Raw genomic sequence first — 60,948 nt, 5'->3', positions numbered from 1 at the left:
AGCAGTCCTCCCCAACACAAGTTTTGCTAACTTAAAAGGGAAGATCAGGTTGTGTTTAACTAAAATATTGAAAATAAATAATATTTTGTTTTGTTTTTGTTGTTCAAATGAGCAGGTCGTTTCTCTGTATAGGTTTTACTCTGAAGTCTACGATCGGGATAGCACCGACCGCGTGCGTTTTCTCCCACGGCCGCGTTGCCGACATGAGACGTTTATTAAGCTCTTTCAGTTTTTGTTACCTGCCGAGAGATTTATTACTTTTAATTACAACTCATTGTCTGCTACTGTTTTTACTTCACCGTCACGATTTATATGCTTATAGAGTAGTGATTCATGATCCTAGGACAATGTAATATACTGCGGGGGAAGAAGATAATTTAACTTTCATGTTATCAAGAAATTGTTGTTTAAAAAGTTGTTTGGCTTAGAAAAATAGGCCAAGGATTTGTTTAGAGTAGATATTTTGAAAATTTCCCATGGGTTTGCTCCGATGACTCTTATTACCTGAAGCCAACTTACAAAAGAAGGTATTAATAAACTAGATGTGTTCTATATATCTCAACTTTTATTTTAATATTATCAATTATGTTTACTTTGTTAATTTAAACCAGCAGGCATTTATATTAAATTAACTATATCGTGAATGATGGTGTTACGGGAATCCTAGGACTCTTCTCGAGTACAACCGGTTGGCTCAACTCTAGATTTGATTATGAGAGTTGGGAGACGGAAAGACTTCAGTGTAATCTGGAACTCGACCAAAAATGAATGGCATCATTGATTTTTGACGGATTGATATTAATATTCGACCCCATCGAATTTTAATCAGTTATTAACAATAATTAGGGAAACTCCACCTATTGCCCCACTTCTACAAAACGAACTATTTTATGTTCCCTAAAACTAAACTGGAGTTACTGGACTGTTAAAACTTTGAAATAAATGTTTAAGGCTAGTACAATTGGCCGAAGGTTCAAGCAAGTTTATATTCAAATCTCCACATACTATAATTGACTTGCTGGTTTTGCTAAATTTTGGTAGTACCTCCTCCATTCTATGTTGGAATTGTTCATATGATGCAGTGGGGGGGCGGTATACACTTACAATAATAAATTGCTCTAGTTCTATACAAGCTATCTCAATTAGTTGTTCTATAGAGAGATTAACAATATCTCTTCTATTTTGAGATTTTAATCTATTATTAATAATAATTAGGGAACCTCCACGTATTATCCTACTTCTACAAAACGAACTGACTACTTTATGTTCCCTAAAACTTAACTGGAGCTGATGACATTTACGCCAATGTACTGTAATACATAATATATCTATATTACAGCAGCTCAAAAACAGTTCAATTTCTAATTCCTTACTTGAGATACCTTGTATGTTCTGGTGAACAATATTTATTAACTTAATATTCTGATTATCCCCAGCACTAACAGTTACATTTGCTGAATGTTGCCTGCATTTGGTATTTTGTATGATGTGTGTGAGTTGTCCTTCCTTGTTGAATAATCAATCTAATTTATTATAATATGTTGTAACATAAACATCGTGTTTTATTTCTTACTGTATACATAAACAGTTTGAAGTCCTTACTTTAACAATCTAGGCTATCAATAGACTTATGAAAGAGTTAAGATTGCAATTGTAATTTCCACTATTTAAATAAGTAATCAAAATCCAAGTAGGTTTACCTTAAAATCTAAACGCTTTCATTATAAGCTTGATAATAAACCCACTTTTATACTAATATAATATTTAGGCTATCAATAGACTTATGAAAGAGTTAAGATTGCAATTGCAATTTCCACTATTTAAATAGGTAATCAAAATCCAAGTAGGTTTACCTTAAAATCTTAACGCTTTCATTATAAGCTTGATATAAAAAACCCACTTTTATACTAATATAATATCTAGGCTATCAATAGACTTATGAAAGAGTTAAGATTGCAATTGCAATTTCCACTATTTAAATAGGTATTCAAAATCCAATTAGGTTTACCTTAAAATCTAAACGCTTTCATTATAAGCTTGATATAAAAAACCCACTTTTATACTAATATAATATCTTTATGATTTTTAGGTTATTTTGACATTCACATTCTTGTCGTATTTCTCAGTATTCAGATTATATCGTTGTTACAATACTAAACACCGCATTTCGAGATCGGCCTATTCCTAGATCCAACAAATGTCTCCTTTCTTTTATTTAAATTTTTTACTTTAAATTTGTCCTATCTGAGTATGAAAATGTATGTAGCACTAATGTTTCATACATGTAGAAATACTACAAAGCTTCGACAACTCGACTATAGTTCGTGCATTGCACTAAATATTATTTAAAATTTTACTATGACACGCTGTGTTGTTAAGTTTTGTTATTCAAGAAACAAAGTGAATTAATTATACATCCGTTAATGTGATCATTTATTATGCAATAGACCACAGAGGTGCATTAACTAATTAATGTGCAATTAATTAATTGACATCGTCCAGTCTCATACAATATTACTGATATGTGACCACCTAAAGGTGATATTAATTAGAGGATTTATTTTTATATTCTCTTAATAATATTTTTAATAAAACATAATATTTTAAACATTTAATTTGAGAAAATTGTTTGATACAAAAAAACATTGTACCTAGAGTCAGTAATTATATTTGTGGTAGAATTCATCGGCTTGCCCGAGAATATTATTGAAAGGAGTCTAAATATATATTAAAAAAATGTGGGAAAAACCAGTGGGAGGCTCCTTTGCACAGGATGCCAGCTAGGTTATGGGACCCACAACGGTGCCTATTTCTGTCGTGGAGCAGTAATGTGTAAGCATTATTATGTTTCGGTGTGATGGGCGCCGTAGCTGTGAAATTACGGAGCAAATGAGACTTAACACCTTATGTCTACGGTGACGAGCGTAATTGTAGTGCCGCTCAGAATTTTTGGGTTTTCAAGAATACATAGCGGTACTTCATTATAATGGGCAGGGCGTATCAATTATCATCAGTTAAAGATTCTGCTCGTCTCATTCCTTATTTTCATTAAAAAAAAATTAGAAGGCTTTGGAGTCCAATATACCAAGTCTTGCCATAAATACTGAAACATAGAAAAAAAAATTCTATTGCAAATAATTTTTATCACTTTTACGGTGTGTAAGTTTAATACATAAATATTAAATAATTAAAAATATAAAAAGCTTATTGGAAATGGTCTCCATTAGTTGCAATACAGTCCTTTAATCGAAGAGGCCAGTTATCTATAGAAGCACGCACTCTTTCCAAGGGAAAATTCTTGAGTGCCAATCGTACGGATTGTTTTAGGGACTCCAAATAATAATTTGGATTGCTATAATAATAGCGTTAAGAGCGAGCCGTACTCTCTAAAACTAACCATAAATCATAATCCAGCGGATTAACATCGGGACTAGACGACGGCCAGTCTTCAGCTCTGATGAAGTCCGAAATGTTCGTTTCCAACCAAGACTGCGTAGACCGAGCTTTATGACCCGGCGCTGAGTCTTGCTTGAAGGACCAGTCTTGGTTATTGAACATGGTGTTGTTACGGGGCTCACTTTCTTCTCAATAGTGGTATCTTGATACACTTGTGCTCACGTTTTGATACTTTTTTCACAAATGTATGTCTCAGTCACTCTATACCCCATCAAACCATCACTGAAGTCGGATAGTGCCTACGTTGCTCTGTCGACTAATCTCAGAGCTTTGAGCATAAATACGGTCATTTTGGTTGTTGAAATGGTACTCTATTGGAAAAAAAGTCCTCCGTTAATCAAAATTTTCTGTGAACTCTCTTTGCTTACCGCTTCAGTAGTTGTTACTATTTTACCACCCACTAACTTTTTTAAACTATCAGTTAAGAAATGACCAGTACATCTCTTATAGGCTGCATGTCCTAAGTCATCTTTTAAAATACGTGACATGGTTCTAGGTACTATCTTCATCGCCCGAGATAAAATCTTTTGCTTTCTGACAGGATTTCTTCGAATTCTTTCTCTGACTGCTTTGACCACCTTTTTCGTACGAACACTACGTGGACGGCCAGATTTTTTTCTGTCACAAACAGAGGAGGTCATACTGTACCTATTAGTAGCCCGGTTCACAAACATTTTACTGATATTTTACGTATGGAGAGTTTTCAAAATTGCATTTGGCTCCATACCTACTTTGTGAAATGCAATCACAGCGATTCGGTTCTCTTTATCACCCCACTACATCTTAATATCGCAAAGTATTGGCGCCAAAATGAGAAAACTCAATGAACAATCATATAAAATAACAGATTCCAAATTCAAATATTTCATATTTTGTTTATTTTTAATTGTAACAGTATTTATCACCAGATCAAGTATATTTATCAAATGTATAATATTCGTAATAAATAAGTAATTATTAAAATTAATAATAATTACTAACTACTTACTAATTAGGTACCGGGATATGTAGTAAATTTCCATTGAATGATGTTGCTCCACCGTAACAAAGTAAAAAATCTATTTTAAACTGTTGCTATAACTTCACATTGTCGAAAAAAAAAGGACTTTACTTCAGAATTAAAATATATACGTAAATAGTTGAAAAGTAGCAATTTGATTGGGTAGGGCGATAGACAGATGATTTTATGCTGCCGTCCGTAAAACAGGTGCATGGTTTAGTCTCATCGCTACAATACTATTTTGCAGATATACTATAGGGATAATTATTGTTGAGTCAAAGGACACATCAAATCAAATTATTCAATAATTTATGTCCAAAATTCAACAGTATATGAAAGGTGATACAACATCAACACAAGAATCTCGTATACTACGATTAACTGGTCTTGAGATATTGTCACTTAAGTAAAAGTAAGATAAATTCTTTGATAATAAGTTAAACGAAAAGAATACTTCCTACATTTCTAAAGAATTTAGTGACGACAGATGCAGAGCATTTGGCTAAGATATTCTCCTCGGATTGGAAGGTATATTCAAAGGGTGCTCTAAACGGAAGGATACGAGCCGTAAAATAGGATTTCATGCATGCCTTGACTTGTGTGAACAAATATGTACGGTTGACAACATTCGACCTTTGCTCCTTTTCCGAAGAAAAATCATTTCCTGCACCCCTTTTAACGTGCACCAAAACTTTTATCCTATTACGGCAATCAATTTTTCCATTCTTATATCACTTTGAAAGAATATTAGTTTTATTATATTTTAGGGTATAAGAGTCATGAATTAATTTTTGCTCGACCATAATACTGTTAATTTTTTTCTCATATATCAATGTACTATGTGAATTATTTTAACATAAAGTCGTGCTTAAAAACCTTTAAAATGTTCAATTGAATTATAATAAAATAAAACAATATTATATTCGTAACAAAAGTGCGATCGTGACTCATCCCGCGTAATTTTAGGCGTTTTACAAAAAAGTTTGCTTTGAAGAAATAGCCCCTTAATCTATAATATTTGCTTTATTTGGCACTTAATTAATATAAAGACGACATAAACAATAATTTACGATCCTATCCATTAAAAATGCATGCAAATTAAAATCTACATAAAAACATTTAATATCAATTAAAATCATAAAATGATTATTCACGGCTTGTCATATACTTTCTTTAGTATATTGCTACATAAAAGTATTAAATGGTGGAGGCTCAGTTATGTTTTGGCAGCGATTAATGAACCGTATGGATTTAGTCTTCATAGAAAACGGCACTTTGAATTCACACTGGTACATTCCTAATTTCTTACGTACAACCCGCATTGAAGGTTCTTGAAGAAAATTTGGATATCATTGACGATAACGCTCGCGTTCACAATTCTGGTGATGTGGCAACGTATATTGAAGAGGTAGGGATTCGTCGTTTGGATTGGCTAGCTCGAATCCCTGACCTGAATCCCATAAAGTACATTTGGAATATTCTAAAACGAAGAACAAGATCGGTGCAGCCCACTCCGCAAACCATCAGGGAGCTAAGGAATGTATTTGCTGCGCGGTGGGAACATAATCCACAAGAAACAAAGAATAGCATCGATAGCATGCCCAGACGAATACGAGCTGTCATTTAGCAATAGGGGGCCACACTCTATATTAAAACTTTTCTTTACACTTTTATGTTAAAAAAAAACTTTACTTTTTAGCCTGCTTTTTTATTTAATGAACAGATAAGCAACTAGCTGTTACAGTCTGGGTTCACTTTTCATAATACAAGCTACCTACGTCAGTTGGTGCTGGGGCTGCTGCTTCGACTGCCGAAGACAGCAAGCGTCGCAAATATGTTGGCCTCAGTGAGTCATACATCTTTATGCCGTTTGGTGTCGAGACACTTGACCCGTGGGGCCCAGAGGCGCGGAGAATGTTCTAAATACTATCTTCGCGCCTAAATAAGGCTACTGGAAACCCAAGCGCTGGCAGATATTTCGGTCAACGGATCAGCCTTGCTATCCAACGCGGTAATGCTGCCAGTATTCTTGGTACGCTTCAACGTAATGATAATGTAAATATAGTTATAAGATTTGTTTTGTTTGAATAATTAATATATAGCTACTTATAATTATGAAATAATCTGAAGATGCCAGTGAAACAGGTTATTAAGCTAGGTGCCGTTTTTTTTTGCAAAAGAGTATATTATTACATATATTATTATAATATAATATATTGATGCATTTACTAAAGGTACAAAAACTTTTGTGTGTTTTTTTATTCAATTTTTAAGTCCTACACGTGGAGTTCATTGAGTATTTAATATTTAAGTATTTTTTTGAATCACTTTATATTCATTGTAATTAAAAAAATCTGTGAAACAATAAAGCTATATAAGTTTATTTAAAAGTGTGGCAATAGGCTTTTGCCATTTCTTCTCCATAAAACTCAACCATTGCCGAAGTGGTAGCAAATGGTAAAAAATAAATTTTTGGCATTCATAAGTGTTATTTCTTTGACCAAAATGGATAAAGTGACTTTAATTTGATTAATATAATAATAAATTAACTCTGTCTGATTAAATATCACTTTCAACTGAAAAGAAAAGGAGTAAACCTGCGAATATGGTTTGAAAAAAATAATGAGAAAACCTAATCTAAGTTTCACAAAAGTTTCACTGAGCTCAAAGAAGAATATGTAAAAGCTTTTGTTGTGAACAAAGTATCCAGATTCCTGTAGGAGATGTTGAAGCAATCAGCAGCATATACTATTGTGTTCGTCCCTTGTGACTCATCCCAGGACCGTTCTGAATATTGCATTTAGTGTCGTTGTCTCTCAGTTGTGACATTGCTTGGAGCTCTCACGGCAACAAAAGTGATATTGCCTCCTAAATTATTTTATTAAGCTTATTCGATTTATTTTTCAGAATTTTTACAGTGCATTAAGAGATTCTATATTACATAGAATTAGAATTTAGTGTACGGTAAAAGAGTGATTAAGGGGAAGAGAGAAGAAGCTCAAAACCCCTTGAATTTTTTAAATTTCTCTGTTTAATCAATGTTTAATGCCGTTAATATGTACCTATCTAAGGTAAGATATTACATATTAATTAAAAAATGAAACCCCCATCAGGAACGTAGTCTTCACGCCTATTTGTTTAACTCCTAAATGAGTTGATATGGATATTCTTATTCTAAATAAAATTATAAACGCTTAAGTTTGCTTGGATATTTGTTACTATATTACAAAATCTACTGAATGGAATTAAATGAAACTTTACAATTATATAGCATATAAATCAGAATAACACATAGGCCATAATTTATAAAGATATTGTGCGTTTAGTCCAAAATATACCGATAAGTGACAAGTTCTGCCACATGACACAAATTAAGATATCATCCCCACAACCTGCATTTATGTCTTTCGTATACAGTGCGGTTTTTCTGCAACTTCCTTTCACGTATAACTAAGATAAGGAATGAGCTTCCTTGTGCGTTGTTTCCGGGATGATTTGATTATAAAATGCCGGCAACGCTCCTGTAATTCCTCTGATGAAGCAATAGAACGTGGGCGGTGGTGATTGTTTAACATTTCGTCCTCCTGTTCCATAAAATAAAACCATAATACTTTGATATACCAGAATATCGTACAATTTGCCTCAACTATCAAAACCAAGCAAATTATTTCTTTAATCTGACGTCTGACATTTAATTCCGCAGCTGAGTGTTTGCTATCGGAATTCTAACTGCACTGATCCAAGTTTCAGTTGGGATTGTGGAGTAAGTTAGCACTAGAGGCGTATCCATTTAACTAATGCATTGTCCGACAATTGGTCTTGGTGCAAACGAGGCACTTTGTTCTGCCGACTAACATATTAGCTGCGTTCCTTATTCCTGCTAAAGTAACGTCTTGCAACAGAGCGCTCTAACTTTGTAGAAATGGATAGTCTCTTAATTAAGAATTAATCTAATGAATGTCTTACACAAATTGAACGAACAAACGCCATGTCTGAATAATAAATAACATTAACCCTATTCTAGAACTACAATAGCACAATAAGTTGAACCGTTGATTTTAACCACGGTGCCCCGGTTCGATCCTCACCCGCCACGTACCAATTTCGGTTTGCGAATTTATTTGCACGTTTATTAGACGCTTTCGAGGTTTTGGTCTGACTCCTCCACGGTGACCGGCCGGCTTGGAGAAGGTAGAGAGATTTAAGAGGCACTTTTTAATTTTTTGGAATAGCTTCTACTTGTTCACTTAATGGCGTATGATTGTAAAAATTAATTTGTGACTGGCGAAAAAAACTAGTTATGTCTTGTGGTTTGTTTTTTTAGATATTTGATTCATCCCCCCATAGTTGCCAGTTAGTAATGAACGAAAAGTAACAAAATTGGATGCGGACGGCACGAGAAAGAGATGTTTGGAAGGATTTAGGAGAGGCCTACGCTACAGAAGCGACTACTACTTTTAAATACTAATAACATTATTATTTATTTTTATTTTATAAGACGCTTTAAAAGGACGGTTACATCATGGGACCATAAAAATGGTCTTCCATAAAAAACATTATATTGCTAAAATTGAATACATTTCAGTCACCAGTGGGGGGCTTATTTGCATAAGATGCTGATTAGTTAAAAAAGATTCGGCCGAGTATCGTTAATTTTCTCCTAAGAATTGAAGAGTTCCGTTACTTTGTCATGGATTCCGTAATCAGAACCTAACCAAACTCTCACCAAACTATTTTTGAAGTATAATTTCTGTTTCCTTTCCAATAAAAAAAGAATCATCGATTCGGCGCGATATTGAAATAGTCGTATATTTATCATCCATTTTGCTATACGCATGTTTTGCAAATTTAAGACTTTTATAGTTTTCTCATGGATGCCATTGTTGGACCAAATTACAATGAGACCACACGGGAAGCACCAGCTTTCAAATAAAAAAAGAATTATCAAAATCGGTTCACCCAGTCGAAAGTTTTGAGGTAACAAACATTAAAAAAAATACCGTCGAATTATTGAGAACCTCCTCCTTTTTTGAAGTCGGTTAAAAATAAATAATAAGACTGTTCATTGTCAGTACATATTTTATGAAAATTTTATTCACGTTCACAAAAACCGTCGTCTTTTTGGTCTAAATAATGATTTTAATTTTTATAACAATAGAAATAAGAGATTGTAACTAATACTAGTAGCCCTCATAAGATACATAATAGCTTTATGGGTAAATGTTCAGGCATTACCTATAAATAAATTTAAATGTTTTATTAAAAAATGGCTCTGTCGTAAATCCTACTACCTACTCCAGAGCTGAATATCTATGTGATTGGACAGCCTGGGACTAGATAATATTTATTTTATAGCAATAACAATGACAGTACAATATTGTATATTTTATTAAAAAGAGCGCAAAATAAGAATGCTGGGACAGTTTCTTGCGTCGCATCTTCTCTATCAGAGCGCCATTTGTTTCCGAAGTGGACATCAAAAAGAATTCTAAAGGAATTAATTTTGAGATAATGAATACCTTTTATGACTTTAAGCCTTTTAAGACATTTTTACTAATCTCATACTAAATGTATGAGAGTGTTTAATATCCAAATTTTGGATACTTCTCGTTTGATTTAAAAAAAAAATATTGACGCCATTTTACTGATAAGGTAACGAACTTTCAATATAAGTTTAAAGTGTTTTGATATCTGTAATAGTTACGAAACAATCGCCTGATCACACTTCTCGATTGCATCCTGTATATATGTTCATAAACATGATAGTTTCAATACGACTATGAGATTAGTCAAGACAATCTATATAGTAAGAATAGGTTTGGATGTTCATTAATATTTTAGCATCGTAATAAACTTTTAGCGCTGCAATTTGTGGTTGTGTTCAATAAAGGGGCGCTGCCAACATTATTAGTTCCAATTAACATGGTAACCTCAGCACATATATGGACAATTAAATGGAGTGATAGCTTACTTCCATTAGGAGTTCCTGTTTTGTTTACATCAATTAACAGGCTGGAGTAACTGTCACATAATTGACAATGACTCACTAAATATAGACAGTGTTTTGAATAAACAGTTTAGTGATATCCCTTACTTCTGGGATTAATTAATTTATTTATTTATTGAAGGTCCACCAACACAGGATACACAAGACAATTCATAAGATTGTAACAAAGCAAAATTTCAAAAATCGTGTTCCTGCAATTACAGGTGAACACATCATGCACATTAACATACAAACAATTTAGTTGTTAATTATATAAAAGTATATTGAAGTCCTATAACGCTAACATGTTAAAACAATATAAAAAGATAAATTAATTCCACTTATCATTACAAGCCACAATACAGTCACTTCAATATAATCACTAAAATACAATATAGGTACAATATATTTTGTCAATGCGTTTTTTATTATAAATTAGGTCATTACATTTTATTAATCAGAGTGTCAGGTTTCTCTTAATTTGTGCTACTGTATCTCCAAAAACATCTATAGATCGCTTGTTTGAAATTATAGTGTTGTACTGACGCAACAGCAATTTAGCATAATTAAATTTGTAACGAAATTAAATGGACAAAGCAAGACTCAAACTTTCACTATAAAAATAACAAATTGTTTAGATTTGATAAAATGACATCTCAATTATTGGGGTTGAGCAGGTTACTGTAAAGTAGATCCTGTAGATGGAGCCATAATCTGATAGTTGAACAAAGACATAGCAAGATTTATGTTCGATGTGTCACTCGGACGGTGGGCTCAGTTGGTAAAAGCTCTCGAAATTGTTCAATAAATAGGATTCTTGATTAAATAAAAGAGGATGAAAGGTGTTTAGCTTTATTATTTGTAGATATGTAAATTTAATGTTGAACAGATTGTGTTATAACCAGTTGGTACAGTGGTGTGGGTACCTAATGTCTATTCCGTACATGACATTAAGTAAGTACAACAATTGTATCTAGAAAATCTTATTAATTAATAACAATATAAAACAGTCACTTTAAGTGTGACTATATTGTTTGTATACATTTTTCGCTATTACGTAGTCTGCTCTTGCAATTTTCTAAACTAAAATAAATAAGAGCTTAAATGAAACTTCAACATCGTTGGGAGACTACGGCAGGAGTGCAATGGCGTAGGTCGTCTTTTTATGCGTCACCTTTAATGTTATTTTCCCGTTTATGACACTATAAAGACGATACCGGCCACTACGCGTAATGAAAACCTCTGTTCAATACCTGGTGATAGCATTTCTGCTATTAACAAATATGCATGACCATATCGCGATATTATTTTGCCGTAAAAAGTTATAGAAATTGTTATTGCAAAGTAGATAAAATTTGTATAAAATAGATAGTTATAAAGGAAACAAATTTAATCATATTATGTATTGTGTTTTACTTTATTATAATAAATACAATATAACAATACAAATAAAATACAACAAATGAAAATCGAACAGCTGAGTTAATATTTTATAAAATATATACATTACACACATTAAAAAAAATTAAAGCGAAGTTAAAACAACTTTGAGTACATACTGTGTGGTGCCATCGACAAAATTTATTCATGACCCATTTTGCTGATAACTCTATTAAAATCATAGAAACAGTAAGGTTTGTATTTGCACGAAAAACATTGTATGACAGTTAGTGTACTGTCAGTGTTTAATAAAATGGTTACAGTTACTTAGGAAATGTTCGGTCTAGGAAATTTCGACTTACCGGTCTATTGACTGTAGGAAAATGACATTAAGATGAACTCCCTTTCACCACAACATTTGTAGCCAATGATGTTCTAAGAACGTAATTTTTTGTAGCAAAAGAATCTTTGTCAAGGCATTACTATCTACAATGTCGGTGTAACTGTCAGTGTACTTTGATCTCCAAACGTTCTTATGTTTGAAATGTACCCGCATATTGTGTACTAAATAAATACTGGAAGTCTTAGTCAACCTAAGATGATTTACCTGTATAGATGCATAAATACTAACAAAAAACGGGTTGCACTTCGGGAGTGTCGGCAGAAGTAAGAACTTTAACATAACGTTGTGGATTTTTGAATATTTTGGAATTGTAAGCGAATAATTTCGAACGAATTGCTTTATTTATCAGAATAAAGTATCAGCATTTATGTGGTTCAATACAATATTCATTTATTGTTCTTTCGTATACAAAAGTGACAATCTACATAAAATAATTAACACTTCAGAACTATTACAATAATTTTACATTAAAAAGTTTATCTCTCAGAAATCAACTGAACCCATAATTTCAACGACTGTCTTACGAATTACGTAACAGGACACGTCCTGTCGCGAGTTTAGCATTTCATACCCATCCCAAAAAGGTACACAACGCCACTAATGAAGTTTTCACTTCAAAAACGGCCTCAGTAACCAGCAATGTTTGCGTTACAATGCTGTGCCCATTATCTGTAAACTGTGAGTTTGTGTGTGTAGGGATTATTATAAGCATACTTATAATAATTGGCTTTACTCTTACTCTTACTGACTAGTTTCAGACCGATTTAAATTAATGTTAAGTGTTCCTCATCTCACTACCACCTTTTTTCGAATTCATTTGTGGTTGACTCTATCAAACTGTGGAAGGCTCTACCTATTTCTAAAAGAAAAGCACAGACGCTCAATGTATTTAAAAACTTAATAAAAACTATTTCTTAGAACAATTTATCTCGTGAAAATGTAAAATAATAGTACAACTATAATATATTAGTGAAAATATATTTTTCTTATTATTTTGTAGCTGTTAAATCCTTTTTTTTCCTATTAATGTCAGTTGTATTTACATAAATATTTGTATGGGTGTAATATATCCTATATTATGTTAATTTATAGCCTTATGTCAAGTTATATGTAAATAAAATCTCCCACACCTGTAGTTACCTGGAGCAGATCGCTGAATAGCAATCAGGTCGCCTTATTGTGCTTTCAAAACTGTTATAAACAAATTGTAACTTTATGTATTTTTAGCGCTATAAAGAATTTTTCATAAATTCACGAAACAAAACAATAGATTGAATAATTTAATATTATAAATAACAAGCAGTTACTAATTTATGGGCGGTCTCTGTGCGTTCCATTTGATATCTAGACTTTGGTACTTTAGGCATAATTCAATTAGCGAAAAAATTTGCGGAGTTCTACAAAAAAGGGAAGTAGATATAGTTGGTCAATAACGATCTTATTGACAACTCTATCATACGATATTTTGCATGTCATGCAATTGACGAAACATATTGGATTATTAGTAATATTATATTAACATCTTAATTACAATATTTCTTGCAAATAAAAGAATTTCATTTCAGACAGCTAAATCATCTTAACTATCTATAGTTATTTTTCAAAAACATTCTAGAAATAGTAGCTATAATAAGATCTAGTTTAAAAATGTTTTCGAAGTGAATATATTTTTTATGCCAAACCTGATGATTTTTGAACTGAATGTACATAGCGGTCCGTGGTGGCTTGGACTCATTTAATACCTGAAGACCAGCCAAGTGCGAGTCAGACACGCGCAGGATGGGTTCCGTATTATTATTTCGTATTAACACATCATATATAAGAATCGCGTTTGTTGCATGGGAACCCCCTTAAATATTTACTTTCTTTTGTTTTTTAGTATTTATTATATATAGGTCCCGTTTTACCCTTTGGGCACGGAACCCTAAAAAATAAAGTTCTCAGCGCTACTGAAGAAGCACTTCAGTAAACCACAACACATGGATAAAGTTTTACATAAATATATCAATCTAACTTACGTACCAATAGTAAGCTTTAAGTAATCAAATATATAAAATATATTTTCCAGACACAATAGCGTGGGTCGATGACCTCTTTTTTATGATCTGCGTAGGATCTGTTTTCTTTGTTGTTTAATAGCATGTTATTTTGTAGTGATCGAGAGAGTTTTTATGTTTATCATAAACTCTTAATACAGTCTAAGAGTCTTGATGTTTACTTTTTAGTAAAACAGCTTATTATCTATAACATAAGTACGTGAAGATAAATTATGTTTCCCATTTTTAAATACACTGCAAGATCTGGTATGGTGATAAATATTTATTTTATTTTATTTTCATAGGGTGGCTAACAGCCGTCAATACAAAAACATATATCTACATGTTTATATATAGGCCAATTAAAAGCCTCCACAAATAGGTATTAAATAGTATTTTTTTTTACGTTTTTACAAATGCTTAAACTAATTAAAGGCATTACTATGTACTAGTTAACTACGCTTTTTTGCAATATAAATTGACTTAAAGTATACATATATTATGTTGTCATTGTATTACTTTTCTGTGACTTGCAAATAATCTTGTATAATATGTTTCTTAACACTACCTAAACTGGAACAAAAAAGATCTATTTCGGATGATTTTAGTTTGTTAAAATTATACGAAGTACGTGGTATAAAGGAGTGTGATCTATAGTTTGTGCGCATGAGTGGAATATGGAGGAGATTCTTTTTTCTAGAATGTTGGTACGGTATATTGAGGTTTATTTTAGATAACAAGGTTGGACTGTCAATCTTACCCTGAGCAATTTTCATAATAGTCGTAATATCAGCCATGGATCTACGGAGTGTTAATGGTAGGAGATGAAATCGAGTACACCGAGTCTTGTAATCTGTTTTGGGAATTCTGAACTTATAATTTAAAAATCTCGTAAATTTTTTCTGTATTTGTTCAATTCTTTTACTATGTATCATATATACCGGATTCCAGATTTGACTAGCATACTCTAAATGACTACGAACATAAGCGCAAAAAATAATTTTTAATGTTTTCATTCTCTTGAAGCAGTTCGCTGAACGTATTATAAACCCAAATGCTTGTGATGCCTTATTTGCAATATTGTCGATGTGACATTCGTAAGTTAGCTTGCAGTCAAGAGCTACACCTAGATCTGTGACACAATCGACCCTCAATAGAAATTGATTATTTATAGTATAATTAAATTTGATGATTAGCTTTTTACGGGAAAAACTTATAAAAAGACATTTAGGTATATTAAGCCAAAGCTTATTATTACTACAATATGTTGCTAGTCTATTGAGATCTTCCTGAAGGAGACAACGTCATAGATATCGTTGATAGGCCGAAATATCTTCATGTCGTCAGCGAAAAGTAAATAATTGGAATGATGAAAGCATGTATCGATGTCATTTATGAAACAGATAAATAATAAAGGACCTAGGAGTGAGCCCTGAGGAACTCCAGAAGGTATCGTGATCCATGAGGAGGTGTAGCCATTTAAAACAACTGCCTGAGTTCTGTTTTTTACGTACGAACTTAACCATCTAAATAAGTTACCCCTAATACCAAGACCAGCAAGTTTCTGAAGAAGGATTCTATGATCTATGCGGTCGAAAGCTTTGGTGCAATCTGTATACACAACGTCAATTTGTTGACCACCGTCCATGCAATAAGTTAAGAAGTCAGAGAAAACAAGTAAATTAGTAACCGTTGATCTTCCTTTTATAAAACCATGCTGTTGTTGGTTTAACACATTTTTAAGGCTAGGGTAAAGTTGATTATAGATGATGCGCTCAAACACTTTGGCAAGAAGACATAATTTTGAAATCGGTCGATAGTTTTCCACTTTGTCTTTCTGACCTTTTTTATGTATAGGTGATATGAATGCCGCCTTCCACCTGATCGGCATGATACCTTCATTAATTGATCTCTTAAAAAGCAAGGTGACAGGTAATGTCAATACTTCAGAACATTTGACGAGGAACAGTGCTGGTAAACTATCTGGCCCAGGTGATTTATTTAGATCAAGTGATTTTAAGAGCTTTTCTATTTGTTTATTATCAATTTCGATAGAACTTATATTACTAATAATAGATTCATCTGAACAATTATAGGATTTGGATGTGGTCGTGGATTCTTGGAAAGTCGAATAAAAATATCTTGAGAAAAGCTCACAAATGTCCTGTCCTTTATTGCCTTCAGTGTCTCCATAGATCATATTAGATGGTATATTTGAACAATTACGTTTACTTTTCATAAAGGACCAAAATGCCTTGGGATTATTAGATATATCATTTTCAATTTTACTAATGTAGTAATCAAAACAACTACGCTCAATAACTTTAGCCCTGTCTCTAAGTAGGTGGAAAGTATGTAAGTCATTGAGATTATGATATATTTTATATTTCACAAGATATTTATTTTTCTCTTTGAGGATTTTAATTAAGGCCGCGTTATACCAAATTGGATATTTATTATTTTTAATGATCCGTTTCGGCACGTGACGGTTTCTTATATCATAAACTATTGAATAAAAATGATTAACGGCATCATCCACAGAGTTTTGAGTAAGAATATTAATCCAGTCAATCTGACTTAGTTCCGCACTCATCTCCTCAAAATTACCTTTGTTATAGTTAAAAATTGTCCGCTCAGCTGGTTTCAAGAGTGGTATATATGAAAAGTTAAAGTGCACAATTAATGACTTATGATAGGGATCTTCTGGTACTAACGGATCAGTGCATGCTGACACAGTGAGCTCATTGTTACTTAAAACTAAATCTAATAATTTGCCAAATGCATTATAATTACTATTAAATTGTCTAAGTCCACACAGACTGAGTGCATCTACGAAGTGCAAAATGTGGGACGTGGTTGGTGCAATTGGATTTAAGTAAGTTTCGCATGGAACCCACGATATGGAGCTCATGTTAAAATCTCCCATAATAATAAACTTATCAAGCGGATTGTTATTAATCAAAGATGTTAGTGTACATAGAAAATTGTTAAGCTGAGCAGCAAAATTATTCCCAAGGTTCTGTTCGCAAAGATAGAGAGTACATATGTGTATTTTAAATGTTGTTCTCGGACTAGATGCAGTTATCAACAGTGTAACCCACACATCCTCGGCACACGACTGCCATTCAATTCTGGGTGTAGCCAACAGATCACGTCTAATGGCTACAAGGACACCACCTCCACGTGATTGCCCTTGTGCTAAGTAATCACGGTCACGCCGAAAGACTAAATACCTACTATCAAATAGCTCACTGTCAGAGATTGATTCAGTCAGCCATGTTTCAGTGAGTGTTATCACATCATGATCGCTCAAAGACATATTTCTTGAGAATACCTCTGTTTTAGTTCGTAACCCCCGTACATTTTGGTGATAAATACTAAGATTAAACACTGGTACCGACAAGACAATTTCTAAATAGATCAATGATATACTGGAATAAATCATTTGTATACCGAACCATATACTCCATATACCAGTCAGCGCTACCCGAAATAGATAAATAACAAATACAAATATACTCATGAACAACAATAAACATAATTATCAGCAAATGGAAAAAACACGCAGTAACTTTTTTAGCGTAGTAATGACATATTCTATAAATACTACAAATAATACTAAAAGCAGATACAATAGTAATGCCAATAGCATAAATAATAACATGTTTAAGTGTGGTAGAAGAAATACAAGTAATGTAAAATATTAAAATAAAAAATCTTATAAGTAAAATAAGTAATTCTGGCAGTATTATTATCGTATCTTTTGAATATCCTGTTCTCTTTGTATGGTAAAAGATTTTGAAGTAGAGTCGCGCCGAACAAATATTGTTGAATGTTTGACCCACACGAACTGAAAATTATGTTGCGAGGCGAGTGCTTTAGTTTTCGTAAGCAGCATTTTGTTTCTACTGGTGAGGTGGTCATTTACAAAAATTTTTCCAGATCCAGAAATCTCAATATCCTGAGGTGTGAGACGGTCTTTAACGGAGCGTGCAGCAGCAACAAAATTTTCTTTGCTATACCGGTTTGTGAATGATAGTACTATATTCTTGACGTTGTTGGTGCCTGTGTGAACTCTATGTACAAAGTTTATTTGATCTTTAGATACAGGACATGAGATCTTATTACCAATTTTATTAACTACATCAAAAAGATTTTCTTTGTCTCTGATCGGTACGCCTTTTATCTCCACATTGTTAGAGCGAAGCCATTGATCTTTGTCAGCAAGCTCATCCTCTAGTTTGGTCACCAGAACCTTGAGTGGTTGCAAACATTCTTGATCCTTCTCTACCCTGGCGAGATTTGCTTCAAGTGACGAGATTTTCTTTGAATATTCAGAAGCAGAGGCTTTAAGGTCACTAAGCTCTTTCTTTACGACCTGCATATCCGCTACAAGGCTGGAGAGTGGCGCCAGTTTTAAATTGATGCTTGTTAGTTCCTGCATGATGGTTTCCAAGCTTATCGATGATTGCGATATCGGTGAAGAAACTGGGGTAGGAGTCACAACACTTAAATTGCCTGGGTTTTTACAAGCCGGACACCTCCAAGATGCCTGCCGATCACCGAGTCTGCGATAGCCGCGTTCTGTAATTCCAGAGCATTCAAAGTCATACTGTTTCGTGCATACTGAACATTTTATCGTTTCTGTTGCTTCATCTCCGCAGCGACTACAGGTCATCATTTTTAGAAAATAATAATACTTTGACTATATTTATATATATGTATGCCTGTAATACGCAGAAAATAATAAAGCAACGGTGAGAAAGTGCTTCAATAATTCACGGTCTATGAATGGATGCCGTCAGTACACAATGCATACAAGTTAGCACAAGATATGTTCGCAGTACTTATTTAAGCGATTCTGGCTCAATACAGTGGCAGTTGGTACAAAACAATATTCGGTCACTTATGCTTGTCGAACGCAAAAGGTGAATTGTTATTAGTTGATCACTATTAGTTGAATATCACTTCTGTAATCTGGATCTATGACCGGTTTCCGTAGGCGCACATTACAATTGAACACAAAGAATGAATTAAAGACGCAATTCTGACCTGTCTTCGCTGTACTTAAGCGTGAAAATTCAATGTAGCGGCAGTAGGCAAGATGTCATCCGTGTTGTTGATTGAGTTGAGGTTCAAAACAATATTTACACACTTTATGCTTGTAGAATGCACTAATATGTTATTCTTATTAATTGATCACTACAAGGAGTTTACTAGTAGCCAATTTGTAACTTTATTTAGGTAGTAACAAAACAATCGAGTACGTAATTATTAATTATATTATTTTGCTAAACGTAAACAATACTATAATGTTCACTGCGCGTCGCGCGACTGATTTATAGAGATATTATATATTTATAGAGAAGAAAGGCAGAAAGCAAAAAATGGTGTGAGTCCCGGGACGCCCGACTGAAGTGATAACTTAAACTTATCTAAGTTGAACTATTTATTATTGAAATTGTTTAATATTACGTTTTAATGTATATTAATATTATCATAATGTCAGGAAAGGTTATTTATTATTAAATCTTTTATTTATTTTAATATATAATTTACCTTAATTTCAATCTTGAATATGTGCATTAAAATTTTGTGTATAGACAATATTACTATTATAATTTAATCCTATAAAAGTATCATGGTTAGAGTGAGAGAGGGGGAGTCTGCCTACCGCTGCCGTATGCGTGAGAGGAAGGAAAGGCAGACAGTCTGGCACCGTAACGAGTTACGTTAGGAAGCCGCTTACCCTCAAAATACATTATTACATAGATTCTCTTGCCCCAAACTAGGCATAGGTTGAAGCATGGGTGCAAGACCACGATATATTAATATATACATACTTTAACATACATCCGTTACTTGGAAACAACCTTAGTTATCATATAAATGTGTGTACCTACCGGGATTAGAATCTGGGACCTCAGTAAAGTACTCAGCGCACCTAAGGAAGTACTTAATCTCATGGAAAGTAACCGAGAAATATACTAAGAGAACGAAGACCTGAGAATCACCTTCTTTATTAAGGTTGGTTAATTAAGTTTAAGCCAATTTTCCAAATTTATTATATTTATTTGCTTTAAAAGCAACGCTATTTAGTAATTTAAGGTAAGGGATTTAATAAATGTAGACAATTCAAATACATTCTAGAATCATCTTCATAAGTATTCAAATTGTGCTCGCGAATTCCGACAGCTGTCACTTTAGAATGCCTAAAATGCGAGTAAATATTTGAAGCCCGCTCACTAGAATGCACTTCGCAAGTTGTATCACTTGGTTCCGGGAACTGAAGTGTCGAACATGCTTTCTCGCTCTGTAATCCTTTAGCTTCCAGAAGCATTCAACGCCATGTCGTGTTTCACTACAGCAAAAGAGATCACATATCTATTATCCTGTTTGTATTCTTATTGTTTTTCAATATGTTTTACTTGATATTGAAACAACAACGACTTTTGGATTGGGTTACATTAAAATATTATTTATAATCCTAACATTTATTTTTCCAATAAAGGTTGAATTTATTACTGAATTTAAGAATTAATTACTTAAAAGTAACTTTGTTTTTCCATCCTGGTATGGACTGTAAATATACAGCCTAATAATTGATATTTTTTTTAATTTTATTAGTCAGCAATTCATAAATGATTTTGAATAACTGATGTTATTTTAGAAGTTGGGGTTTTTAAAATAATAATGGGAAATATTGATTTGGTTTTACATATTATTTAAAAAGAGAATACTGGAAGTGATTTGTCATTAAATTTAATTCTAAATTAATATCTGCTCTCATTTGTACACTTAAGAAGTAAAGGCGCAAAAGGTTGAACCGTTGACTCTCACCACGGAGCCCCGGTTCGATCCTCGCCCGCACGTGCCAATGATACATAAGTCTACTTGTTTGCCCTCCATAAAACACGTAATAAATAATAGATATTCTTTTAACTTAACACTCAAAAACTCACATTAAAAAGGGCTTCGTAGTAATAATTATATTCCTTCCAACACATGTTATATGCTACACAAAGTTTTGGGCGGTTAACTTTTCTGGTCTCTTAGCCGTACCGGGAATTAAATTTTTAACTTCCACCGAATATCCTCGTAAAGTTGACGAGTTGAATTTTTGCTTAGAGGACTTACGGGTTAACTTCTTTTATGATTTCAACCAACAGTTTTGTCGTAGTTAATATAAAGGGAAGTATTCTTTGATTTCCCTTACTATTTAATTCTATATAGTTAAGTTGTATTGAAGTAGCAGATATAATAATATATAATTTAGAAACGAGAGACGTCGTATGCGCATAGACAAGACCGAGATAAACTATAACTTGTCCTTCAAGTCACATGTTGAAAAAATTAGCAAAAAAATTAACCAACATAAATTTGTCCTCAGACGCGTATCAAAACAATAGGTGAAAAAACAGCGCTAATCTCATATCATGCATTCTTGCTTTCAGCTTTACGATATGGATTGGTTATATGGGGCAACTCGGTGAGCATAGGGCATTTATTTATTGGACAGAAGAAGTGTATCAGGGTGGTTTGTAGAACCAACCCCCTAGATTATTTATCCAATACAATATAATATTTAAATATTAATATAACTTAGTCGTAGTACATCGATTATGGTCATTCTGTTACCGATACAATTACATCTCATAGTATGAAAACTTTACCAATTTTCCGAGCATCAAAGAGAAATATTTGATATTTCAAGCTAAGCAAGTACTGGCAACTTGGACAATCTTCCTCTATTATGTAATGGATTGACGTTATTGCACAAGTTCGCGACTTTATTGATAGAGTTGCTAAAGTAATTTCGATATCAAGATATTTTGATCTTAATATTATTACTATCGAAAAAATCAGATAAACATATTATTATTATGCTATTATAAACAAAAAAACTACGTTTAAAAACACCGACTTCAAATAAAGATTTCATAATAAAGACTTAATTTAATAGACCTCTTATAAATAATAATAAAATCAGCCAAGCCAGAAGCAAAATAAAACTTAATAATATAAACAGTTTACTTACTGTCAATCAATGACGTCTGCCCACTTGGGTAGTTTTGTTCTAGATGAAACTATCCCGCTCAAAGTTGCAAGTTGAGTATAGGTATACCTCTATTTCATTTGGCTTGGCATCACTTGAAACTATATGAAAATTTATAGGACCAAGTGGCAACCTTCTCGCATCAAACTAAACAAAAATTACGTAAATCGGTTCATAAATCTCAGCGGAATCGGAACATATACATAAAAAAATACCAATCGAATTGAGAACCTCCTTTTTGAAGTCGGTTAAAAAATGGTACATCACCATTTTATCCAAAACGCTGAGGACTCAGATTAGCTTTCAGCTTTAAAAATAGTGACTGAGGGTTTTCAAACATTGTGAAGACATATTTTCCTTGAATTTCCTCGGAGATTATGTCAGGAAATTTTTTGTAATGAATCTGCATTTGATAATGAGATGCCAAAGTTATTCGATATCCAGATATTGTGATCTTAATATTATTACTATCGAAAAAAACTGATAAAGTCTTACAGCTACCTGGACAGATATCCTGTTGTAAGATAAAAATTACTGTTAGTTCCTTGAATTTTCTCGGAGATTATATCAAGCAATTGTATTGTAATTGTATTTTGTAATGAGTCTATATTAAAGATCTTATAACAGTTTCAAGGTGAAGATATTCATTATAAACCTTCCGTATTATAAATTTAGATAATTTCATTTTTAACGGAGAGGTCTTATTTAATTACTTTAAAATCAATTCAAAGATTTATCCGGACCTTGTTTATATTGGAGCTCATAAATATAATTAAATCTTCAAATAATAATATGTCAAATCCTTATTGAAAAATACTAAGTTAAAACAATATGAGGGACTTAAAACTTGTTGATTTACAGTATTTAGTACGATAATATTAGCAATATCTATCATAATTTGTGAGCACACATGAGTAAATGAACGGCTTATAAGGTTGGATAGTTTACTACGAGTACAAACTACATAAATATTGAACCAATGTAGTAAACATTCCACAATATCGTAATGATAATTCTTATATTTAAAATGAGAACTCTAATGAATAACATCATGATTGTAAAAAGAAAAATTTTAATTTAGTGGAAAAAGCAACGAACCGTCTCCTTTTTTATAGATGGCCAATTGAAACGTTTCCAGCTCTCTGAATAATTCATCTTTCGTTTGAACAAAGACGAAGTGGGCCACGCGGCGATTCTTTGATCTTTTGTAATTGGAATCGATGCTCATATTAAAAAGAGAAAAATTCTTTAGAGACCGATGAAATGCACCGAAGCCATTCCATCTGAAGCGATTTAAAGCGGCTGTGATTTCACGCCTCTCTGAGATGTACTCGCTATTTCCTTTTGTCTCTTCAAAGGCTGTAAAAGAACTCGTGATGAAAAGTATTTTGCATAACAAATTCATTGTTACCAATAGTTAATTGATACTTTAACAAGAAGTTAACATTACATTTATCTTCCAACATCCATATATAGTTCACATTTTACTGTTTGTGTTGATTTTTTTATTATTAAAAGTCGTCGACGTCAGTCTATGACAGCTGTGAAAACGTTGAAAAATATTGAAGTTGACAGATAACTTCTATTTTAATTCACGCACACTCACACAAAGTGACATACAAATTGCGAGTGTAAGACGTAGCTTGTCACGAACACTAAAATAATAAACTTGGCCTGTTTTCATCGGTTGTCTAACAGCAAGAGGCTGTATCTAGATGTATAAATTATCTAAGATTTAGAGCGCAGAAAAACAAAGCAAGAGAGAAGCACAACTGTAACGGAGATATAGTAAGATAGAAAATATAGGCCTACCTACTGTTATTACGTCATAGCAAGGTACTACGACAATTTATATTTAAATGTTTTAAAAATTATATAGTTTTACCAGTGGGAGGTGCTCCTTTGCACTGGATGCCGGCTGGATTATGGGTACCACAACGGCGCCTGTTTGTGCCGTGAAGCACTAATGTGTAAGGATTATTGTATTTCGGTCTGAAGGGTGCCGTAGCTAGTGAAATTACTGGGCAGATACGAACGCAATTGTTGTGCCGCTTTTGGATTTTACAAGATTACTGAGCGGCACTGCAATGTAATAAGCAGGGCGTATCAATTGCCACCAGCTGAACGCCTTGCTCATTCCGTCCCTTATTTATAAAAATTGTTCATAAAAAAAGAACTTGAAGCGCTGAATACAATCTTAGCTTTTGCATAAATAATTCAACATAATAGATGTAAAATTAATTAAAATTTACGCTGATAATGTAAAAAGAGTTAAGTTTATATTTCATTATTAGATAAATATTAATTAATATATTGTCAATACCGTAATAAGGTACTCATTTATTAATGACGATTTGGCTGCTTATTTAAATAAATTATGAACATTAGTTGAAACGAAATTGAAAGCAGACAAAATGGTATGTCAGCATAATAATTTACAATCTAAGCTATAAATCCCAATCATTTTTCAGCATAGTACCGAGCCACGTCAGGTTAATGAAAATTTTAACAAATGTGGATATATAGCCGCGTCACCTGGCAGACCTATGCTGTGATGATTGAGGGAACCGCCCGAACCCGGAATTATTAAAGTGTAATTTATGCGCGCAATTTGTACCTTGCTTGTATTCGTTTCTTGCGTCATTCATCACGGCAGAAACGTTTAATTTCGAGAATTGTAACTAAAAACCGTTGAGTTATCCCTTGGGTTCACACAAGACATCAATATTGTAGAAAACATAAGAATTTCAAGCAGAAAATGTTTCTACTAACTCACATAGGCTACGGACGATAATTTAAATTGGCTTTTTTATGACAATAAGGGACGAGACCAGCAGGATGTTCAGGTAATGGTAGTTGATACGCCCTGCCCATTACTATGCACTGTCTCGTCTCCTTGAGACATAAGATGTTAACTCTCATTTGCCAAGTAATTTCACAATTACGGCGCCCCTTCAGACCGAAACACAATAAGGCTTACACATTACTGCTTAACGGCAGAAAAAGACTCCGTTGTAGTACCCATAATCTAGCCAGCACCCTGTGGAAAAGAGCCTCCCACTGGTAACTTGCAGTAACTTATTCAAATGAAAATCATGTAGGTCAAGAAAATTGCACTTTTGAATATCGGAAATTTTTCTTTTTACGTTTACCACCACTTGGGAAAAAGTTGAGCTTTAATTAAAAGAAATGGCGGAAACTCATTCTTCTTCTTCGTGTGCCTCTCCGACTAGCGAAGGTTGGCGGTCAGCTTTGTAGTTTCAATTGTTTGCCCTTCGCGAGGCGAAATAGTTCTGCCGCACTCGCGATGCCAGTCCACTCTCGAACGTTGCGCAGCCAAGACTTTTTTCTGCGACCTACGCCTCCTCTTCCGGCAACTTTTCCCATCATGATGAGTTGTAGGACTTTGTACCTCTCGTGCCTAAGTACGTGCCCCAAATATGCGACTTTCCTCATTGTCAATATTTTAAGTCAACATTTACAGTTTCATCGTTATACTCAAACGTCAAATATTCAATGCGTTACACGAGAAATTAATACGTAAAGTATATTTATACGTAAAAACAAAGAGTTATTGAGTACAGTAGATGCGTCTATCCACACACACCGCAAATAAAAATAAACCTCATTTTCAAAAACTAAATATTCTTACAATTACCGTGCACATATATATATTCGAAATATGTAAGTTTGTAAGAAAACACCCAAATCTATACACATAAATCATAGACCCGGCACAACACACCTCGCTGTAAAAATAATCTTATGCAAACTAACTCTTAATTAACATTACACAGTTCCGGTCCCTACCCAATGTCAGTTAAAATTTATAATAAGTTACCAGAACACTTAAAAGCCGAAACCAATATTAAAAAATTCATAAGCTCTTTGAAAAAGTTACTTTTGGAAAAATGTTACTATTCTATTAATGAATAGGTACCTAGAGGAAAAATATATTTGAATGTCTGCCCCTCTGTCGTTCATTGCTATGCCTTATTACGAGGTGCATGTGATAATTATTTAGTACTACAATTTTGTTTAGTAACTAAGTCGCATGTAACGCAATTTAATTAAATAAATAAGTTAATTATGAATGAAGGTAATTTACGAGTATTTAATGAGCAATTATAAAAATATAATAACTTAAATTTTAAAAATATGAAACAGAGTTTCTAATAAGTGGTACCGTAGGAGGAACTGGAAGAACAGACTAAACGGCCGGGAGGAGGATCATTAGATGATAGAATATCAAATTAAACAAACAACAACATATATTTAGTGATAAATGATTATTATTAATAATTTCATACGTTCTTTATCATTTTATTATTCTCAAAAGTACAATCGTCTACAAAAGTAACAAGATTAAACGTCTTTTATTTTACAAATATTACATTGGGTATATATATTATATAAACATGATTTTTTCATTTTATCACATAGAGATCTATGTTTAGATAAAGTTAATGAAACACTTTTTAAATTATTAAAACGCATGTAATTCTAACTGTGTTTTTACATTTTTCGTAAAAGTAACATTTTTATTATTATCTTAGTAAGCCCGACGATTCAAGACGTTTCCAGATCTTGTTTTCAGGGGGACTGACACGCAAAATCTAATGTAAAAACAGAGCTACTTTTAATCCTTTAAAAAGTGTTTTATTTAAATATGTAAACTCGCGTTAATCAAAGAAAATACTAAATTAAGGAAAGCTAATCATGTGAGTGTATATATTTTATGAAAAAAATAAATAATAAAGCGAATACAATAAGGCTTGCACATAGCTACTTGACGGAGGAAAAGGTGCCGCTGTGGTACCTAACCACCTATCTTGTGCAAAAAAGCCTCCCACTGCTGATACTAACGTGTGGGTAGCTTTTGTGATCCCGCAGATCTAAAAACTGACAAAAATTTAAGAATGAATGAATGAAAACTTTATTTATAACAAACACAAACCACACAGAATAATACAAGTTAAAAAAGAGTTACAGAGGTTAGAAAAACTAAAAAAACAACAATATAAAAAAATAACTTACAAAAAAATTAAAGTCGGGTAAAAATAACACTAAAGAAATAATTCTAAGAAAGCTAAAAAATAAAAATATAGCTAAGTATAAGGAATGTACATTTCGCAACCATTACATTACCATGACAAAACCAACAGCTTTTAAAACTTAAATGATACTTAAGATAATTACAGAGAGCCAATTATAGGTTTCCACAATTATTTTAGAAACCTTATTTTTTTAACATCCTTTTAAGCAGTCAAATAGTATCATTATATTAAATTCTCTTTATAAAAAACTATACCATATACTAAACAGTATTCTGAACTACTACGCAGAAATCAAATCGAAAATCATTCAGTTTTAGAAGCAACCAATGAGTCTGTCAAAATTTAAGGGTTTCTGAAAAGTTATCCAAAGTTTTCATAATTTATTACGATTTAAAGGAAGATAATGGTAAATTTCCGCCAGCCAAGTCCCGTCCGTTTCCTGCAGCCCTGCTTCCGTCGTGAAAACCTTATTAATTTACTTTCGTTTCGCAATCATAACTCAAAATACTAATTTCTAATTAATCTATTTAATGTTCCAGCCAATGTAAAATCTAAAGAGAGAAACCTGTAGGTAGATCAATAAATAATTGCTCGGTTTTCGAGGACGATCCGTATGTGTGTAGGGGTATTTAAAAAAAAACGCGTAACTACCTAAAAGGCTGCTATTCCGCTGTGATCCCTCTGGTGTTGTAAAAGACCATGAGTAAAGTGATCACCTAGTAACAGATAACCTCAAAAAAATGTGTGTGTACTTATGTATGGACGCAAGAAGTTATACTTCTTTGGCCTAAAGAAGCAAAACTCATTAAAATGATTTATTCCTCGTGCTATTCTACGTTTATATCTTGCAAAGATGGCTTTGACAATTAATTATTAAATTATGAATACTATATATGGGCTTGAACCCTTTGCCTGTCCTAATAATGGACGAAGAAACCAAAAAAAAAACGAATGACGCAAACGTTAGAAAATTTTAGGAACCAACTTCAACCTGTTACTTTTGTGTTACAGTGATGCGTGCGCATTTAAAAATAATTTCACTCTCATTTTTTCATAACGCGCGAAGAATTACTTCAAAACTAAGCCAACAGCTTACCTATTAATAGGCAAACAACCAATACAAATTTACCAAGTACAATATAATCTTCACCACTACACCAAAAAAAGAAATAGAAAATATGCAAAACTTTCCACGCACAATCTACGTTAGCGTCATACATAACATTTTTTTCAATTAGTGATAATATTATTATGTTAAGTTAAACTATTTTGTATGATTTTTGTGAAATAAACTTAAAATAACAAGGGGCATGTTAATGATGTCGCCTCACAGGTGAATTTTAAACCAGTAGCGAGTTAGTAGTGGTTCTCCTTATCTAGATAGTCCTATTCTGTACGTGTAGATAGGACGTGTATTTTTATGTTATAGTATAGATAATCTATTTGCGGAAACATATACACAACCTGCAGCAATAACAAACGAAACATTGCATATCATCGGATAGACTTTTTAATTAACTCAACTGCTGTTCTTTTTAAATAAAATAAATTACGATTATTTCTCACTATGAGTCATTTACAATACTTTTTAAATAATTAAAACGCGTCTAATTGTAACTGTGTCTTTCCTTTAAGCTTTTTCGTAACCCGAAAGGGTGAGTTCCCTTGAAAAAGTGCTCTGAAAAGGTCACGAAGTGTCGGACTAAATAGAATAATAATAATATGTTACTTTTACGGAAAACCTAATAAAAAACACAGTTACAGCTACACGCGTAGTCCTTTAAAAACTAAAATGTATTTTATTTAAAATGGCCCATATAACATTTTAATAGGCTTTAATCAAAGATGATACTCTGCCATTGCTGTCATCATTTACAGTACGAATTAAATATTTTCTATCTTAACAGTACATTCAGTTAAAAGATGCATGTAGCTTTTTAAAACAATTGAAAGTGATGAATTATTTAAAAATAGCAGGCTTAGTGGGCACGGTTTAAAATTAGCGGAAGTTGTCCGGTATTCAAATCAAGCTTTATTTTATCTTCATGGGGCAATAAAAATTATACAGAATTGTATTATCTTCCGCTCTGTTCTCATAACTCAAAAGAAATATTCATGAGCAAACTTTTAAGTTATAATAATTCTAAAGTATTTGTGCTTATTAAGAATTGGATATTTGTACTGTTTGGGCAATTATATACAGCGATGAGTGATGCATTATATAAGAAAATACCTAAATTAATGCCTGATAATGAAATTCTGTTGAAAGTGCCTTAAGCTACGTATTTCATGTATTTAAATACGTGATACACGATAAAGTGTAGTGTTTTAAAAGAGAACACAACTTATATCCATCAGGATAGACGCTAGAAGTAAAACAATAATTTAGATTTAAAAAAAATTACCAAACAAAACAATTGGTTGGATGAGGTCAGCACAGGACTGATCGTCATGGCCATCTTTGGGGGAGGCCTTTGTCCAGCAGTGGATGTCTTCCGGCTAAAATGAATGAATGAATAGGATTCATTGTATATTGTTAAGGAATAGGAAGATAAACGTGGAGGCAGCAGACAGGCAAACAAGCCCAGATAAAATACTCAAATTTGCGCGATTACCACAAAACTATTTCTTACGCTCTTTGACAGAACTCTTTGAAATACTGGGTGTTGAAGTCTCCATTGATTGCCGATTTCGCAGTCATCTGGAATCAAAGCCAATTTGGTTTCGAATAAACTGGGGGACATAAATAAAGCATGGTAATACTTCAAGTCTGTAGATATCCTAGCACTCGCAATAACGCAGTTTCGACCAAATAAAGAATAATGCTCTTATCTCTGGTCTAGTAAGCCCGAGTGTCAGCTCGAACTATTTGACTGCGTACAATACCTGTGCTCTCCCGGGGCATAAAATGAATAGGGAAGTGCCAGTACCAAGGGAGTCGTAAGAGACGACTAAGGGCATTTACCAGTGGTAGGCTTATTTGCACAGGAAGCCGGCTAGATTATGGGTACCACAACGGATCCTATTTCTGCCTTGAAGCAGTAATGTGTAAGCATTATTGTGTATCGGTCTGAAGGGCGCCGTAGCTAGTGAAATTACAGGGCAAATTAGATTTAACATCTTATGTCTCAAGGTGAATCAATTGAAGTGCCGCTCAGAATTTTCGGGTTTTATCAAGAATTCTGAGCGGCACTGCATTGTTATAGGCAGCGCGTATCAATGACCATTAACTCAATGTCCTGCTTGTCTCGTCCCTTATTGTGATAAAAAGTGCCGAGATGATCGGATTGTTGTTGATATAGTACTCTTTGAATGGCTAGATCACTAAGCGTTGCATAGAAACGTCACTCCAGTCGTTGTTATCTACCGCATTAAGCATTTCACCACCAAATACCACCTTTACAAAACACGCCACAAACTTAGATATCATCACCACCATCTGGTTGAGAGTCATTCCTCTTTAATTGCTTTCAAGAAATTTCCTTCCACGTACACTTTTCTAAAAGGCTGGTAACGTTCCTGGTAATCATATGCTCGTTTGTCTTCCTCTTCCAATAATTTGTTATGTTTTTAAAGTGATAACCCTCACTTCTGAGATAAATACACAAATTTAATAAAATTTTTACACTGTGGTGAAACTGCTAATTTTCACTATAACTTAGTCTTCAATTCCTTCTGTGAGGAATTTGACAGGATTTTTACTCCAGTAACGGTGACAGTAAACAACAAACATAGTTTTAATGATTGGGCAACAATGGGTATCCACAAAAGTCGTAAACGCTTATATGACCTTTATTATGAGAAACATTACAATAATAGTGAAGAATTTAAAATATATGTAAAAAAATACTCCAAGCTTTTTAAAATAGTTTGTCATGAAGCGAAAACACGTTTCATTGCAGATAAAATTAAAAACAGTAATAATAAAGTAAAAGCGACTTGGAGTGTAATTAACAATGAAACTGGTAGATCGAATTGCCGTAACACCTCTATCTGTTTAAATATTAATAATCGCGTTATAAATTCGGAAATAGAAATTGCAAATGAATTTGATAAATACTTCTCCGAAATCCCGATTGTCACGACTAAATACCTTAACGCTTCGCCAAAAGCAGCATATGATATGCTTAAATTACACGTACCAGTATCTTCTACTGACTTGAAATTTAAGTATGTTACAGGTAGCGATATAATAAAAATCTTCAAATTAATTAACCTAAAAAATACAAAAGACCTATGGGGCCATTCGACTAATATTGTTAAATACATACTTGACATTATAGCACCTGAATTAGCAATAATATTTAATGAATGCATAGATGAGGGTGTGTTCCCTGACCTCATGAAATACAGCAAAGTTATACCTTTGTTTAAATCGGGCAGTTCTTTTGACCCTGCTAATTTCAGACCTATTTCAGTGCTGCCTGTTTTTAGTAAAATTTTTGAAAAACTTTTGCTTCAACAGCTACAAATGCATTTTTGTAAATTAATGAACAAAAATCAGTTTGGTTTCACTAGGGGTTTATCAACAATTAATGCGGGTACTAGACTCATTGAGCACATCTTTGACGCCCGGGAAGAGTCACAGGATGCATTGGGCATTTTTTGTGATTTGTCAAAAGCATTTGACTGCGTCCACCATGAAACTTTACTCCTAAAACTAAAGCATTATGGAGTGAAAAATAGAGCCCTAAATCTGTTAAAATCATATTTAAGCGAAAGAGTTCAGATAGTCGATGTAAATGGCAAACGGTCTTCGGGTAAACCTGTGCGAATAGGTGTTCCACAGGGTTCTATTCTCGGTCCTTTCTTGTTTCTTATATATATTAACGATCTACCGTTTGTGGTAGATGATAGCCATGAGATTGTATTGTTTGCTGATGATACTTCACTTATTTTTAAAGTGAAGCGACGTGCGGATATTGATGACGAGGTAAGCAATGCACTCTCAAAGATAGTGCGTTGGTTTGAGACGAATAATCTGCACTTAAACAGTAAAAAAACAAAGTGTTTACGGTTCATTACACCAAACACAGCGGAGGTACAAACCAACGTACTTATAAATGACCAGAGATTGGAACTTGTGGACACTACGGTCTTCCTGGGTATCACGTTAGATAAAAAGCTTCAGTGGGGTCCACATATTACCCATCTAGCAGATAGACTCAGCTCTGCGGCATATGCAGTTAGAAAGATTAGAGAGTACACGAATGTTGCGACCGCTAGATTAGTGTACTTTAGTTATTTTCACAGCATCATGACGTACGGTATATTACTATGGGGTCATGCTGCTGACATTGATATAGTGTTTGCTCTGCAAAAGAGAGCTGTTCGTGCTATATATCAGCTTGGTTATAGACAGTCTCTCAAAGAAAAATTTAAAGAAATAAATATTATGACTGTTTATTGTCAGTACATTTATGAAAATTTAATATATGTTCACAAAAATCGTCACCTTTTTGCTCTTAATAGTGATTTTCATTATTATAACACTAGAAATAAGGGATTGCTTGTAACTAATTCTAGTAGGCTTCATAAGATACATAATAGCTTTAAGGGTAAATGTATACACTTCTACAATAAAGTCCCAGCCACTGTTCAGGCATTGTCTATAAATAAATTTAAATGTTTTATAAAAAAATGGCTCTGTCGTAAATCCTATTACTCCACTGCTGAATATCTAAATGATCGGACAGCCTGGGACTAGATTGTGATTATTTTATAGCAACTGTACAATATTGTATATTTTTATTGAAAAGAGCGCAAAAAAAAAGAATGCTGGGAGAGTTTCTTGCGCCGCTTCTTCTCTGTCAGAGCGCCATTTGTTTCCGAAGCGGTAGTAGTATCTAGTAGTATAAGAAATGACATCAAAAAGAATTCTAAAGGAATCAATTTTGAGAAAATAAATGCCTTTTATGCCTTTTTATGCCAAATAAAATTTGAAAACAAAATTTTATGAACGATGCGGGAATCGAACCTACGACCTCTCGCGTTCCGTGCGAATGCTCTCCCAATTGAGCTAACCATTCGAGTGATGTACGTCTTAAAATCTTGTATGCTTTGTTCAACTCGTCTGTCTTCCACTAATAATAAACCTCAACCCAAGCTCCCCTATAACACCGAGATACGCAGGTCACACTAAAGGTTTTGCGAATCTTAAAAAACAACATGCTATATCCAAAATATTATGTTTATTGCTTTTCAAAATACTCTAATTTTTTAAGATTTTTTCATGCGATGAACCATTTTTTAAAACAGGAGGACCATAGATCTGAAGGCATGTTTTCTACGTGCTGATTGAACGCTATCGCTCCCTCTTCGGAATTGGTTAAAGTGAAACCTCTTATCAAATCTTTGATTTTGGGGATAATACAAAAATCACAGGGTGCTAAGTCGGGGCTATGTGCAGATGGGTGACGAGTTGTACTTTTTCGGAAGCTAAAAACGGCTTAGTTTTGTTGGCCGTGTGTGAAGAAGCGTCTTTCGCGAACTTTTTTAACACCCTGGGTACACAAATGGTAGAATACTACTTGGCATTAACACTTTTTTGATCTTCAAGTGGCATCATAAAAATAGGGGTGGTTTTTTTTTACATTCAAGTCGGTTAGATTCCCAGACGAGGCAAGTAATTTTTAGAAAATCTTTGAATGCAGAATTACTAACTTTTAAAAGTAACATAAAGTCTTCTTTCAGTAAAATATCCTATCTACGATATTTAAGGTACTTTCCCTTCATGTCCCATAACTTTTAACCATAATTAAAAAATGTCTTTTAACATAATTTTACCCGCGGGGTAGTTATGTACCGCACTAATATTATCTGCCATTTCTCATACATCATCTCATTTATATATATAATTGTATCCTAAATAAAGTTATTCAGAGATATACTTTGAAATTAGTTTAAACAGCGCTATTTATAACCTAGGTCGTAAAGAATCATTCAGAGAAAAATTTAAAGAAATAAACATCTTGACTGTTGCCGCTCAATATATTCTTGATAATGTTATGTTTGTACATAGGTTAACACCAAGAACAAACATAAACTTATAATGCCTACTACTCGACTAAATCGAGTGAGTAAGTATTTATGGGGCGTTGTATATTATGCTTTTACAAAAAGCTCCCAGATAATGTTCAAAACATATGTCTTACGAAATTCAAAAGAATTGTTATAAAACGTTTGTGTGGTAAAGGTTACTATTACATAAATTACTTTCTAAATCTAATGATTGGGAATTGAGCGACTGCCCACTATTAAATAATAAATTTTTTTGAACGATTTTAAAATGTAACCATATTTTTATATAAAAAGGAGCCTGCTGAGTTTTTTTCTTTCTATTCTTCTCTGGTCTGAGTACCTTTTGGAATGAGTGGTAGTTTTAGACTACTTTGAATTTCAACTTGAAAAGCCAGAAGTTATTATAAGATAAAATGCTCATAATTAATACTGGGGAATGTTGAATACAAGCTGAATTCCTACATAATTATGATTAAGTTTAACAGAAAGCAACACCCGGCGTGTTAATAAACTGTAAAGACAAAGGTGTGCTAATGAGAGCGAGGTGTACAGGACTCGAATGCTAATAAGCAATTAAAATACTAGCTGCTTTTATTAACGTAGTGATCACAGCACTCATATCATGAAACTATGTTCTTTTATAATTGCTACGAGCAAATAAATTGTATAAATCATATTAAAACCAAAAGAACTCTGAGACATTTCAATTCAAAATACCTTTTATCAAATTAGATTCACAATATAAGGCTTTACATCAGTTCGTAGGCCTTATAAGTAACATTCTTAGCAATAAGATATTTGAAACGAGATCTTTTAACAAAAGGGCTTTTCCAAAGTCGGAATTAACACTTAATTTCGAAATCCAAGGAAAGTCAAGGTTCGATTAGCACCCAAACTGCCGAAAATTTTCCAATCAGCCCCTGTAAATTGGAAAACTTTTATATGCGTCCAAACATTTCAGGTACTTCTTTGGGATTACGATATTTTTTGTTCAACAATGGGAAACGGCACGGCCTGAAAAATATTTTAGTAGCTGGTTATTATATGAATTTTGTTTACAAATGATATTGCGGATATTATACAATTGTATAGCATACAAAAAAAATTTTTTTTTAAGTTTTAATTGCATTTTATCTTAACTGTTTTATTTAAGTTCAATTTTTTATATTTATTTATTTAGTCCGTGAGTGGAGATTCTCGACTCCTGTCAACCGCAGTCCCCCTGAAAACGTACTTCTGAAAAGGTTACGAATGGTCGGGTCGAAAAAATAAATTATATTAATGTAACTTATGCAAATATCTTATGTACAAAATAAGATTACAATTATAAGGTTTTTAAACATCCATCAAAGAATATATCATTTCTGTGTTTTTTCATATTATATGGTATACCAACCATAACCCAGATTTGTAATAACTAAAAAAATAAATTGAAAGGATAAATTCAAATTATTTAACAACCAATCATACTAATGAATTAAAATATTTGCCAATCTTGGCAATAATTATATTATTCTTAGATAGTTTGTACGTTTAGATAGAGGCTTGCTGTTAGACAACCGATGAAAACAGGCTAGGTTTATTACTTTAGTGTACGTGACAAGCTACGTCTTAAACTCGCGATTTGTATGTCACTTCGTGTTAGTGTGCGTGCATTGCTCAAAATAGACGTTAACGTCAACCTCAATTTTTTCGACGTTTTCACAGCTTTTACAGTATATATATACATACTAGCTGACCCGACAGACGTTGTTCTGTTCATATTAAAATAAAACTCTTGCGGATGGAATTTTCGAAAATCCGTTCTTAGCTAACCTCTACTCGTTGAAAAGAATATTCCTACCAAATTTCAAGCCTTTAGCTCTAGTGGTTCGAGAGATATCGTGATGAGTGACTATATACGTGGAAATCTTTTATGTGTATATAGATTGAACATGGGAAATGGATTGTCTTGATTCATACCACAAACTTTCAAGGATTGGCCTTAAGATTTGAATGGTCAGGGCGAATGCGAGACGGATCGGAAATTAAAGATTTGCGGGCTAACTCGACACGCAAAATGTTCATTAAGTAGTTGCTGCAGATCTGAAGAATTGCTATTATCATTGCTGCATTGATATCTTGACATGGATCAAGTTATTTATCCACGCTGCCCATTAAGTGTAATTGTAAAAATTTAAGCTGTGCGTCTTCGAGAGGTTGCAGTGATCCAATACGATGGTGAATCTGTCCTTATATCTACAATATCAAAAGCAAAACCCGTATTACTGATTTATAAACACTTTTTTTAGAATTAGCATACAAAATACATAGGAATAAGTATAGTAGGTATGTTATTCTTCTACTGTATTGTGTGTAAGTATGTAAATAAATAAATACCTCGAATGTCGGATTAAATCCTCGTTCTTAGATGTCTGCCCCAAATGAGGTCATTTGGAAACAAACATTGTATTTTTGAGTGTTTTCTAGAAAATGGCAGCACAATTCTTGCATTTCTCCGCAGAGTACTCGCAAACAACGTCCATCGGCCCAATGCGAAAGCTAGTATGCAAGCAGTACTACAGTACAGTATAAGTACTGCAATCGTATCGAAACGCTGCTCGATTCAAATCAGTACTTCATAAATTTATTCTTGTGCGTCGAAAATTATCTATAAGTTGTTGATCTCTGAGGTTTTACTGTACGATTTCGTATTGTCAGCCGATCCGTTTTACGGGCTGCTACGCTTTGCTCTTGTGATTCATAGCACCACGTCGATCCATACCAACGTGGTTCTTTTCTTCAGTCCTTTCATTCGCAATGTTTCGAATCCTAGTTGCATTACGATCAACTAGGATTCGAAATCAATTTGATCGTCTTAGTCGTGACATTGTTAATGATAATATCGGCACAATAAGCTAATAGTTACTCGCACACTCGAAACAAACACACCAACCAGTCAACTTGAATAACATGATGTGCACTGTCAGTTGTATTTTATTACTCATGTAGCGTGAAACTAACAAAAAACTTCATTGAATTCTTTCTATTCTTAAGATGTCATCAAAATGTCTATCCATAAAAAATGTATCAGAAAATAATTCTTTTTTATATTAATATTTTTTCGTGATTTTTTCAATATTTTATTACTTATTATCCTATTCCGGACTAAGAGAAATCCAAAAAAACAAACAACAGAAAAATTGGGCTAGCCGTTCTTGAGTTATAAATGGTGTAACTAACACGACTTTGTTTTATATATATATAGATAAATGATCAATGATATTATTGTTTAATTTTTAATCTGGCTGATTATGAAGTTTGTAAGAATTAGTTTCAAAATACATGACCCATTCTTGTATCGTGTGTGTTTTTTAGGTTGATGAATTTGAAATTTTTGACTGATTAAATAAAAAATAATAGTGTATATTTAGTTTAAAAAAAAAAAAAAAAACAATAATATGTTTGACAAAAATACCATTTAATGTTATTTCTACAATAAACGATAAACTCTTCGAATCCATATAAAAATAATCATAAAAATGGGAGTTTTAAATATAAGTTATATTGATTTTAAATTTTTTTTTGTGAAAACGCAGATGTTTTTAAATTTTAATCATAAAATAAAGCTAGATTGATAACCTATATCTAAAAGCTTTCAATAATAAAGTTAAAATATAAAAGACCAATTTCGCACAAGTTCTGTATTTATCTATTATGTTCACGCATCCAATTAAATCTAATAGTGCATTTATAATTGGTTCCCACAAAAGCCTCCCTATCAATTAGTGCAGTAAATTTAAGTCAATAAGCAAATAATATAACAATGTTGTTATTAGTTTGTTGAAAATTGGTTTTTGGCTCGATACAATGCGCGACCGCGCCATTTCGCGGTCATTAGCAATTTTGGCAAAGCTACACCAACCCCTCTAACTTATGACTTTATGAGATTCTCACGCAACTAAATTGCTTTTCACGTAATCGATACAAACGTTAGCATTTTTATATATGTATATTATTTGATGACGTTTTAATGACACTAATGAGCTTTCTCATTAAGAACAACTTGGGCTAAAGTAAAATAACCGAAATGATATATAAAGAATGCTAACATATTTAATAAACCCATAAATACTTAATTAAACTAGTCTTTAGCATAATTAAAATTATTATAGAATTTAGTACACATTTGAGGGAAGTTTTGTATTTGCGTGACTCTCACTGATTGACTATGACACTACTAAACATTAAAACTGGTTATTATCTTATGAATCTGCGATCACTCTGGTATCTATGGTAGATACACACCTACATGCGTAAAATAATGCCAATGTTAAGATAATTTATTTACTCGTAGCAATCATAAAAGAACATAGTTTCATGATATGAGTGCTGTGATCACTACGTTAATAAAAGCAGCTAGTATTTTAATTGCTTATTAGCATTCGAGTCCTGTACACCTCGCTCTCATTAGCACACCTTTGTCTTTACAGTTTATTAACACGCCGGGCGTTGCTTTCTGTTAAACTTAATCATAATTATGTAGGAATTCAGCTTGTATTCAACATTCCCCAGTATTCATTATGAGCATTTTATCTTATAATAACTTCTGGCTTTAAATTAATTTCAAAGTATGTCTGAATTACTTTATTTAGGGTAGTTGTAACCAGACAACCTCCAAATATGGAAGCCTGCCGTAGAGCTCCCTAATACTGACTTATACCTATTTTTGCAAGAGTTTTTTTACTGCAAAAAAGAAAATTCAGAGTTCATTGTTAACTTTTTTAGCTAAGATTGTAATGCAATGCAAAGTCCCTATGTAATAAGGGTCAATTTCACTTGTACCACGTATCTAATGATGTTAGCTTAGTTAGTTTTTTAAGTGAAACTTCTTTAGAATCTTTGTAATTTGAAACTGGATGAAACGAAAAAGCGAGACGATAGCGACACAAACATGTAAATGTATAGAATTCAGCTGGTGAGAGAATGAGACAGACACATAAATTCATAAGATTTAACATGGGAGAAAATGAGATAGAAGCACACAGTGTTTTGGTACCAGGTGATCATAGTTGAAGCAGAGATTGTCTTATTTATGACGCGAGTATAACCTAATATATTCTGACGTCATGCGCAGGACATATTACTATATAGACACCAGGAGAACATAAAATATATGGTAGCGGTGACAGTAATGTCTTTCATAGAAGTTGATATCATGTTATTTCATACTAGCAACATGTAGCAGGACCTCAAATGCAGCTTAAAGGTTCATGCACAATGCACATCTTAAAATTATTATACAAATGTTGACCTGTTGTTGTTGTTGTTCGTTGGTGTTCGTGGTTCTCTTTGTGCTCTGCTTCATACCCTCCCCCCCCACTCTTAAATAGATATCTATGATTCATCCTTAAGCCTAATCATGGTCTAATTTGCTATTACTCCCATTATTAGTATTCGTTTGTTAATACAGTGTAAATGGAAATGGCATATATTATAAGTGCGCTAGTAAAACACGCGGTTAGAATAAAAAAAAAAACATCTTTGATGTATCCGTTTTGAGTGTTGACTAACAGCCGTTTTCAATAATCTATCTATCCATAGTTTAATTTACTAGAAGTAGACAAATCTATCGTTTTACGCTTACCTAAATTTCAATAACCTATCTACAGATAACATTGGACTATAACTAATAACAAACTATAACATAACTATGGATAGATAAGATGTTGTCATTAAACGGTGATAGCAATTTATCCGTAACTAGAGATACGTTATTGAAAACGGCCGTAAATGTATCATGTTATTTAGAGCAATCTTTGGTTTCTTTTATGTAAAAACAAAACATTTCCATCCAACGGATGTTCGATACAAAACATTTCGTACTGAACATTCGTATAACACTTGATTAACTTTTCTCGTGTGTGCATACACATTCCTGATAGAATAACATGGATAGAAATTTCTTATGGATAAAATCCAGTGCAGATACTGCCAAATTAGCTTTTTTAATAATTTCAGTCTAAAATTTTATCATAATTAATTGAACTTCACATTTTGTAAGTGTGCAGAGATTTAGAGGAGTAATATTATAAATTTGAATACAAGGGCTCTCATATAAATGAGTACCCACTTGAGAATATTACGCGAAGGTGGTCCTCACCACTCCAATATCTCATACAGTTGATTCAAATTTATTTTTGCTCTTGAATATAATATAGTTTGAGTTGATATTAAGTGGAGTTTCAGAGCTCAAGAGTTTTATTGCTGGATCAAATTTAATTTAATAGAATTAGATTGAAGTTATCGTTATTGTTTGTATATTGGCTTCCAGCTATAATATTCAACTGACAGAAGTTTAAGTAGTTTGAATATTGTATATCTTGAATGATTCAGCCCTCGATTCTTATTCAGAAAAAAAAATATAAAACTCAGTTTTAATTGAGAATAACCAAGCTAATGCAAGATTAATGTGATGTGAAAATAATATTAATAATTTGATATTAATATATCGTATGCTTTCTTAAATACCTTTGAAATTACAGGTATTATTAGACAACAAGCCATTTTATTTTATACTAGCTGACCCGGCAAACGTTGTTTTGCCATATAAAATATAATTCACGCGATAGTTTTATAAGTAATAAAATATTGCCTATATTATAGCCTGTACATCATTTTGTTCTATTGTCAATAGTTTTTTCAGCGCACGCAAAAATAGGTTTTCGATTTTACACCTTATGTTGCAAAATAGCAATTTTATTACGGATCCCTAATTTTGAAAAAAAACATAGCCTATAGCCTTCCTCGATAAATGGACTACCCAACACTGAAAGAATCATTCAAATCGGACCAGTTGTACCAGAGATTAGCGCGTTCAAACAAACAAACAAACAAACAAACAAACACTGCAGCTTTATAATATTAGTATAGATATCACACCCTCTAATAATTCATCCGTCTAGACTGACTGTGACAGCTGCGAAAACGTGGAAACAAATTAAGGTTGACAGTTAACCTCTATTTTGAGCAATGTACGCACACTAACACAAAGTCGCTATCACTAAAATAATAAATCTGACCTGTTTTCATCATACCTACTAATATTATAAATGTCAATGTAAGTTTGTTTGTTACGCTTTCACGCCTAATCCACAGAACCGATTGTGATAAAATTTAGTACAGAGATAGACTAGAGCTTGAAAAAGGACATAGGCTACCTTATCCTGCAAAAAATAATGGAGGAGTTACAATAGGGAATGGTAGTTTATATGGAAATACGTCACTATCGAAGATAAAACTATGAATTTGTATTTAGGAACTTGATAAAAAAATAATTTGTAAACATTTGTTCGAGCATTTTTGAAACTTTGACCTACGTGGGGCTGAAATAGGAGATTTAAGTTCACAGGGCACTGCCACCAGCGGAAAGAGCAGTTTGTCAGTGTATTATTTGAAAACTGTCCTAAAATAAAATAAAAATTGCCCAAAGTCACTATTCAATGCGGATGAGGTCTCGGGTTAATGCTAGTTACAAATAACTTTGCTAAAAAGTTTTTGTAATTTTCTAATTTTCCTTTCAACTGTATAATATTAAATCATACATTTCTGTTAAGTTTTTTGTATTTTTTTCAACATAGGACACAACTGGGTATTACTTTTGATTCGGTCGAAGTTTTTTTACAGTTGTTGCTAAGACCTGTTGTGTTTCGGTTTAAATAGCGCTGTAGCTACTGAAATTAGTGAGTGTTTATGGTACATAACATCTTATGTCTCAAGCTGGTAACTTTTTTTTAATGGAAATAAGGGACGAGACGAGCAGGACGTTCAGCTGATGTTAATTGCCTTGCCCATTACAATCCAGTGCCGCTCAGGATTCTTGAAATAGGCGCCGTTGTGTGCTACATAGAATTTGGGGCACAATCAAGAATCCTGAACGGTACTGGAGGGTTATTACAAAAATCGAAAACAAGGTTTCGGTTGACGTTTCATACATTTTCCTATTACGAAAGAGTTTCGGATCAGAAGATCAATACAAAGTTCGCCTTATATGTATAACGACAAACTAATTTTTTTGGTTGATTTGATTTGGTTTAGTTGGTTTGATTTATCGGGAATATAAGAATGTACATCCAAATCATCTTTTTGTCATGTCTATGGTTTCTAAACAAAATCCATCCGCACTATTCGGATCCGGAGTACTTTGGTAATATGATTTAATTCGAAGTTCGTTTTTCTTTCGTTTTGGCCAAAATTTTGGCTTTCGATTTTGGGAATAGACCTCCTGTTTGTTATTTTGCTAAATTCATAATTTGGCTGTATGTGTGCAGAAAGTCTCTTAAATTTTTTCTTTCTTATTATTTTTTACACTGATTGTCTTAATAATTCCGTTATACCTCTTCTCATTTTTTTAATATTATTTTATGCCCCGTCTAAGTTTCCTGATATTGTTAGTCTTTTTTTTTAATTATTTGTTTAATCCTTATCTGCGTAAATATCTCATTGTCTGTGACTTCACTTGTTAAGGCTCCCACTGAAAACCAGCGCTGCAGCATGATGCTGAGCGTAAGACCTATATTTGGTGACACGTGACACTATATTTAGTATTTATTTTTTTTTACTTGTCAGTGTAATTATGTAAAGGAGAGGTCCGAAGCACCCGCAACCGGCGAGCATGTATGAAAAGAGTAATGAATGTAGAGGAAGCGCGTGAGGTTTGTAAGCATAGAAGCAAATGCCATTCTATTGTCTCTGCCTACCCCGACGGGAATAAGGCGTGAGTGTGTGTATGCATGTGTATGTGAATTTAATTAGTTTTAAGATTTATTGTAGTGTTCATTGTAGTGTACTGACTAAATAAAAATTTTCATTCTTTCTTTAAAACAGAGACTGACTACGTTTAATTTAACAGCTAATTCAAAATAACTAGATTATATCCATCTGTATTTGCTAGAAAACGAAGTAAGTATAAATGTTGAAATAATTACTACAGCATATCCTATGTGCATGATGTAACTATTGCATAATGTGCTTGATATATACTCGTATTGTCGCCATTTATGACAGAATTAACTTTCGCATAATTTAATTCTTATCGGCCACGCAAACCATATCAGGACAAGATTTCGTAAATTATTCATGAAGAAAGTTGTAATGGCGACTTGATTTTAAGTCGTCGTTTATAAGCCACGAGTTCGTGTTATTTCTTGGTTATTACCATTGTATTGTGACTATCATTACAAGTTATTACTGAAAAGTGTAGGAGTATGACAATAATAATATCTTTTTAAATATAAATCCAGTGTCCTAATGTTTGTTTCCAATGTACTCCCTAAACTAACAAATGGATTTTAATTGGGATTACTTCATGGAGAGTCACTTCAGTGCAAGTTGAGAGATAGGATAGTTTTTATTTCGATTTGGGACCGATAATTATTTTTATTTCTATTATTTGTTTGGAATGCACATATTTCTATCAGAGAATTTATTGACACACGGTTTGACATAAACAATTTCATTATAACAACAGGGAGCATATTTTACGAAATATATCTTGATGTCCTGAAAAAATATTGACAAATTCATAAAAACTGTTTTTTATTTATTATATATAAAACAATGTCTGTCGGGTCAGCAAGTTAAAATATATTTTACTGAAATTGTTATTATTAACTATTCTAACACCAGAGATTAATGTATGTTGCCTAATGTTAATGTAACATATATAACTTACAAGTTGGAATTTACAAGTGCCGATAAATTTATATGAATTTAGTGAAGTAGTTATGTATTTAAGTAGCTTCAATATTGCATAGAATTAAACTCTTAACGTTAATTGTAATATTGAACCTATATCAATTATTAACATTGAGCTTACACAGATGAAATTGAAGATGTGAGTTTTTGTAAAATTGTTATATCATTTTAATAATTTGTCATTTTCCGTAGTTCAGTCGTGATGTGTAAAATAAAGCAAAACAAGAAACCCAACGAACGTGGTAAAATCGTTGCTTTCGTTAAACGAAACGTTAAGTAAACATTGTTTGAAATGCTTACACGCTCCTCCAAGTTGTGTTAGTTAGTTTTCAGTTTAACCAACACAATATTATGTTGGTTGAGTTTACTGCATTGCCAAACGTTTGTTAATTTACTTAGACTTATTCTTTTGTAATTGGTATTGTGCAGGAACCTAGCTTTCGGGTCACATGATGATAAATCTTTTTTTTTTCTATCTCGCGACACTGAATAATAAAAATATACGGATTTGCTTTAGACCACACTACTGAAGCAAAATAAAATATTTATTATAAAATTGTTTAATATCGAAATAAATAATCGAGAATGCACCGTTCGCGTAACGCTAGCGTTCTTTCGTAGCGCTAACGCTAGTTGTGGATAGCCACAACCTGAGAATTGAACTAAGCAAAGATTTTATGACGATACGTCACTCGAACGGTGAGGTCAGTTGGCAGAGCACTGGCACGGAACGCCTGAGGGTCGTGGGTTCGAGTCCCACTTCATTCATAAAATTTTGTTTTCAAATTTTAAATTATAAATAAGTTAAATAAATAGCCTGACGGCCAAAATTTCAAAACTATTGTATTGATGTATGTATGACAGTAAATTGCATAACATTTAATCATCATAAAATTTCACAAAAAGTGCTACTACACACCATAATAAATATTGATCAGATTTCAATATATTTAACCACCAACGAAAACGTAGGGTACTCAAGAGCGAAATATGTGTATCTCGATATATAATCATTAATCACAAATCAGAAATAGTTACACGGATTATTTACACTTTACAGGTAAATGATTAATTGACGTAGGCGTGATATGTGGCGAGGCTATTGTGATCTAAATGTAAATCCGTTTATGTGACAAGCGAGCCTATTGGCATGATTTGCTGCGTCAATGGAACTCTAATTTGTGCCAGGCAATCAAATTTCTATTAATTATCACGTTCCAATTATAGGCATAGCCTTTAGAATTATGCTGATGTGTGTTGGCTATACATCGAACTACCTATCGATAGCTACTATAAATGCATAAAAGCAATGAACCAAAAGTAAATTTAAAGTTCTTAACGCAGTTCAAATTCAAATATTTTTATCTAAAAAGAACTTAAATCACTCCGTGAACGTCAAAACCATTCAGAAGTTTTTTATAGCGATCGCTTCACTCCCAATCTATGGTATCTAAAAAAAAGTTATGAACCCGTGAAAAATATTCGAATCATAGAACATAATGTTACGTAAACGAAAAAGTCGCAACTAAAATCGCAGGAGGTTGCTCGTATGAAATACTAATTTAATAAGTTATATTATGCATTGGTAGATTGGTATGCCAACAAGACAATTAGAATTTAGTAGAAGCAGATACAAGGTAGTAGGATTATCCGGAATGACGATCAAGGTAGGAACGCGATGGAAGACACGCTGTGGTAGACCGCAACACGCCTGCACATGCCAACAACACTCCTCAATTAATTTACATTGCTAAATACTTGGAGTACATACCATCATCGTATCTATTCAATGGCATTCTTTGATACATTCTCCATATCTGATATTTAATTTGGCATTGGAGTTTTCGGTAGTTAAACTTTTTGATTTATAACGGTTTATAATGTGACGAGTGTAATAACCGTAAAAAATTGCAAATAATATTTTTTTTGAAGTGAAAACTTCATTTGGTGCATCGTACACACATTTTTTCGTAGTTTACGCTATTCCGTCACAGCGTCTGAGGTGAAAGGCTCGATTGGGCGAACTCGGGACCACCGAGTGTACCCGGCGTAACCGGTAACACATCTCGCATAAAAAAAATCACATGCGTCGCTCAGAAATAAGCCCTCACTAGCTAAAGTTCAGAACTAGGTATAAACTGTCGTATCTATTGTATTTAAAACATTGAAATAAATTTACGTATCAAAATTATAAAAAATATTTTTTTTATAGATTACATAATATACGATTTAATAGCTGAGGCTTCCCAGTAAGTTATCTTTTGACACTTGTATTTGAAATGTCTCACAATTTCCTTGGTAGATACATAATAAAAAGTATAGAACATACATATATTTTAAAAATGTTTACTTTGATAATAACTTCAACAAAATTTTGTTATAATTATTGTGTCAACAATTAACGTCCGTTCATTGTTATAAATAAAAAGATAAAATTTATTAGCCCAACCATTCTCATAAAAAATGAATTCGTAATGATATTTCCTCATAAATCTGTCATCTAAACAATTCTTACCCTTTCTGGAATCTGTAATAAAATGTTACCAAGAACAGAACCGTAAAGTATCATAAATATAAGATTCATTTATATTCTGCCACAACCCTTTGTAGGAAACAAAACAATCGAGATAGGGAAAACTTAAGCTTTTCGAATCATTTTGATTATTAGATTTCTATATTACATGATTAGCTTTTGCTTCTTTACTTATTCACCACTAATTTTAGCATTTAATAATTGGTGATTTTGTGGGCTTGTTAATTTTTTTATCATTGATTTATAAGGAACACGTGTCTTAATTAGCAGTATCCCCAGAGATCGAATAATACGACCGTCCTAAGTATAAAATGATTCAATAATTAAAAACGTTCACTATTTTTGTGGTATAAGTTGAATGCACAATATAACTGCTTAACTAGATTAATACTTATTTAAATCATTTAATATTAAACACGTTTACTTTTTGTGTGGTATGAGTTGCTATATAACTGGTTAACTAGATTAATACTTATATACTTAGTTGATTTGTGATTTCTACTTTGGTTGTAATTTAAGTTAAAATCAAGCAGACCGATTAGGACCAAATGCCAAAGAGGATGTACACACTTCGTAATAAGAGGCCGGACTGGTTAAGTTAAAATTTGAATTTAGTTTAGTATTTAATATGCTGCGATTTGACATAAGTTTGAAATAGTAGTAATTACAGTATGGCGATTAGCGATGATTATAATCCTGCTACATTTGAAAACGAACAGTTGCTTAAAACGTAGTGGTTTTCGGCTATCCCCGTTTTGTACCAAATTATAGCCCCCAAGATTATAGAATGACTGCCCCTCTTATATAAAAAACCAACAACTCACCAAACCATATTTGCTAATATTATTAACGCCAATTTATCACCCGTAAAACAAGAGTTGGGTATTGAGATTTCAACTTATTAAGAGCAAAAGTGACTAAAAATTTATTCTTGTATCAAACATGGTCATATTTTTTTCATTCTATGCTGCTTCTATTAAATCAAATTTCACTTTAACAAGTTGATCTGCTTTCAGGAAACAAAAGGATTGTAGAAGGAATATGTTTTATTTCCTAGCTTATTTATTATACATTGCAAAAGTCCGTGTGCTTTGTAAACGTATTTGCATTGAATTTGAATAGAACAAACAAAGGGATTGCTCAAGACAGTGCTTTAGTAGGCGATCGTGGAGTCAGCGGATCGTAAAAATCCAAGATCGGGAATACTAAGTATTGTCTTTTCGGATTTGTTACAGACAAGCGGATGCGGTACTATACGATTAGCATAATCTATTTCTGGCTTACGTTCTATAGTATGTAGTGATCAATATAAATATTTTATATACAGGCAAAATCATTAAAAAAAGGCCGATCAAATGGTCAGGGTCTTTATGGGAGGCTCCTTTGCACCAAACAAACAAGGTTGCTTCCAACTGTCTGTCAATATGTATGCTTAGATCTTTCTACGCAACTGATTTTGATACGGTTTTTTTTTAATAGATAGAGTGATTGAACAAGAAGGTTTGCATTCATAATATATCAGAGAAACACTGGTAAATTTTAGAGGTTTCTAATGTCGTCAGTAAAAACAATATTTTGCTTACGAGAAAGTTTGAAATGTATAACGGTATTCAACACCTCCAAAAGGTCTACAAAAAATGGTATATTATGTCTATCTCTTAGGGATAACACACAACCATTTTTTACCTTTACTTTTTACAAAGCGATTTTATGGAATAAAGCATTAGTTACTATCCAATTAATTACATTAAATACATTTTTAATTTAATATAGACCAATAGAGCCCTTTACAGCATTTAATGAAAATAAAGTTTTCGAAGATATTACAGGTTTTAAATGCAGGGACATAGCGGTTGCGGTGGTACCGGACAGGAAAGCATAAGATTGAGAATCATCAAGTTTATAAAGTATTGCAGTCTACGAAATAGAAGACTTATTTTTGTATATCGTTTATTGGTAACATATAAATAAACCGATCATTCGCAAATACATTATCTAATATATTAAATTCTCATGTCGCGGTGTTTGTAGTTAAACTCCTCCGAAACGGCTTGACCGATTCTCATGAAATTTTGAGTGCATATTGGGTAGGTCTGAGAATTGGACAACATCTATTTTTCACCCCCTTAAATGAGGGTGGTCCACGCCAAATTTTTTTTTATTTATTTTGACATATTTTTTAAATTTGTTTGATTATGAGCCAACATTAAAAAATACATACAACTTCAAATTTTCACCCATCTACGATCAACAGTTACTTTTTTATCGCGATTTTAATATCGGCAATACAACGTTTGCTGGGTCAGCTAGTAATTATATTATATTTAGTATTAACTATTGACGGAACGAAGTCTGTCGAAAATAGAATACAGATTCCAACAAAGGTAACATAAACTTATTAGACTCCACCAAATATTCACTCGAATGTTCGCCTCGTTCGCTATAAGCCCCACTCGATGATAATGGAGTTAACAATTTGCATAAACACGTTTGCTCAGATTTTGACACCCTCACAACATACATATGTTTGACTTTTGAAATGTATGACGTGAATACTAGTTTGCTTTTAGTGAAATATGAGAGATTCAAATGTTTCTACTTGAAATATTTCTTTTCGGTCTTTTTGGATGGTAATTCATAATATTTTAAAGTACATATATCCAATTACACAAATAAAACTGAAAACAAAATTTACTTTAATTTTTAATCTACTTTACAATATTAAATTAACTTGAGATGTCGTTCTTGCAAATCTAAACATATTCTTATGTTTTTAAAGTGATAACTCTCACTTCTGGGGTTAATTACACAAATAAAACTGAAAACAAAACTGAGGTTGAGGTTGAGGTTAAGCAAGGTCCTGTAGATGTAGCCACAACCTGAAAGTTGAACAAAGCATACAAGATTATATTAACGATACGTCACTCAAATGGTCGGCTCAGTTGGTAAGAGCGCTAGCAAGGAACGCGAGAGGTCGCGAGTTCGAGTCCCATAAATTTCATAAAAAAAAATTCAGTTTTATTTGTTTAAGTAACCGTAGACCGGATTATCACTTTAAAAACATAACAAATTGTTTATATGTAATTGTTTTTAATAAAAAAAGGTTCGGCTATATAGCATAGCTGTTATGATATCGTAAAAATGCGCCAAGCGTTTATTATAAATAAGTACTCGACAATAACAGATATATTATTATATTAAACATTTCGAAAATCCTTCCTATAATTATTATGGACGTCATATTTATTAATAAAAGTCTATCAGTCTTGGAATCTTCTCGCTAATATAGATAATATTTATGAAATGTTTTTTTTTTTATATTTATGGGTACTGTACGTTGTTTTTGCTAACTTAAAAAAAACTGCGTTCTCTCTTGTAAAATTATTAGTCTGTGATAAAATTAAATTCTTTTTTTTCTTTCTTTTTGTAACACCAAAAGTTACGCCAAAACTCAAAGGATCCATTAAGCCGATTGCCTTATTAGTTTTGTCAATGTGTGACAATATGGTCCCCCTGAAAACGTGTCCTGAAAAGTTTACGAAATGTCGGGTTAAACCTAATAATAATAAAAATGTAACCTAAAAACCTAATGTAAAAATACAGTTTAAAACACGCGTTTTAATCATTTTTAAAGTATTTCATTTTAATGTTAAATCCTTCGAACTTAAATAAATTATACTTTTAGATAGAGCGTCTTGCTGCTAGACAACCGATGAAATCATCTCACCTTTCCCTTTCCTTGGATACGATCTTGTCATATTCTTGCTCCATTTCTGTCCATGTCCTCTTACCGTATGCCCAGCCCATTTCCATTTGAGTCTTCTAAATTTTAATTTATTTAAGTACTTAGTATTATTATAATTTATTTTCCACCTTCGAGGAGGTTCTCAATTCGATTGGTATTTTTTTTATATATGTACACCGATTACGCTGAGATTTATGATCCGAATTTCGTGATTCTTCTTTAGTTTTATGTGGAATTTTTGCTATTTAGTCCCATAAAAACTCAACATAGTTTGTATGTGCTACCTATTGTTAGGTTTAAAGTCGGTGCCAAGCCAAGTGTAATAACATGTACCTACACTCGCCATGCGTGACTGTGAGCGGGATAGCTTCATCTAGAATTAAATAATCCAAGCGGGCAGGTAGCACCTACAAATAATAGTTTTTTATTAATATTAAAGGTATAAAATTTGCATAGAAATACAGATCGTATTAAGTTAAATCTTTATTAAGTTATATCATACTTTTCAGTTTTCGAAGTCGGTTTTTTAAACGTAGTTTTTTTATATATTCTAAGGAAACGATGAGCATATGTTTGTCTATATTTTAATTACTTCCTTCTACAATTCACGCATAACGTGATACGATTAATTCATTCAGCAAAGTGCACATTCAATTTAGATTCGTGTATAATGCATGCGGTGCGATGAAACTGAGCCTAGGGAACATTTGCCGTATCTGATTACGAATTATGCTTTGTCATGTCGACTGATGATGAATATTAATTAGATGCTGCTGCATCTGTTTCTTCCGTTACCTGCATCTCGATAGAGTAACAATATTGTGTTTTTGTAGTCAGTTAAGAGTATATCTTAACAGAGAGTATTGGAGATATGTATGTCTCGAATATATAAATCTCTCCAAATAATAATAGATTTAACTTGGCTAGACTGGAATTCTATATGCTTTTCTTTCACTATCGAGTTTAAAAAATTTAATAATGGTATGCAAAATTACATATTTTGTATTCTATATTTTATGCAATCACAATATCGTACGTAATATTCCCATAGTTCTTTAATTGGGCTCTTGATATCAGTTGAAGGTTCATGCATGAACTGAAATTATTACAAATACTTATTAAATCCTGTTTGTTGTTTACGCATACTCAGTCTTTTAAGTCCCCCTTTGCTTGCGAGCTTTATGGTATTCAAAATATTGTAGCAATAATAATATTCAGGTATTTAAGAATTCATAAAAAGTTGATGAATATTTAAAAACATGGGTTTGGCAATGCAAGGTATTTACAGTTTTATCGTCAAATGTCTAAATCTTATTCACCTTTATATTCTGGGCAAATATTTAAATATAATATAATGAATCAGAAGCTTGGAGATTTTTAACTACAAAAGTTTAGTTGGATAGATAGAAATACACGTAAGTTTTTAGATTTCTTAAAATATAATGGTCGATTTGGTAGTGCATGAAATAAGCCGGGAAAAATACACTCTATTTAAAAAACACTGATGGTATGTCATATTAATAATATTTCAAAACGACAGGATATAGCAGAAGAAGAGAACTATGTCGCGTATTTTAAAAATGACTTAGGACTTGCAGCCTATACGAGACGTACTGGTCATTTCTAAACTGAAAATTTAAAAAGAAAAGGGTGATAAAATCGAAACAACTACTGAAGTGGTACGCAAAGGGATGTCACAGAAAAATTTTGTTTACGGAAGAGAAATTTTTTAACAATTGAGGAACATTTTAACAAATAAATTAATCTAAATTAAATTAAACAAATTAAATTAAATTAATTTTAATAAACAGTCCCGATCTTAATCCGTTGGATGATAATTTATGGTCAGTTTTAGAGAGTACGGCTTGCTCTAAACGCCATAATAATTGGGGAGTCCCTAAAACTATCCGTACTATTGGCAGTGAAGAATTTTCCTAAGAGTGCTGAGTATTTATGGCAACACTAGGTATATAATAATAATTAAAATGAATTGTAAATCGATGAAGCCGTAAATGTTGGTTTCAAAGAGTGGCAATGAGTTTCATGCCACTTCTTCTCATTAAAGCTCAACAAAAAAAAAACTTTTTCCCAAGTTATGATGTAAATTTTGATGCAAATGTAAGTTTTTGACATTCATAACCTTTTGGTGTCCTAGATCTACATGAATGAAGTGACTTTGATTTGAATTAATTTCTACAATAGTACAATAGCCTTCAACCTGTTATATTTTATGTGGTTAGAGCATTAATATAAAAGTAAGTGTCAAATATTTATTATATCATATAACAAAAAAAAATACACCCTTTTGCTGCAGAAGAAATCACATAGCAAATGAGTGCACAGTTTAATTAGTCCCAAGTTATTGCCCAGCGTAGAGTAATATTATAACGACTTATCCATCGATAGCTTCATTCCTTTAGTTAATGACTTATATATTTTATCATTTCCAATACTCAAGAGAAATTATTTGAAGTACGCTATAATATCAATAGATATAAATAATTAAGTGTGATTTATCTGTCTCTATCGTGGAATGTGGGTGATAAAGAAACGAAATACTAAACAGTTTTGAGGTGAAAACTTCTTTAGGGGCATTGAGCGCTTTCCTTGTGATGGGTATAAAATGTTAAACATGCGTCAGGACACGTGGCCTGATTGAAAATTCGTAAGACATTCGATGAAGTTATGGATGAAAATGGATGAATTTTCTGAGTATAAATTGTCACTTTTGTATACGATAGAGCAATAAATGAATATTGTATTTAACCACATAAAGGCTAGTACTTTTATACTGATAAATAAAGCAATTCGTGTGAAATTATTCCCTATTTCAAAATATTCAAAAATGCACAATATTAATGTTAAAGTTTTCACTTCTGCTGGCACTCCCGGAGTGTAACCCGTTTTTTTTTTATGTTTTGTGTCTCAATTTTTTTCAATACAACTATTAATGGGTACGGGTGGATGAGTGCGTAGATGGCCCATCGTATATTTTGTCAGTTCAGTAGTTTTAACAGTATAAGCGAACAAAAACCGGCTCTCGATTTACTAGTATAGATGAGAATAAGCCATATTGAAGCATATCCGGCTTAAATTAGTCTACCATAATTAGCCATTAATTGAGTGTTCAATGTGTTGTAGTCGATTGTGTTTGTACAAAGAGAATGGACATGTCACATTGACTGTCAGGTGATTCCAGTAGATTTATACGATGGCGTGCACATTATCTATCGCTAAGTGATAGAGCTGAACCAATTGTTGTAGGTTGTCCACAGGGATTTACTACTTTACTGTACAACTGCATATTCAAATTTTCAAATTTAAATATTTTTATTCAAAATAGGATGTGACATCACTTATTGAAAGTCAAAAACTACCACCTATTCCAAAAAGAATGCCTCAGACCCGATAAGAATGGGCGCAACAAACTCAGCGGGCCTTTTTTTCTTCATCAAAACAATATGTTTACAAAATAATATTATACAATTAAACTTATTATTTAATAGCACACCATTTCCAATCTGTGGCATCATTAAGAAAGTCATTTATGCTATTAGTAACCTTTACCACATAAACGTTTTTTAACTACTCTTTTGAATAACGTAATACTTTTGTTTTGAACATTTTCTGGGTTCTTGTTGTAAAAGCATATACATCGCCCCACAAAAGACTTACTACCTCGACTTAGCCGAGTAGTAAGCATTATAAGTTTATGTCTGTTCCTGGTGTTAACATTATGGTTATGACAGTTTCTAGCAAATTCATTTATGTGCCTATTAACAAACATTATATTGTTAAGAATGTATTGAGAAACAACAGTCAAGATGTTAAATTCTTTAAATTTTGCTCTCAATGATTCTTTAGAACCTAGTTTAGGTCTTCTGCAGCACAAATATTGTATTAATATCGTCAGCGTTGCCCCATAGCACCTAGCTACAAAAGTCCATAGCTTCAAAAGTCACCTTTAGATAGAGCTTCTTGCTGCTAGACAACCGATGAAAACAGCCCAGGTTTATTACTTTAGTGTGCGTAACAAGCGACATCTTACACTCGCGATTTGTATGACACTTTACATAAGTGTGCGTGTATTGCTTAAAATAGAGTTTAACTGACAGCTTCAATTTTTTTGACGTTTTCACAGCTGTCACAGTCTATCTAGGCGTATAAATGATCTGAGGTTTAAATCCCTTTGTGCTTACAATGTTGTTTCAAAGACATAGATGTTAATTTATGTATGCTTACATAATATGTTTATTATTTATTGATCAAATCTTATAACTAACAATATTATGACTGCATAAAATTAAGACTATAATTACGGGAAAGTGTACCAAGAATACTGGCTGCATTTCCGCGTTGGACAGCTCGTTGACCGAAATAGCTGCCAGCGCTTGGGTATCCAGTAGCCTTATTGAGGCGCGAAGATATCACTTTGTACATGCTCCACGCCTCTGGGCCCCACTGGCGAAGTGTCTCGACACCAAACGGCACAAAGATGTATGACTCACTGAGGCTAACATATTTGCAACGCTTGCTGTCTTCGTCAGTCGAGACAGCAGCCCCAGCACCAACTGACGTAACTTGGACATGTACATTGTATTAAATATATAGTTGTCAGGCACCTTTCTTCCAGACGCATGTCTGTCATATCCTTAATTTGGTGTTAGATCATTTGTGTGAACTGTATCAGTTATTATGTGAGTTGTTGATAATGATCATCTACCATCAGTTGAGTCTCATGCTTCTTATTTTTGCAAACATTTTGTAATCGTAGAAAATTTTGTTTCCAAAGAAGTATCCCACATTCGAAATGTGTCGCAATATTATATTGTGCGCCTAGGAAAGAAACAAGACGATTTCGGACGAGGGTAAGATGAGTTGTCTACCTGAGCCAAGCGAGGGCTAGCATAACCCGAAGTCTGAAATCGTGGTTCCCCCGTTGTTACACACAACAATATTTTTCATTCACATTGAATGTGCGTTTTTTAAAGTTGGAGCTAACCGGAACCAGAGAATTTAAGACTAATAGTAAAATATCTGTCAGTTTAGTTGATGTTTAAATGACATTTGGGTTTGAAATAAACAGAAGATACTTTGACAAAATCGAAAGCAGGGCTCCAACGCATCAGCGCATTTTCAACGCAGGTTGTGTTATATTAAAAATATAGTTTTAATGATTTTTTATTCAATAATTTCAAAAAGGAACATTCATTACTCATACGATACATTAATATGATAAAGATTACTATTGAGTAGGTGTGTTTAAATTTTACAGATAATAACTTTTGTCCATTTAAATAAAACACTTTTTAAAGGATTAAAACCGCGAGTTACGTTTTCCGTGGGAGTCGTGGATCGTGATCTGGAAAGGTCACGAAACGCCGCGTTAACTAAAATAATAATAAAAATTTAACTTTTAAGCAAAACTAATGTAAAACCACAGTTACATCTATTACACGCGTTTTAATCACTTAAAAAGTGTTTTATTGATATATGTAACACTCGCGATAATCAAAGAAAATACTGTTTGCAACTTTTGTTTACATGAAAAACAAAGCGATTCTACAAAAGCGATATAAATAGAACATAATATTGTTAGTATGCAACGAGGTGTTAACGCTTTAAACTTACTTCTCTAAAGCTTCTTGCTTCTTCGAGTTTCAGCAAAAAGTCAATGGAGTTTAAGAACACGAAGCCAACAGTTCAAAGTAGTAAAGTAGAAAGTTCACGGGCTTGGTTTTATTTTTTATTTATGAACAGTTTAAATTGTGTGTACACAGTTCAGGCGCAAGTTAAGCCTGAATTTGAAATTAATTGTAGGTTTAGTAAGATTGAATTACTGAAAAGAGTAATAATATGTCTTGTGAATCACGCAAACCTTAAACTAAATTCGGAACTACAACCTTATATTATGAGTTATAAGGTTGGAGTGGGAACGGAACCTGCACCTCCAGAGAAAACGATGGCTCTCTTATCCCGACGGATGTACAGCTGACTATGGAGTAGAGCATGCAGCTTGCCTGAGGACATCCGACTGGAAACCCGTAAAAGAAAATTTAAAACTAAACTTAAAAAAAAAAAATGTTCTCTCCGGGACTGATCGGAATGTCGTTGTACGACGTTGAATGTTAGAGTTGGAATGAATCGAATCAGAAACTACATAGATGAAGTTTACAAGTTGATGAATGAAAGAAAATTAGATGTGTTGTGTGTGAATGAGACAAAACGCAAGGGGAAAGACATGCTGACATAGAAATATGATCGGGAGTTACCGATGAAGAACTAGACAGTAAAGGCGTCGGTATACTGCCTTCAGAGCGAATGTCAGAATGCATGCGAAAGTATGAGTGCGTAAGTCCCCGCCTTATACGTAGATCACAGTAAAAGTTTTTCGTAACTTAAAAAAACCAACATGTATAGCAAAAATATTATATTTATTGCTTTTCAAAATACTCTCCTCTACATTATTAACAGTTTTTCATGCGATCAAACCATTTTTTTAAAACTGGAGGACCACAGATCTGAAGGCATGTTTTCTACGTGCTAACTATCACTGCCTCTTCGGAATTGGTAAAAGTGAAACCTCTTATCAAATCTTTAATTTTGGGGAGAATGCAGAAATCACGGGGTGCTAGGTCGGGGCTATGTGCAGGATGGGTGACGAATTGTACTTTTTTTGAAGCTAGAGATGACTTAGTTTTGTTGGCCGTGTGTGATGAACCGTTGTCATGATGTAAGCGAACGCGGCTTTTTGTCATCTTTCGCGGGTCGCATCTTTGGGTAAACAAATGGTAGGATACCAATCGGCATTAACACTCTTTTGACCTTCATGTGCAATTGTGCAGATGGGACCCGTAGCTGAGAAAAAAAATGCGATCATTTTCTTACCAGCGTTTCTCGACTTTTTGGGCTTGAAAACAATAAAGTCACGTTTCATCTCTTGTGACAATGTTATAAACAGCATTAGAATGTCCGTGGTTACTTACATACTTCATTAGCATCTGTGAGCACCATCCCACGCGAGCCCGCTTCTGCTCCGCTGTCAGTTCATGAGGGATCCAACGAGAACAAAGTTTACGAACTTTCAATTCTTCGTGTAAAATTTTCTGAATTTGGCTCATGCCAACCCCCAATAGTCCTCGATTTGTCTCAAAGGTAATCCGCGTAATCTTGAAGACGAGCGGCACGGTCTTGCGTAGAGAGTGATTCTTTTCGACTTAATTCCATTTTCGTTGCGTACTTAACTTTGTTGTGTGATAAAAAACAATTGACAAAAGATTTCCCGCTAATTCTTTTTTTTTTATTACTAAGAAGTTTGCAACGTTCCAAAAAATATAATATTCGAAATTCAAATAGTTCCAATTAGCCAGAAGTGCTGAAAATATAGGCTAACAGTTCGCCGCAATTTTTTTCGACGACATCACAGCTTTTGAGTATTAAACTATCTAAAGTTTGAACATTATCCTCTACTATGGTTAACCCTATTATCAAATTGTTATTTTTATAAACTAATTATGTTTTATGAGATAATAACGTATCAAGTATCGACATTGAAATACCTCTGACTTTCTGACTCATCATGAGATCTCGCTCAGTTAATTGCGTATTTACTCAAAATGCGATGTAGACTCTCATTATGAATACTTATCCAAAATTATTTTCAACGACTCACTTTCAACCGAGTAACAAATCACCTACACGAAATAACGCTAAGAAATCATTACCATGGTAACATTGATTAGTAACCGACATATCTTATTATATCATTATATATTCTATAATCTTTCTATATCTTTTATATAATATGTAGTAGGTATATTGTCATAACATTTTCACTAGTGATTGACTTCATTACTTATATTTTATGGGCCTGGTTTTCTTCTTCTTCTTCGGCGTTACACTCTTGTCAGAGTGGTCGTGGTCGTCACGTCGAGGTTAGCCGCCTGTTTCACCTGTGTGGTCTAGTGCCCTCGACTTTACCCTGCACTATTAAGCGTTCTATGGAGTCGCTTCTACGTCGCGATACATGCCCGAAGAAAGTGAGAATGCGAGGCCTGGTTTTAGTAACCCTGTAATGTCACGGGTTGTGTTATTGTGATATTATAATAAATCTAGGTATATTACAAATGACGATAGCAGTGTGAGACGTCGATCGTAAATTTATTTTCATACGCAGTTTGCAAAACAATGGAGCGTGCATGCGGAAAGGTTAAGCGTAAATTATCCATCAGAAATCATTGTTGTAATAGTAGTGAACAAGGGCCGATTCGGTTCTCGTCGACGCGGCACGCTACGCTCAGCTCGTGCGTTGTATAAAAAAAAAAAAAATAAAGATGTACACACACTGTACACACATAGCGCTTCGTAGCACCACCATGATATTGGGTTCTAAAATGTCGTATCATCAATACTTTTCGCAGATCACGCGGTGCAAATATTTTTTTAGGTACTTTCTTACATTATAATGTAACCTTGGATTATATTATTTCAATTTAAGTAGGGATCCCAATTTTTTTTTGCAAAATATAATAAAACCTATGTCACCTGGGGATAGTGTAGCTTTCCAACAGTGAAAGAATTTTGCAAATCGATTCAGTAGTTTCCTAGCCTATTAATAGCAAATAAACAAACATCAAAGGAGAATGGGACTTTTGGGCCTGATGGTTAACAAGTTGAAATATACTTTAAAAAAAAGGGTATATTTTTCTGATGTAAAATACAAAAAACTATCTCATTTTGCAATCTACAAACCGAAAAAACATTAAAATAAAGAAAATAGAATAAAATGTAATCGAGTGAATATTTAATCGATTAAAATAATATTAAGATCCAGTAGTTTTATTTCAATAATATTAGTTAGGTGCATAGTTTATGTTCGAATGACCATATTAATATGAATAAAATATATTATTTACTCAGGAAAAACAGAACTGAGCAATTATTATATTATCAAAAAAATTGATCAATAAATCGATTCACATAAAAACTCGATACTAGTGAAATCCTTGTTCCTCAACGCTAACTCCACTTTGACAATGACAGTCAGACAGATCATTTCGTTTATTCGGCATTGTCACTTCGTTTCTGGCTGTATGGGCTTTTGACCCCTTTGCCTGTCCAGATGGACGAACAGAACCAAAAAAAAAAATGTCACTTCGTTTCTTGTTGTTTTCGTCGTGTTACCGACTTGTTAACTACCTACCCAATTGAATTCCAAGGAAAGTTGTCTCTAGCAGTCTGTTTTACAGTTCATTCATGATGAGCTAATGAGTATATATTATTCTTATCTGTGCAAATAAAACTATCTTTTAATTTAGGTATACTTACTTTATTATGTCTGATTACCAATTGTCTTATAATATAATGCAAAAAATTGTCGTTACAGTAGTTGATAGGTAGGTATTTTTTATCTAAAAAAAAAACAAGGTTGGTATCCATCTAATATAAGTATGTGATAAATCCTTAGCAGCTAGGCATTGAATAAACCTACTATAGATGAGCTGTCAACATAAAGGTAGTTAAAGACATAACCTCATTTTTATATCTTCGATTACTCAGCTCCTAGATTGATAAATATTGCAAAATTTTCAATGATGGATTATTTAAATATTATCTTTTAAATGGTGCTACTTTCATCTTGTTATCACCTGGGCCCAGGAATGTATGGAAGCGTTTCAATCTCCTTTTTTCTCCTTATAATATTAGTATAACAATATTAAGTATTTTATTTAAAATATTAGCACGTAAAGCTAAATTCAAATATTTTTATTCAAAATAGGATTCAAAATCACTTATTGAACGTCAAGAAATGCCACACCGTCGAAATAGCTGCCTCAGACCTAACAAGAACGGGCGCAAGAAAGCGGGCTTTTTTTTTATATAAAAATATGGATTACGTTATATCGTACAATAAATATTTATAATTAAAGAGCCTGAGGGTGTTCGCTTCATTTCCAGTCTGTGCTGTCATTACGAAAATCGTTTAACAGACTATAAAAGATTTTTTATTTTATTTTATAACTTTATCTGTGTAAAATACGGCAAGCCGTCAAAATGCGATAAGCCGTAAAAATTATCTGTAGCAGTCAATTTAAAAATTCTTTTTTGTATTATCTATGATGTTTTAGTAACTATTTTATTAAACTTTTAAGTATATTTTAGTTATAAATAATTACTACATTCATTAGTAATAATTGAAATGTTATATGTAGGTATACCTAAAAAAATCATAAAAAAAGCATGACAGCCCTACTTTATACGAAATTTGTTCAAATTACGCAGTATCTATTTTTTATGTTATCTAACAAAACGCTAGCTTGTTTAAAAACAAAATTGTCGACGTCCTTTTTTAAAAACAAACCCAAACACTTGAACAGCAATAAATTATTTTGTAATCCGAGCCCGTTGCGTCATGCGGTGTGAAAGGTGTTTTAACAATTATTTTAAATTCCGTAACACATTTGTTTTGTACATTTTCTGGGATCATATTGTAGAAGCATATACATCGCCAATAAAAGACTTACTAACTCGACTTAACCGAG

General features: G+C 33.0%; 1 protein-coding gene across 1 annotated transcript; it reads right to left on the bottom strand.

The window, feature by feature from the left end:
* Window positions 1-18,012: 18,012 nt before the first annotated feature.
* Window positions 18,013-18,942, bottom strand: LOC126969702 (uncharacterized). Its single transcript, XM_050815249.1, has one exon. It carries the CDS (start codon window positions 18,940-18,942, stop codon window positions 18,013-18,015), a length of 930 nt encoding a protein of 309 aa, XP_050671206.1.
* Window positions 18,943-60,948: the final 42,006 nt, after the last annotated feature.

This window comes from Leptidea sinapis, chromosome 19, assembly GCF_905404315.1.
Source record: "Leptidea sinapis chromosome 19, ilLepSina1.1, whole genome shotgun sequence".
Classification (NCBI taxonomy): domain Eukaryota; kingdom Metazoa; phylum Arthropoda; class Insecta; order Lepidoptera; family Pieridae; genus Leptidea; species Leptidea sinapis.
Note: the sequence above shows the minus strand (reverse complement) of the source record. Positions and strands in the feature narration are given on the sequence as shown.

Bases quoted from the DNA above. Each gene is read 5' to 3' on its own strand.
- LOC126969702 (XM_050815249.1), bottom strand. From the start codon at position 18,942: ATGATGACCTGTAGTCGCTGCGGAGATGAAGCAACAGAAACGATAAAA.